Source organism: Aquarana catesbeiana, linkage group LG05, assembly GCF_042186555.1.
Source record: "Aquarana catesbeiana isolate 2022-GZ linkage group LG05, ASM4218655v1, whole genome shotgun sequence".
Classification (NCBI taxonomy): Eukaryota; Metazoa; Chordata; class Amphibia; order Anura; family Ranidae; genus Aquarana; species Aquarana catesbeiana.
In genome coordinates, this window is record NC_133328.1 from 4,623,265 (window position 1) to 4,695,353 (window position 72,089).

The 72,089-nt window shown below is 45.3% G+C and overlaps 1 protein-coding gene across 1 annotated transcript; it reads left to right on the plus strand.

The window, feature by feature from the left end:
• Positions 1-33,197: 33,197 nt before the first annotated feature.
• LOC141145744 (zona pellucida sperm-binding protein 2-like) lies at positions 33,198-59,742 on the plus strand. The gene is made up of 16 exons (XM_073632626.1): positions 33,198-33,279; positions 39,293-39,378; positions 39,648-39,800; positions 44,198-44,236; positions 46,530-46,700; positions 47,578-47,674; positions 51,077-51,264; positions 51,392-51,533; positions 51,641-51,819; positions 51,917-52,008; positions 55,998-56,128; positions 57,018-57,207; positions 57,642-57,774; positions 59,301-59,394; positions 59,469-59,558; positions 59,633-59,742. Exons 3-16 carry the CDS (start codon positions 39,690-39,692, stop codon positions 59,740-59,742), a joined length of 1,767 nt encoding a protein of 588 aa, XP_073488727.1. The 5' UTR covers positions 33,198-33,279; positions 39,293-39,378; positions 39,648-39,689.
• The last annotated feature ends 12,347 nt before the right edge of the window (positions 59,743-72,089 follow it).

Below are 72,089 nucleotides of genomic sequence, written 5' to 3' on the forward strand. Positions count from 1 at the left end.
TTAGCACAGAATTAATATAAATACACTTTTTTTTATGTGAATCCCTTATAAATCAATCCCATTGCATATCCATTCGCCCAGTGAAAGTGCATGTAAATTCATTTTGTGCAAATGTGGTGAAAAAACAAATGTAACTAGACTATATCCTTTTGCTGTTCGAATGTAAATCAATTCATTTAAATGGAAAATATCAGACTTGACCACTAGATGGAGCTAAGTTGCATAAGAAATTCCTATGACACTTCCCTCCATCTAGTGGCCGGACTTGGTATTTTCCATTTAAAAGCATTAACAGAAAATCATTTGCATATCCATTGCATGCACATTCTTTTTGTAGGAATAGGGTGTAAAAAAAGAAATAATAAAAAAAAAAAAAAAAAAAAAAAGCGAATGTAAATAGGCTATATCCTGTGCTGTTTGAATGTAAATCTTTTTTTTTTTTTTAAATTTAAAATTATGCATTTGGCCACTAGATGGTGCTAAATGGTATAGGAATTTCTTATGATACTTAACACCATGTAGAGACCAAATGTAGTGTTTTCTATTTAAATGCAATAAAAATATTTAACCAGCATAGGATATATCTCATTTACATTGTTTTTTGTTTATTTATTTATTTATTTTTTATCCCATTAACACAGAATTAATATAAATGCACTTTTTTTATGTGAATCCTTTATAAATCAACCCCATTGCATATCCATTCGCCTAACGAAAGTGCATGTACATTCTTTAGGTACCAATAGGGTGTAAAAAAAGTAATTAAAAACAAAAAAAAAACGAATGTGAATAGGCTATATCCTGTGCTGTTCGAATGTAAATATATATATATTTTTTTTTAATGAAAATTCTGCATTTGGCCACTAGATGGCGCTAAATGGTATAGGAATTTCTTATGATACTTAACACCATGTAGATGCCAAATGTAGTGTTTTCTATTTAAATGTAATAAACATTTTTAACCAGCATAAGATATATCTCATTTACATTGTTTTGGTTTTTTTTTTTGTTTTTTTTTTGTTTTTTTTATCCCATTAGCACAGAATTAATATAAATGCACTTTTTAATTTGAATCCCTTATAAATCAATCCCAGTGCATATCCATTTGCCTAATGAAAGTGCATGTACATTATGTGCGAATAGGGTGTAAAATAAATAAATAAATAAGTTAAAAAAAACGAATGTAAATAAGCTATATCTTGTGCTGTTCGAATTTAAATCCTTTTTTTTTTTAAATGAAAATTCTGCATTTGGCCACTAGATGGCGCTAAATGGTATAGGAATTTCTTATGATACTTAAAGAGGAGTTCCAGTCAAAAAAAAAAAAAAAATTAAAAGTTAGCAGCTACAAATACTGCAGCTGCTGACTTTTAATTGGACACTTACCTGTCCCGGGGTCCAGCGATGCGGGGGGGATCGAAGCCCTGCTCGTCTCCCCCCTCCGTTCAGCGGCGCCGGCATTGCAACTGTGGGCGCCAGGCTGTGGCTTCACAGCCTGGCACCCACTGCGCATGCGCGCGCGGCGCCGTGATTGGCCGCTCAGTCACCTGGGACCTGTAATGGGTCCCAGATGATTGACAGGAGGGAGGGAGCAGAGCGGAGCCCTTCCTGTGCCGAGGGGGGAAGTGATGTCACCAGCCCAGGCACTGGAAGGGGCAGACTACGAGGGACCCCCTAGCAACAGGCATTTAGAGGTGAGTAAAAAAAAAAAAAAAAAAATTTCCAATTTTTTTTTGTATTCTCTTTTAGGATTTTTCATGTAGTTTTTTTTTTTTTTTTTTGGGTGGAACCCCACTTTAACACCATGTAGACGCCAAATGTGGTGTTTGCTATTTAAATGTAATAAAAAGAAATAAAAAAACAAAACAAAAAAAAAACGAATGTAAATAGGCTATATCCTGTGCTGTTCGAATGTAAATCCTTTTTTTTGTTTTAATTAAAATTCGCCATTTGGCCATTCGCCCAGCGAAAGTGCATGTACGGTACATTCATTTTGTGCAAATGTGGTGAAAAAAACAAATGTAACTAGACTATTATATCCTGCGCTCTACGAATGTAAATCTTTTATTCTAAACGGAAAATATCAAATTTGGCCACTAAAAGGAGCCGAGTAATACAGGAAGTGCCTCTGATACTTGGCACCCCCTAGAGGCCACATGCAGTCTTTTAGTCTTTTCCATTTAAAAAAAAAAAAAATCAATGACCAGAACAGGATTTCCTCTATTTTATATTCGGGGGGGGGGTTGCCCCATTCACACAGAATGAATGTAAACGCACTTTCATTGGGTGAATTCTTTATGAACCAACTCTGCTGAGATATCTTCTTCACCTCGCTAAAAAGATTCACCTTCCAATCTGGCAGCTGCCACCAGATAGATGGGAGGGAGGACAGGGAACGTCTTTTCTTGCTGATCTCCCCTCCCTAATAAGAACCCGGAAGCTCCGTGTATTACATCACTTCTGGGTGTGGCTGTCGGGTTTTGTGACCAGGGAAGCAGCTAATAAAGCACAACCTGCACTTTATTAGCTACATTGGAATGCAGGTGAGGTGACACCCAGGGGCACCCGCCATGCCATGTTTGATGGTGAATGCTTCAGTGGGGGTGAGGAGGATCTCTCAGTAGGGCCGATTCATAAAATATTTACATTCACCCAATAAAAGTGCACTTACATTTGTTCTGCGCAAATAGGGTGCAAACATGAATGTAAATAGGCTTCATCCTGTGCTGCTTCGAATGTAAATCATTTATTTTAAACAGAAAATTCTGCATTTGGCCACTAGATGGAGCCTAACTGGTGTGTGAAATTCCTATGATACTTAGTGCCATCTAGTGGCCAAATGAAGTATTTTCCATTTAAAATAAATGGAAGCCATTTGGCCAGCACGGCATTGGACTTTCACTGGGTGAATGTGAATTATTTATTAATCAACCACCCCCCCCCTACTGAAAGATTCACCATCAAATCTGGCATGGTGGGTGCCGCTGAGTAGAGGGGAGGGAGACCTGGGCACATCCATCACTTCCAGGTTGGGTAGTCACTTTTTCTGGCCGCTGTGGCCGGGAAAGAAGCCAATGGAGTGCGATCTGCCCTCCGTTCCTTTCAATGGTGGGCAGGTGAGACATCAGGGGTCTACTAGACCCCTGATGTCTCAATAAAAGAGAACCTATCACACAAACATTATGTCACATAGGGGGACTTTTGGCCAGGGAAGAAGCTAATGGAGTGCGATCTGCCCTCCATTCTCTTCAATGGTGGGCAGGTAAGACATCAGGGATCTACTAGATCTGCCCACCATTCGCTTCAATGGTGGGCAGGTGAGACATCAGGGGTCTGTTAGACCCCTGATGCCTCAATAAAAGAGGACCTATCACACCAACATTATGTCATATAGGGGGACTTTTGGCCAGGGAAGAAGCTAATGGAGTGCGATCTGCTCTCCATTCTCTTCAATGGTGGGCAGGTAAGACATCAGGGATCTACTAGATCTGCCCACCATTCGCTTCAATGGTGGGCAGGTGAGACATCAGGGGTCTGTTAGACCCCTGATGCCTCAATAAAAGAGAACCTATCACACAAACATTATGTCACATAGGGGGACTTTTGGCCAGGGAAGAAGCTAATGGAGTGCGATCTGCCCTCCGTTCCTTTCAAAGGTGGGCAGGTGAGACATCAGGGGTCTGCTAGACCCCTGATGTCTCAATAAAAGAGAACCTATCACACCAACATTATGTCACATAGGGGGACTTTTGGCCAGGGAAGAAGCTAATGGAGTGCGATCTGCTCTCCGTTCTCTTCAATGGTGGGCAGGTAAGACATCAGGGGTCTACTAGACCCCTGATGCCTCAATTATAGAGAAACTATCACACAAACATTATGTCAGAAAGGGGACTTTTGGCCGGGGAAGAAGCTAATGGAGTGTGATCTCCCCACCATTCGCTTTAATGAGGGCAGGTGAGACATCAGGGGTCTACTAGATCTGCCCACCATTCACTTCAATGGTGGGCAGGTGAGACATCAGGGGTCTACTAGACCCCTGATGTCTCAATAAAAGAGAACCTATCACACAAACATTATGTCACATAGGGGGACTTTTGGCCGGGGAAGAAGCTAATGGAGTGCGATCTGCCCATTATTTGCTAGACCCCTGATGTCTCAATAAAAGAGAACCTATAACACAAACATTATGTCATATAGGGGGACTTTTGGCCAGGGAAGAAGCTAATGGAGTGCGATCTGCCTATCATTCTCTTCAATGGTGGGCAGGTGAGACATCAGGGGTCTACTAGACCCCTGATGTCTCAATAAAAGAGAACCTATCACACAAACATTATGTCACAAAGGGGACTTTTGGCCGGGGAAGCAGCTAATGGAGTGTGATCTCCCCCCGATTCGCTTTAATGGGGGCAGGTGAGACATCAGGGGTCTACTAGATCTGCCCACCATTCGCTTCAATGGTGGGCAGGTGAGACATCAGAGGTCTGTTAGACCCCTGATGTCTCAATAAAAGAGAACCTATCACACAAACATGTCACAAAGGGGACTTTTGGCCGGGGAAGTAGCTAATGGAGTGCGATCTGCCCATCATTCGCTTCAATGCTGGGCAGGTGAGACATCAGGGGTCTACTAGACCCCTGATGTCTCAATAAAAGAGAACCTATCACACAAACATTATGTCACATAGGGGGACTTTTGGCCGGGGAAGAAGCTAATGGAGTGCGATCTGCCCTCCGTTCGCTTCAATGGTGGGCAGGTGAGACATCAGGGGTCTGTCAGACCCCTGATGTCTTAATAAAAGAGAACCTGTCACACCAACGTTATATCTCATAGGGTCCATAGACCTCAAGTTTACACATACATTCCCTGAAATCGCGTAAAAATTGCGGCCGCAAAATCTTGGTAAAATCATGTGAGAAAGGGGCCTTGACGGTGTAGGAAAATTGTGGAGCCTTGACCCAGATGTACGGGGGATGCAGTTAGCTAGTCCTCCACTAGGTGGCTCTGTTCCAGAATAGTGTCTGGTTACAGAGAATGGTGTAATCAGGTGCTAGGTCCCTTTTAGTTAGAGCCCTCCTGTAGTGATGTAATGGGTGAAGTCAGGACCCACATATAAACCAGGCTGGAAGGAGCCCTAGTGCAGTTGGGGCAGGGGTGCCAGAGGCTCCATTATTCAGCAGATGTAGTCAGCTAGTGGAGGCCCTGGACAGGGCTGAAAGACACAGAGAAGTAGACCTGCACCCAGAGGAGCTGGTTGTAGACATCCTGATTCTTATGGTGGAGGAGGCTAGAGAGGGTCGGAAAAGGCCTTTTAGGCCAGGCCAAGTGTTCCCCAGAGGGAGGCTAACCCCTAGGACATGGGTGTTCAACCTGTGGCCCTCTGGCAGTTACAGAACTACAAGTCCCATGAGGCATTGCAAGGCTGACAGTTACAAGCATGACTTTCAAATCTGAGGCATGATGGGACTTGTAGTTCCGCAACAGTTGTAGGGCCACGGGTTGAGCACCCATGCCCTAGGAGCAACCTGGGAGAAGTGTACACAAGCCAGGGGTGAGCGGCAGTGATCCAGTCTCAGGAAGGAGCAGTGAGCTGAATAAAGATAGCCTAAGGCCAACCAGGACCCTCTGAGTGAGTACCAATAACCCCAGGAGGAGAGAGACTACGTCGTGGGAAAGGCGGCTTACTAAAATGTACCGTATCGTATGCTGCTTTCACATGTGACTGCTGCGGATCATCCACTATAGTTGATTGACAGAATGCTGTCACATCACCACAGATAGTATGTCTATATGATGTGGCCGTAAATGCCGTCTTGGAGTAACATCAGTAAAGTTCAGCGATCCTAACTTTTCGTGTGGACATTCCTCCCTTGGCATATAAGAGTCAATAGCCAGGAATGTTGTGAGAAGGCCTCTGGCAAGGAGATGGGCACAAGATGGCGGAGGGCTCAACCCTCAAGCAAGAAGTCTGTTGTTCTGGTAGCAAGAAGAAGCAGGGGTGGGACTTGTGCTCTTGGCACCATTACCGGCCATTGGCAAGACCCCGTACACATTGAACAACTGGTTCACATGAGGCATGGAAGAGGCCATCTACATCAAACTACAGCAACCCTCGTTGATGTAGATGGCCTCTTCCATGCCTCATGTGAACCGGTTGCTCAATGTGTACGGGGGTCTTGCCAATGGCTGGTGGGTTCCTTCAACACCATCCGTCTTCCACATATGATACCATCTAAACATCTCTACCCTGACTATTTGACAATTCACACCTTCAGCCATGTAAATAGAAGGATCAACACCTACGCAGACCCTTTAACACCAGGGATGGGCCTATGTCACTAGAACGGGGTGGTTCCACAGTTTTCACACCTTGGCATAGTGTACCATCTGCCTTGACACACCCTATAGTGATTGGATGAAGGTGTCAGCCCTGTACCCGTGTGGATATAAATGTTGGGGAACGTTTCTGACACTCAGAAGTGGAGAAGTGGCTTGGACAAGATAAGGAACATCTTCAACATTACAAAACAAAGAGATGGGTCCGGATGGGACTTTTTAGGCATTCCACATATTCACCAACAAATCCATACAAAACATATTTTTTATACAAAAGTAGTCCCTCTCTGGCCAGTCCCTACTCTGCTCTGCAAATGCTGCAATGAATATAATGCCAAGATGGGGCAGATAGACACAAGTGGTAGGAGAGCTACAACGTTTAGGTCTGGCCACTGATGACCTGCAATTCAAAAGAGGTAAGATGTATTTCAAATCCCAATAGCTTCTACTTCAGTGGCCAGACCTGAACCTGTAATTCTCCTACCACTTGTGTGTCTATCGGCCCCATATTGGGACTCTATCCGCTGGAGCGTTTGCAGAGCAGAGTAGAGACTGGCCAGAGAGGGATTACGTTGACTCAGTTTTCAGAAAGTTTTGTTCAGTTTTTATGTAGGCATCTCTTCATACTGGGGACATTCACTTCAGTCCCTGCTCTTGTGTCTTTGGTTTGTGAGAGGAACCCAGATTACCTGGAGGATACCCATATAAGCACAAGAAGAACATGCAAACTCCATGCAGATAGTCTCTTGGTTGGGATTTGAATAAGGGAATCTAGTGCTGTAAGGAAGCAGTGCAGCCTCCAACTGCAGCCATTTGCTTGCCTTTATCCAGCCCCTGGGGCACCATTCCATCCACTGACACCAACATCGAGGCATTGTTCCTCCAACTGACACCTTTCAGAAGGGCACAATTGCTCCCACCGACACCAATGATGGGGCACTATTCTTTCCACGGACACCAACGATGGGGCATAATTCCTTCCACTGATACCAACAATGGGTCACTATGCCTTCCACTGACACCAATGAAAGGGCAGAGTTCCTCCCACTGACATCAATGATGGGGAAGAATTCCTTCCATTGGCACCAATATTTTGGAACTATCCCTCCCAATGACACAAACAGAGGGGGTACAATTTCTTCCGCTAACACCAACGATAGAGAACAATTCCTTTCATAGACACCAATGATGGGGGCACTATGCCTCCAACCGATACCAGCAATGGTGCACTATTTCTGCCAATGACACCAACGATGGGGCACTAGTCCTCCTACTGACACTTGTTTACTTCCACAGGACATTTTCTATTCCCACTGGCCCTAGTCTGCCCCCCCCAAACTCTGAAAGACAGTAAACTGCCCCTTTGCTTAGAAAGTTTGAAGACCCCTGCTCTAAGTCATTGTCCTTAGAAGGTACTTATAAATCCTGGCAGTTGCCTTCTTGTAACATGGAGTCTTGACATGTTTCTTGACATGTAGCACCTCCTGGATAATAATGTATCATGATATTATTGTGGCACTACCTCAGTACCAAGGTTTTACTCTACCTTTACTGACTTTTTACTATCTAGGTAAGCGCAATAAGACCAGCGATTGATCCCTCAAACTAAAGGTTGTTCAACAAACGCCCATGTGCATGCTTGTTCCAGTGGAGAAGGGAAGAGGAGCATTCTGCAGACATCTCTGGCTGTCAGGACCAGGATCTAAACCCACGACCTCTGCTGCGTCCGGCAGTAGCTCTTTGCACTGTGCCACTAGGGGTGCTGGACAGCTCCCTGCCCGATTCCTTAGACAACCTTTCCTTGTGTCTTGTTTCTCTTGAACCTTGAATTCTTTGCTCCTCCCATGAACTTCCTATTTAAGCCACATCTCTGCACTTCCTGTGACCTGGGAAAAGTGTGTGGGCCGCTCAGGCTCGACAGGGAGGGGGTATGTGGACAGTGCATCCTCAGCTGCTGCTAGAGTGCTGACAGGGGACGGAGCCCGTCCTGGCTCCTGCAAAGGTTCAAGGAAGGAAGGGTGACCCCTGGAAGTCGCACATCTATGATGTCCTGCTGCAAGGAATAGAGTGGCAACCTCAGCCTGGACTCCGACCAGGCCCTGCCCCCAACCTGTTTCACTCCGCCCCCCTGGAGCTTAGTCATGGGGATCCCCATGACTAAGCTCCAGGGGGGTGGAGTGAAATACTTTGGGGGCATGGCCTGGTCAGAGTCCAGGCTGAGGTTGCCACTCTATTCCTTGCAGAAGGACATCATAGATGTGCGACTTCCAAGGGTCAACCTTCCTTCCTTGAATCTCTGCACTTCCTGTTTGCTAGATTATTGTTCTCTTTCCAGCTGATATCTTGCTCCTTTGTGTACCTGCAGCTGTCTTTATCTTCACTACCACTTGTTACCAACCTTTGGCTTGTTCCTTGACTACGCTTCTGCTTGAGCCTAACCTGTAACGATTGGTTACTGACCTTTGGCTTGTTTACTGACTACGCTGTTGCTTGACCCCTACCTGCTATATCTGCTACTGGACCCCGGCTTGCTCACCTCCTGGTGGGGCGATCCTGGGGACCATGACCTGGTACTAACACAAAGCAAAACCCATCCCCGCCATCAGGAGCTCTGGTGAACACCGGTTAGTGCCTAGACCCCGTACCTCAGGTGAACCCGTGTCATCCGCCAGGGTGACCTGCTTGTATACCTATCCTGCTGGTCGGTGGGAGCCTCGCTGCTATAGCTACTGGCAGTGCTGGGGCAAGATCATCCAGTAACCAGGGCAAAGATGGTAAGTTGCCTTCATTATGTGTGAACCTATGAGGAGGAGAGGGAGAGAGAGCACAGCCTGCATTTCCTCCCGGCTCTCTCGTCCTCTCCTTGCCGCTCCCAGCGCTGGGCTGATAGAAGTAGTGATGCCGCTGTCACTACTCCTGTCAGCCATATAGTAGAAGGAAGTTGCTGTGCCCCATCCCTACAATACATGCTGCGCCCAAGGCAGCATCCCCTTCTGCCCACCCCTTGTCCCAGCCCTGGTTACTGGTCACCAAGCTTGACCCCTGACAGTGACACCGGCATTGGATTAAGCTGGCTGAGCAAGGCTCGAATTTTTGGCAGATTCCTGTTGAATTTCAAGCTGTTGGTGGTCTTGTCATTTCAGAGATCAAACATCCTCCTCCATCAGAACATATCAGGGCATGGACAATGTAGCAAAAGGTATCTATTGGGCTTGGATACAATGCAGAATATACTTCAGCTACATTCTTTTGTAGGACCGTAACTTGTAATACAAATATTGATTAAATGAAAGTCTTAAACCCACCACTCAGATGGCGTTATTATTCCTGTACCATCTGCAGGGTGAGTTTAAGAATTTCATTTATTAACTGGAATCCAAAGATAATTAATAATCAACAGAGGATTAGGTATGCAGAAAATGAAATATTGAGATACAAATGGTTGCAAAAATTTCCATGTCTGAAACTGATAGAGTTTTCAAAACCAAAGATTGTCCATGGAAATCAGGGACAGGTGACAGATATAATGAAGACTAACCACATGTTGACTAGAAATGATTTACAATGGCTGCAGCAAATCATAATTCATGAGTCCAATAGGTAATAGCCCCATGCGTGTGTTCACTCCAACCCTCCCTAAATTCAGGGAGTCACCATGTTTTTTTTTTTTTTTTACCTCTCTCTCACCCCCTCACCCTGCATGATGGTGATGTACATATTTCACTTGATTCCTCTTAATCACCAAAGACTGGACCCAGGTGTAGAGGAGTGTAGGGCCCTTTAACTGGGGGTCCCACCAAGATGCTTGTTTACTTGAGGGTATTTAAGGACCAGTGGGTGGAGTTGGGTTCTTTCAGTTGGGTCAGCCAGGGTGTAAGGGTTGGGGGGGTCCTCCATGTTTCCCTCCTCGTTGGGTGCCAAGCAAGCATGAGAGGCCTACCCCTGAATGGGTTCTTCTGGGCTATGCTAGGCATCTTGAGCCTGGGTTCACACAGGAACGCTGTGCGTCTTTGGCTCCGTTTCAGTGCCGAATTCAGCAAAACATGATTCCTCCCTGAAATAGAGAACAGGGAAGCACCGGACCCCTGCTGCGAGCCTCATCCGTCGGAGGTGTGAACCCAGCCTGAACAGGGTCACTTTACTACACATGGGGTACCTGTTGTGCCGTCTTCATCAATGCTCTAGGACAAGGCTGAGATTGCTGTGGGGGAATACCCAACCTTAGGATGGGCCTCTACTGTTAGAGATGAACGTACACCTTGTATTTTAACTGTCCTTCAGCTAACTCTCGGGTCCTTGTGACAATGTACACCTTCTCTGTTATCTGCATTTCGGAGGGAAACACTGAGCATTGTCCACATCCACCTATCTGGCTAATTCAACCCGCTTGCAAGGGGAGGAATTTGAGGAGGAACTCTTGCACGGGGTGCACTTAAATGTCCATCATGTGAGTGTTTCAGAATAGGGCTGTAATCTGCCCTTCAGGGGAATGCTTGGGGGCCTCCTTGGTGAAGGAAGGAAGGAGAACGTTTGCCCTTTTGTGGGGAGAAGAATGTTTTGAAATATTTATTTGAATTGTGTGGACATTAGGGCTCTCAGTTGGGAGTTGTCCTACTTTGGAAGATACGACTGTGAGGAAACAGCTACTTTTGCCCAATGTTGGATTTTGTAACTGATTATACTGTACAAGTAAAGAATTCACTTTGCGTCCAAAATCTTCTATCTGTACCAGATGCCAAGAAGTCTGAACCAAACATTTATAGATCCTCAACAGCCAGAGGACCCTTCTCATTTCCTTCTAAACAAAAACATACCATAAATCAGTTCCCAGACACCTATTCCACATCACCAAGGCTTGTATACCTATGAGACCGAGAGACCCCACTCCCCTCTCAGTGTCTTCAGGAGAAGATGTTATGTAATGCTTATTAGAATTGTGTGAACATTGGATCTCTCAAATAGGAGTTGTCCTACTTTGGAAAATACAAAGTGCATGACTGTGAAGAAACAGCTACTTTTGTCAGATGTTGGATTTTGTAACTTTGATTATACAAGTAAAGAATTCACCTTCCCTCTAAAATCCTTTATCTGTACCAGATACCAAGAAACCAACTTCAAAATCCTCTCTAAATGTTACAGAACTGCAACTGGTCGACATAAATTCTATTTGAATGTTGTGGACCGCTGTTGGAGATGTACTTCTAGTACAGAGAGGTTTTCCATTCCATATGTGTTCTGGTCTTGTCATAAGTTATAGACCTTCTGGATGGAAGTCTGAAGCATATTGCAAAAATATACAGATTTTTCAATTGCCAGGGGACCCTTCGCTTTTTCTTCTACATTAAAGCCTCATCCCCATAAAAAAAGAAAAATAGATGTAGCGCCCTGGAGTTTAGTCATTGAGCTCCTCACAAATTTACTTGCCAAGAGTAGTTATCTTGGTCGATTGATAGAGATCTATTGATTTCTCCCTAAGTTTGGCCTTGTTGCACTTTTCTCTTCTACCACTAGGTGGCCGGGTACTTGGTGGTACTAGATATGAGATGGGAAACTCAAGGTCAGGTTATGAGTATATGGGGTATCTCAGCCAATGGGCAGGGGTTTTCTAGAATCCCATGGCCTGCTGGGAGAACCTATATATTCGGGGGAGGTCAGGTGATCTGTGTTCTGTGCCACCTGGACGGCTCTTTGGGTGGACGTGTGTCGTATTGCCCCTGGCTACTAGGCCGGAGATTGGGCCTAACCCAAGGGCATCAGGCTGCCAGGCCGTGTGAGGGCCTATCCAGAAGCAAGAGAGCAGCGTAGGGTTGGGACTGCGGCTTGCAGTCCAACCATAAGTGACGGTTCTGCCGGCCGGAGAACCTGTCAGTGGTCAGAGGTAGAGGGGAAGCTGTCACCACTAAGGGACCATCCACCTTATTACCAGGGACCCAGTGAGTAACTGTAGCAAGTACCGGAACCACATTCTAACCGAAAGGGCACGTGGAGAATCAGGAAACTTCAGGCGGTGATCAAGTCAGGGACCCAACCAGCGGAGGAGATGCTTGCAAAGCAGCCTTGTGAGTCAAGTCAGGGACCTCGCCAGTAAGCAGGGGTGAAGCTTGAGAAGTATCTGGAGTGCCAAGCTAGGGACCCAGCAGAGAAGCGTGAGTGACGCTTGAGGGAGATACCACCGCAAACCTTGGAGGAGCTCAAGGGATTCAGAGTCAGTGAATCAGAGGGTCTAGTGAGAAACCGGGAGCTCAGTGTTAAAGAGCTACTAGAGGCAGTTGTAGTGGAGCTGAAAGAACTGTTACGTTTGAGTTAGGAACTGTTGTGACCATAGGAGACAGCATTCCTGCAAGTGCCAATGTGTCTTCTTGCTGGGGCCTTTCCCTGCATGGCTGTTCTTTTATTGAAGTCTCGGTGTCTGCCAATTGAATTAGCAACTATCTAAGGGTGTCCTGGCCCTATACAAAAAGGACTGTTAAGAGAAATAAAAACCTCTTTTACATCCAAGAAGTGTCTGGTGCCCAATGACCCACTATGCCTCACAACCCACCACATACAGAAGGATGTCAGCTATCTTTGGCTTGGAAAGTCCTCATTACACTGGACAAGGCCAGAGACTTTTCTACATATAGATCTGTTTTCAGACACATATGCAATGCTGCCAACCCTGTGTGATGGAGAGATCCCACTCCCCCCCCCTCAGTGTCTACCTGGTGTGACATGTTGGGATTCTTTAGCTCAGTGGTATCGCCAAAACAGTGAGTTTACTCCACGCCAGAACTGCCCACTGTCTTCCCACGCGGGGGGTTCTCACCATCAATATGAACAAAACACAACAACATTCAGCCTCCTGGCTCACTTGGCAGGTGTACTGCTCCAATTAACACTCCTTGGTCCTCCTGACCACCAGCACCTTTTGGCCCTCCAGACCATCAAACACATCCCCATGTTTGTACACAGACACTGCTCCTTAGCTCTGCGTCTTCCTAGCTGCTCTATCCCTCATGGACTCTCCCTCAAGCTTGAGCCTCTGGCTTGGGGCACCTCTGACCCTCAGGTGAGATCCTGTCCCTCAGTTTCTTGGCCTGTCCCATCCTGGACAGCATGATGCAGATGAGCGACCTCGTCTCCCTTACAATCACTGAGCCCCTTCAGGAGGGTGGGGCACTGAGCTCTATTGCCACGTACACACGAGCGGACTTAACGCAGACTTTTTGACGGACTTTATGACGGTCTTTCTGAATGAACGGACTTGCCTACACACAATCCACCAAAGTCCGTTGAATTCGAACGTGATGACGTACGACCGGACTAAAACAAGGAAGTTGATAGCCAGTAGCCAATAGCTGCCCTAGCGTGGCTTTTTGTCCGTCGAACTAGCATACAGACGAGCGGACTTTTCGACCGGACTCGAGTTCGACGGATAGATTTAAAACATGTTTCAAATCTAAGCCCGTCCAACTTTTGAGAAAATAAAGTCCGCTGGAGCCCACACACGATCGAATTGTCCGACGAAATCCAGTCCGCCGGGCAAAGTCTGCTGTAAAGTCTGCTCGTGTGTACGTGGCATAACTCTGGCTCTCATATGAAGCCAGCACACACCTTTGCCATTAGTATGCTTGATCCTTACAAAACCTGTGAAAAATCCCCATATTAAAGAGTGGCCCGGCCTCATCCTGCCACACTGCAAACCAGAGTAGAGGAAATCAGATGAATGGAGCATATCATCCTCTCATGTCAAAACAGGCATGAAAACATACTATAAAACATGGTTTTACTGGACTGAGTTCACTCTTTTAGATGAAGGAAGGACCCTTTTGTATGCCAACTATTGAGCCCCTCAGCTCCTCCCATCTGCTGTCTTGGGCAGTACTTGCACCCTTCACCCTAAACCCTGTTACCCTACGTGCCACTCCCCCCTCATCCCTCCTTTTCTGTTACTGAACCTTACCATCTTCATTTGTATCTATTTATCTTACCTTGCCTCTATCAAAGTTGATAAAGTTGGACTCTTTTGTTCCAGTAAAAAGTGGGCCCATGACTGGGGTCTACCTTGCAACAGCAAGATAACGAATCCCACTTTGGTTGACTCAAGCGAAAAAAAGTGAAAAGCTGTAATGCAAAGTAAAGCTGGCAGGCCTTGCTGAAGGCTCCAAATTTGCTGCGATCACCAAAGAACCAGACATGGGAGCCCCAGCAAAATGAATGCTTATGCCGTGTACACACGGGTGGACTTTTAGGCATCAAAGGTCCGACGGTCTTTCCCGAAGGACTTTCATCGGACTTTCGAACGAATGGACTTGCCCACACACGATCACACCAAAGTCCGATGGATTCGTACGTGATGACGTATGACCAGGGCTTTTTTTTCTCGTAGAATAGGTGCAGGAACTTCCCCCCATCTGAGTCACCCCTTGTCTTCTGCCCCCCTACCCACCTCTGACCACCGTCCCTTGATTCCGCCCCCTACCCACCTACAAGTACTGCCCCTTTTAGAGAATACAGAACCAAGTATCATTTTGTGGTGCTAAATCATTTGTATGGAACATGGAAATGATAAAAAGAAAAGCAGTAAAATAGATCCCCTGCAGCCAGGAATAGAATCCCAGCAATAGATCCCCACACAACAATAGACTCCACCCCAACAATAGATAGCCCACAGCAACAGTGAACCACCCACAACTAAATATCACACCCAGTAACAAAATATGCACCCAAGCAACATTAGACCCTCCACCCCCCTCCCAGCAGCAACAACAGATCTCCCAGCACCCAGCATCAATAAATCCTCCAGCAGCCAGTAAAAATAGACCTCTCCCTCAACAGTAGATCCCTTCCAACAACATAAGACCCTCCCAGCAACAATATATTCCCCCAGCAGCCAATATCAACAGACCCTCCAGCACACCCCACACCCCATGCTTTTACATACATTCAGTGCTGGAGGTGCTGGAACTGCGTTTCCGCTTTAAAAAAAAGCCCTGTGTACGACCGGACTAAAATAAGGAAGTCGATAGCCAGTAGGAAATAGCGTGGGTTTTCGTCCGTCGGACTAGCATACAGACGAGCAGATTTTTCGACCGGACTCGAGTCTGTCGGAAAGATTGGAAACATGTTCCAAATCTAAAGTCCGTCTGATTTTCGACCGAAAAAGCCCGCTGCAGGTCCGATGGAGCCCACACACAGTCGGATTTGTCCCGTCGGATCAGTCCGGTGGAAAAGTCCACCCGTGTGTACAGCTGCTGTGAGGTTTTGGGTTGGACCCGTGTGGAATGGGGATCCTGGTGTTCAGTAGGAAGATCTCAGACTGCCCTGGACTGAAAAGGACAGGCGATCCATGCCCCAAGAGGTTAACCGCTCTGCGGAAAGTACCCCTGTGTTACCCATCCCTCTTCCCGAGGGCCATTGTTTGCAAGTCTTGATCTGGTCATGTGGTCAAAATGCAGTTTTAGTTACTGTTTCCAGGAAGGTTTACAACATTTACTTGCAGGGGTGGCTCCAGACAATTTTTTTTTGGGGTGGTGCAGTGCTGGTACTGTGAGTCCACCCCTGAATGTTATAATAAAAGCAAACATAATATAATGAGAAATGCCAGAAACTGAATCATGCAATTGTAGCACCCTCCTAGATAGGCTGCTAAGATGATAGGTGAATTCAGTTCTTTTTGGCACCTCTGCAATCAGCTATTGATTTCTTTGAAAAAAAAGGGGGGGGGGGGGTCAGAGAGGTAACAAACCTCGGGACTTTTAAGGTATGAAGGTCAAGAATTGTCAGGTTACATAAAGTTTCAATAATTTTATTTAAATATTAGAATAAAAAGCACGAGAAAGAAAATGACATCCATATTACAAAAAGAACATTGAATTTAGGAAGCTAATACACACAAAGCACTGCCACTCTCCACATGTTTCACTCGATAGAGTTTCTTCAGGAGATTGATGGTGTGACTTTTGTTATATACTGAGAGAATGAAAAAGATAGAAATAAATTTCTCGTGAACGTATTCAACAATACATATCTCAAACATTTACATGTTTAACCACTTTAACCCCCCCCCCCATCCAGACCAATTTTCAGCTTTCAGCGCTGTCGCACTTTGAATGACAATTACGCGGTCATACTACACTGTACCCAAATTACATTTTTATCATTTTTTTCCCCACAAATAGAGCTTTCTTTTGGTGGTATTTAATCACAGCTGGGATTTTTATTTTTTGCTAAACAAACAAAAATAGATGGAAAATTTTGAAAAAAAAATGTAAAAAATCATGTTTCATAGTTTGTTATAAAATTTTGCAAATAGGTAATTTTTCTCCTTCACTGATATTTGCTGATGAGGCGGCACTGGTGTGTACTGATAGGCTGCACTGATGGGCACGGATAGGCACAGTTAAGGCGGCACTGATGGGCACAGATAAGGCGGCACTGATAGGCACAGATAAGGCGGTACTGACGGGGACAGATAAGGCGGTACTGATGGGGACAGTTAAGGTGGTACTGATGGGCACAGATAAGGCTGTACTGATGGGCACAGATAAGGCTGTACTGATGGGCACAGATAAGGCGGTACTGATGGGCACAGATAAGGCGGTACTGATGGGCACAGATAAGGCGGTACTGATGGGGACAGTTAAGGCGGTACTGATGGGCACAGATAAGGCGGTACTGATGGGCACAGATAAGGCAGTACTGATGGGGACAGTTAAGGCGGTACTGATGGGCACAGATAAGGCGGTACTGATGGGCACAGATAAGGCGGTACTGATGGGCACAGATAAGGAGGTACTGATGGGCACAGATAAGGCGACACTGATGGGGACAGATAAGGCGGTACTGATGGGGACAGTTAAGGCGGTACTGATGGGCACAGATAAGGCGGTACTGATGGGCACAGATAAGGCGGTACTGATGGGCACAGATAAGGAGGTACTGATGGGCACAGATAAGGCAACACTGATGGGGACAGATAAGGCGGTACTGATGGGGACAGATAAGGCGGTACTGATGGGCACAGATAAGGAGGTACTGATGGGCACAGATAAGGCAACACTGATGGGGACAGATAAGGCGGTACTGATGGGGACAGTTAAGGTGGTACTGATGGGCACAGATAAGGCTGTACTGATGGGCACAGATAAGGCTGTACTGATGGGCACAGATAAGGCGGTACTGATGGGCACAGATAAGGCGGTACTGATGGGCACAGATAAGGCGGTACTGATGGGGACAGTTAAGGCGGTACTGATGGGCACAGATAAGGCGGTACTGATGGGCACAGATAAGGCAGTACTGATGGGGACAGTTAAGGCGGTACTGATGGGCACAGATAAGGCGGTACTGATGGGCACAGATAAGGCGGTACTGATGGGCACAGATAAGGAGGTACTGATGGGCACAGATAAGGCGACACTGATGGGGACAGATAAGGCGGTACTGATGGGGACAGTTAAGGCGGTACTGATGGGCACAGATAAGGCGGTACTGATGGGCACAGATAAGGCGGTACTGATGGGCACAGATAAGGCGACACTGTTGGGCACAGATAAGGCGACACTGATGGGCGGCACTGATGGGCAGCACTGTTGTTGAGGCACTGATTGTGGGCACTGATGGGTGGCACTGTGGGGACTGGTAGGCGGCACTGCTGCCTATTGCTAGGTGTCACTGGCAGGGGGCACAGGTGGGCACTGATGATCACCGTGATCAGGACTGATGTTCCTCTCACGGCTGCCGGTGATCGGCTTTTTTTTTCTCCTCGCGCTGTCAGCGCGAGGAGAAAAAATAGCAGATTACCGGCTCTGTTGACATCACATGACCAGCTGTCATTGGTTGACAGCTGATCATGTGGTAAGGGGTTGGGATCAACCCCTTACTCCGATCTGTGATCACCCGAGTCTCATAGACTCGCTGATCACAGAGTGCACCACGCGCGCCCTGCAGGGGGCGCGCAGGCCGCTAGTGCACGGGACGATGTCAATGGACGTCCTCCCGGCAAAGCAGGTCCGCGCTGTAGCCGTCATTCGGCTATAGTGCGGATCTCAAGTGGTTAACCACTTAAGGACCGCCTAACGCCGATTTACGTCGGCAAGGCGGCACGGGCAGGCAAAATCACGTACATGTACGTGATTTGCCTCTCGCGGGTGGGGGGTCCAATCGGACCCCCCCCCGGTGCCCGAAGCGGTCCCGTTCTGTTCCCCGGCGATCCGAGATGAGGGGGAGGCCATCCGTTCGTGGCCCCCCCCTCGCGATCGCCGCCGGCCAATGGGAACACTCCTTTGCTGCTGTATGCTAAACAGCAGCAAAGGAAATGATGTCATCTCCCCTCGGCTCGGTATTTTCCGTTCCAGCGCCGAGGGGAGAAGACATCAATGTGAGTGCACAACACACTACACACACAGTAGAACATGCCAGGCATACAAAACACCCCGATCCCCCCCCCGATCGCCCCCCGATCCCCCCCCAATCACCCCCCCCCCCCTGTCACAAACTGACACCAGCAGGTTTTTTTTTTTTTTTTTTTTTTTTTCTGATTACTGCATAGTGTCAGTTTGTGACAGTTACAGTGTTGGGACAGTGAGTATTACCCCCCTTTAGGTCTAGGGTACCCCCCTAACCCCCCCTAATAAAGTTTTAACCCCTTGATCACCCCCTGTCACCAGTGTTGCTAAGCGATCATTTTTCTGATCGCTGTATTAGTGTCGCTGGTGACGCTAGTTAGTGAGGTAAATATTTAGGTTCGCCGTCAGCGTTTTATAGTGACAGGGACCCCCATATACTACCTAATAAATGTTTTAACCCCTTGATTGCCCCCTAGTTAACCCTTTCACCACTGATCACCGTATAACCGTTACGGGTGACGCAGGTTAGTTCGTTTATTTTTTATAGTGTCAGGGCACCCGCCGTTTATTACCTAATAAAGGTTTAGCCCCCTGATCGCCCGGCGGTGATATGCGTCGCCCCAGGCAGCGTCAGATTAGCGCCAGTACCGCTAACACCCACGCACGCAGCATGCGCCTCCCTTAGTGGTATAGTATCTGATCGGATCAATATCTGATCTGATCAGATCTATACTAGCGTCCCCAGCAGTTTAGGGTTCCCAAAAACACAGTGTTAGCGGGATCAGCCCAGATACCCGCTAGCACCTGCGTTTTGCCCCTCCGCCCAGCCCACCCAAGTGCAGTATCGATCGATCACTGTCACTTACAAAACACTAAACGCATAACTGCAGCGTTCGCAGAGTCAGGCCTGATCCCTGCGATCGCTAACAGTTTTTTTGGTAGCATTTTGGTGAACTGGCAAGCAAGCACCAGGCAGCGTCAGGTTAGCGCCAGTACCGCTAACACCCACGCACGCACCGTACACCTCCCTTAGTGGTATAGTATCTGATCGGATCAATATCTGATCCGATCAGATCTATACTAGCGTCCCCAGCAGTTTAGGGTTCCCAAAAACGCAGTGTTAGCGGGATCAGCCCAGATACCTGCTAGCACCTGCGTTGTGCCCCTCCGCCCGGCCCAGCCCAGCCCACCCAAGTGCAGTATCGATCGATCACTGACACTTACAAGGCACTAAACGCATAACTGCAGCGTTCGCAGAGTCAGGCCTGATCCCTGCGATCGCTAACAGTTTTTTTGGTAGCATTTTGGTGAACTAGCAAGCACCGGCCCCAGGCAGCGTCAGGTTAGCGCCAGTACCGCTAACACCCACGCACGCAGCATACGCCTCCTTTAGTGGTATAGTATCTGATCGGATCAATATCTGATCCGATCAGATCAGATCTATACTAGCGTCCCCAGCAGTTTAGGGTTCCCAAAAACGCAGTGTTAGCGGGATCAACCCAGATACCTGCTAGCACCTGCGTTTTGCCCCTCCGCCCGGCCCAGTCCAGCCCACCCAAGTGCAGTATCGATCGATCACTGTCACTTACAAAACACTAAACACATAACTGCAGCGTTCGCAGAGTCAGGCCTGATCCCTGCGATCGCTAACAGTTTTTTTGGAAGCTTTTTATTGAACTGGCAAGCACCAGCGGCCTAGTACACCCCGGTCGTAGTCAAACCAGCACTGCAGTAACACTTGGTGACGTGGCGAGTCCCATAAGTGCAGTTCAAGCTGGTGAGGTGACAAGCACAAGTAGTGTCCCGCTGCCACCAAGAAGACAAACACAGGCCCGTCGTGCCCATAGTGCCCTTCCTGCTGCATTCGCCAATCCTAATTGGGAACCCACCACTTCTGCAGCGCCCGTACTTCCCCCATTCACATCCCCCAACGAAATGCAGTCGGCTGCATGAGAGGCATTTTTATGTGCTCCCGAGTACCCCTACCCAACGAACCCCCCCCAAAAAGATGTTGTGTCTGCAGCAAACGCGGATATAGGCGTGACACCCGCTATTATTGTCCCTTCTGTCCTGACAATCCTGGTCTTTGCATTGGTGAATGTTTTGAACGCTACCATACACTAGTTGAGTATTAGCGTAGGGTACAGCATTGCACAGACTAGGCACACTTTCACAGGGTCTCCCAAGATGCCATCGCATTTTGAGAGACCCGAACCTGGAACCGGTTACAGTTATAAAAGTTAGTTACAAAAAAAGTGTAAAAAAAAAAAAAATATATATAAAATAAAAAAAAATAGTTGTCGTTTTATTGTTCTCTCTCTCTCTATTCTCTCTCTCTATTGTTCTGCTCTTTTTTTACTGTATTCTATTCTGCAGTGTTTTATTGTTATTGTTATTGTTATTGTTATTATGTTTTATCATGTTTGTTTTTCAGGTATGTAATTATTTATACTTTATTGTTTACTGTGCTTTATTGTTAACCATTTTTTTGTCTTCAGGTACGCCATTCACAACTTTGAGTGGTTATACCAGAATGATGCCTGCAGGTTTAGGTATCATCTTGGTATCATTCTTTTCAGCCAGCGGTCGGCTTTCATGTAAAAGCAATCCTAGCGGCTAATTAGCCTCTAGACTGCCTTTACAAGCCGTGGGAGGGAATGCCCCCCCCCCCCCCCCCCCACCGTCTTCCGTGTTTTTCTCTGGCTCTCCTGTCTCAACAGGGAACCTGAGAATGCAGCCGGTGATTCAGCCAGCTGACCATAGAGCTGATCAGAGACAAGAGTGGCTCCAAACATCTCTATGGCCTAAGAAACCGGAAGCTACGAGCATTTTATGACTTAGATTTCGCCGGATGTAAATAGCGCCATTGGGAAATTGGGGAAGCATTTTATCACACCGATCTTGGTGTGGTCAGATGCTTTGAGGGCAGAGGAGAGATCTAGGGTCTAATAGACCCCAATTTTTTCAAAAAAGAGTACCTGTCACTACCTATTGCTATCATAGGGGATATTTACATTCCCCGAGATAACAATAAAAATGATTTAAAAAAAAAAAAAATGAAAGGAACAGTTTAAAAATAAGATAAAAAAGCAAAAAAATAATAAAGAAAAAAAAAAAAAAAAGCACCCCTGTCGCCCCCTGCTCTTGCGCTAAGGCGAACGCAAGCGGCGGTCTGTCGTCAAACGTAAACAGCAATTGCACCATGCATGTGAGGTATCGCCGCGAAGGTCAGATCGAGGGCAGTAATTTTTGCAGTAGACCTCCTCTGTAGATCTAAAGTGGTAACCTGTAAAGGCTTTTAAAGGCTTTTAAAAATGTATTTATTTTGTTGCCACTGCACGTTTGTGCGCAATTGTAAAGCATGTCATGTTTGGTATCCATGTACTCGGCCTAAGATCATCTTTTTTATTTCATCAAACATTTGGGCAATATAGTGTGTTTTAGTGCATTAAAATTTAAAAAAGTGTGTTTTTTCCCCAAAAAATGCGTTTGAAAAATCGCTGCGCAAATACTGTGTGAAAAAAAAAAATGAAACACCCACCATTTTAATCTGTAGGGCATTTGCTTTAAAAAAATATATAATGTTTGGGGGTTCAAAGTAATTTTCTTGCAAAAAAAAAAAAACTTTTTCATGTAAAAAATAAGTGTCAGAAAGGGCTTTGTCTTCAAGTGGTTAGAAGAGTGGGTGATGTGTGACATAAGCTTCTAAATGTTGTGCATAAAATGCCAGGACAGTTCAAAACCCCCCCAAATGACCCCATTTTGGAAAGTAGACACCCCAAGCTATTTGCTGAGAGGCATGTCGAGTCCATGGAATATTTTATATTGCGACACAAGTTGCGGGAAAGAGACAAATTTTTTTTTTTTTTTTTTTTTTTTTGCACAAAGTTGTCACTAAATGATATATTGCTCAAACATGCCATGGGAATATGTGAAATTACACCCCAAAATACATTCTGCTGCTTCTCCTGAGTACGGGGATACCACATGTGTGAGACTTTTTGGGAGCCTAGCCGTGTACGGGACCCCGAAAACCAAGCACCGCCTTCAGGCTTTCTAAGGGGCGTGAATTTTTGATTTCACTCTTCACTGCCTATCACAGTTTCGGAGGCCATGGAATGCCCAGGTGGCACAAAACCCCCCCAAATGACCCCATTTTGGAAAGTAGACACCCCAAGCTATTTGCTGAGAGGTATAGTGAGTATTTTGCAGACCTCACTTTTTGTCACAAAGTTTTGAAATTTGAAAAAAGAAAAAAAAAAAAAGTTTTTTCTTGTCTTTCTTCATTTTCAAAAACAAATGAGAGCTGCAAAATACTCACCATGCCTCTCAGCAAATAGCTTGGGGTGTCTACTTTCCAAAATGGGGTCATTTGGGGGGGGTTTGTGCCACCTGGGCATTCCATGGCCTCCGAAACGGTGTTAGGCAGTGAAGAGTAAAATCAAAAATTCACGCCCTTAAAAACGCTGAAGGCGGTGATTGGTTTTCGGGGCCCCGTACGTGGCTAGGCTCCCAAAAAGTCCCACACATGTGGTATCCCCATACTCAGGAGAAGCAGCTAAATGTATTTTGGGGTGCAATTCCACATATTCCCATGGCCTGTGTGAGCAATATATCATTTAGTGACAACTTTGTGCAAAAAAAAAAAAAAAAAAAAAAAAAGTGTCACTTTCCCGCAACTTGTGTCAAAATATAAAATATTCCATGGACTCAATATGCCTCTCAGCAAATAGCTTGGGGTGTCTACTTTCCAAAATGGGGTCATTTGGGGGGGGGTTGTGCCACCTGGGCATTCCATGGCCTCCGAAACTGTGATAGGCAGTGAAGAGTGAAATCAAAAAGTTACACCCTTAGAAATCCTGAAGGCGGTGATTGGTTTTCGGGGTCCCATACGCGGCTAGGCTCCCAAAAAGTCCCACACATGTGGTATCCCCGTACTCAGGAGAAGTAGCTGAATATATTTTGGGGTGCAATTCCACATAGGCCCATGGCCTGTGTGAGCAATATATCATTTAGTGACAACTTTTTGTAAATATTTTTTTTTTTTTTTTTTTTTGTCATTATTCAATCACTTGGGACAAAAAAAATAAATATTCAATGGGTTCAACATGCCTATCAGCAATTTCCTTGGGGTGTCTACTTTCCAAAATGGGGTCATTTGGGGGGGTTTTGTACTGCCCTGCCATTTTAGCACCTCATGAAATGACATAGGCAGTCATAAACTAAAAGCTGTGTAAATTCCAGAAAATGTACCCTAGTTTGTAGACGCTATAACTTTTGCGCAAACCAATAAATATACGCTTATTGACATTTTTTTTACCAAAGACATGTGGCCGAATACATTTTGGCCTAAATGTATGACTAAAATTGAGTTTATTGGATTTTTTTTATAACAAAAAGTAGAAAATATCATTTTTTTTCAAAATTTTCGGTCTTTTTCCGTTTATAGCGCAAAAAATAAAAACTGCAGAAGTGATCAAATACCATCAAAAGAAAGCTCTATTTGTGGGAAGAAAAGGACGCAAATTTCGTTTGGGTACAGCATTGCATAACCGCGCAATTAGCAGTTAAAGCGACGCAGTGCCAAATTGGAAAAAGACCTCTGGTCCTTAGGCAGCATAATGGTCCGGGGCTCAAGTGGTTAAATGTCAATGTTTGAGATATGTATTTTTGAATACGTTCACGAGAAATTTATTTCTATCTTTTTCATTCTCTCAGTATATAACAAAAGTCACACCATCAATCTCCTGAAGAAACTCTATCGAGTGAAACATGTTGAGAGTGGCAGTGCTTTGTGTGTATTAGCTTCCTAAATTCAATGTTCTTTTTGTAATATGGATGTCATTTTCTTTCTCGTGCTTTTTATTCTAATATTTAAATAAAATTATTGAAACTTTATGTAACCTGACAATTCTTGACCTTCATACCTTAAAAGTCCCGAGGTTTGTTACCTCTCTGCCCCGCCCCCTTTTTTTCAATATTTGCTGTACGTTTGATTGCTTACCCCCTCCCCCCCCCCGCCTATTCTGGAGAGGCAAAATGGGCAGCTAGAATATTTAGTGTGCCTCAGCCAATCCCTGGGGAGGTGTGCCCAGTAGGTGGCTGGGTGTCTGGAGTGGAGTTGCCACCTCATCCCTTTAAACCCGAACACCTTTGAATTACTCGGGTTCTGAGGCTAATTTAATCCAGATGAGGCACCAAATGAGTTTAATGACCACCTTAATCAGCCACAGAACCCGTGTAATTATTATGTGTTCGGGTTTAAAGGGATGGAGGTGGCAACCCTAGTCTGGAGCTTCCCTGGTTCTTGTATTCCTGGAGAAGTTCCAGGCCTCAGGGGCTGTTGCCCCTTTGAGGTAGTCCTGCTGGAATCTCCTGATGTTCATCAAGGTCCCAGCTATAGCAGAGGTGAAGGGCGGAGAGAGGAGGGGGGGGCTATTTTTAATTACTCCTGGAGCTAAGAATTTGGTCTGAAGGACCCACTGATGAGTCCCTGGTGGGAGGTAGGAGGTGGGAATTGTAAATACTGATCCAAACTCAAGAATCCAGTGGCTGTGCTGCACTTCTACTTTGGGGGCTCATTCTCCTACAGGGTTTCTGAAGGGTTCTTGGCCTCCCCCCCCCCCCCCCTTGTTACCGGTTTAATGACCGATCAAAGAAAAGAGTTCACAAACAGTCAATAATATTTCAAATGCATTGACACACCTCCTTAGACCCGGTCTGATGGAACACCTGAGGCCACCCGCTGACTCGGCACCATCCACAGGCAGCTTCAACTCTTCAACAGGAAACAGAAGGTGATGCGGTTTTACTCCAGCCAATCGCAGCGCGGAGGATGTTTTTCCAGTCTTTAGAGGTGTAAGAAGACAATCATTTTCCAACACCCTGTGAATAATTAACACGGACTGAGAAAAAAAAAAGGGAGGGTCTAGCTAAGACTAAACTAACTAGGACGAAACAGGAGGGGGGGGGACAGAGGATGATACCAAAACCACATTAGTAAACAAGCTGCAGTGGCCCAAGACTGCCACTAGATGTCATCATACTACAAAAAACGATAACCTCACATGGTTCAATACAAGACATAAGAAAATACAGGAACAGAAAATAAAAACCTTTTTTTTGTTTGCGTTTTCATTTCCATATTATTTCATTTGGTTGTAAGTCTGCACACAATCCGGGTTTTGGGCCTCGTTTACACTCGCAGCCCGGGGGGGGCAGTAAAAAAAAATATAACACTTGCAGCCAGGGGGGGCCAATAAAAAAAAAGAGGAGGTTGAATCACGGTGACGTGGAACTTCCAAGCTGCCTCTCAAAAACGCACTCTGAAAAGTGACCCACCACAGATTGCTTCTCAGAGGGGTGACAAGGACTGCCGCCGGTGTAAAGGAGTCCTTAGCATGTCATTTCATTTACTGCAATGCATCCCTCAAATACGTCTCAGAACTCGTTCAGGTGGGCGGCTGGTAAAAGCAGGCGGCTGAGATGTGGTTTTACTGCCCCCTGATGGCCCACCTAAGCAAAGCGAGGCAGGGCTGCACCCAATGCCGTGGCTGCGAATGCTTTGCTTCGTGACAACGATTAAAAGGCATGTCGCATTTTGTCGGTGTGAACCCGGGCTCAAAATGCGTAGGTGATGAATCAGGCCTTAGGGCCGGTTCACACCATAAAATCGCAACCCTGGATGCGTTCCAGATGCTTTTCTGCATGAGCGTTTTTGATGCATTCCAGTGCGTTTTTGGTGCGTTTTTGGTGCAGTGCATTCTTCCTAACCTTAAGGCTCAGTTCACACCACATGCAGTCCAGTGCAGTTTTTTTTTCTCTGCATCAAAAACGCATGGGAAGTAGGTTATATGGTTTTCAATGGCATAGTTCACACCAGTACTTGTAGTTCCAGGGCGTTCCAGTTCCAGAAAAAAAAGTAGAAGATGCTGCATTTTTTTCCTGCACTGGACTGTACTGAAACGCACCAAAAAACGCACTGGAATGAACCTGAATGCACCAAAAACGCACTGGAACACACCAGAACACACCTAAATGCACCAAAAACGCACTGGAACACACCAGAACACACCTAAATGCACCAAAAACGCACTGGAACACACATTTCCTTCATTAAGGTTAACAAAAAAGAGGGGGAAAAAATGCACCGGACTGCATCAAAAACGCACCAAAAATGCATCAAGAGCGCACCCAAAACGCATGAAAAACACATGCAGTAAAGCATCTGGAACGCACCTGGACAGTCCAGTGCGTTTTTTTCTTTTTTTCTGCATCAAAAACACATGGAAAGCAGGTTTTATGGTTTTCAATGGCACAGTTCACACCGGTGATTTCAGGTCCAGAAAAAACTGTAGAACATGCTGCATTTTTTCTGCACTGGACTCTACTGGAACGCTGTAAAACGCATCAAAAACACATGGGAACGCACTTGTTCTTATTTAAGGTTAAGAAAACAGAGGGGGGGGGGGGATGCAGTTCCAGTTCACGCCACATGCAGTCCAGTGCGGGTTTTTTCTGCATTAAAAACGCATTGAAAGTAGGTTGTATGGTTTTCAAAGGCACAGTTCACACCGGTGCGTTCCAGTTCCAGAAAAAAAGTAGAACATGCTGCATTTTTTCTGCACTGGACTGCTGTAAAACGCATCAAAACGCACCCAAATGCGCCAAAAACGCACTGCAACACACTTGTCCTTATTTAAGGTTAAGAAAAAAGAGGGGGGGAAAAAAGCACTGGACTGCATCAAAAACGCACATGCAGAAAAGCATCTGGAACGCATCCGATTTGCATTTCTAGGGCCAGTTCACCCCATAGAAACGCAGTCCAGATGCGTTCCAGGTTCTTTTCTGCGTGTGCATTTCTGGTGCGTTTTTAATGCAGTCCGGTGCTTTTTTTCCCCCCTCTTTTTTCTTAACCTTAAATAAGGACAAGTGTGTTGCAGTGCGTTTTTGGCGCATTTAGGTGCGTTCTGGTGCGTTTTTGATGCGTTTTACAGCATTCCAGTACAGTCCAGTGCAGGAAAAATGCAGCATGTTCTACTTTTTTTCTGGAACTGGAACGCACCGTGCCTTTGAAAACCATATAACCTACTTTCAATGCGTTTTTAATGCAGAAAAAAAACCCCGCACTGGACTGCATGTGGCGTGAACTGGCCCTTAATAAGGACATGTGCGTTTTTGATGCGTTTTACAGCGTTCCAGTACAGTCCAGTGCAGGAAAAAAATACCGCATGTTCTACCTTTTTTTTTTTCTGGAACTGGGACGCCCTGGAACTACAAGCACTGGTGTGAACGATGCCATTGAAAACCATACAACCTACTTTCCATGCGTTTTTGATGCAGAAAAAAAAACCCGGCACTGGACTGCATGGTGTGTGGAGCGGCTCTTATATAGGAGCTCCGTCTCCCTCGGCTCGGTTAGCGTTGCCTTGCTGTGTAATTGATCACCGCCCCTCCCCCCCCCCCTCCTCTGGATTTTCTCCAATAGTGATCACCTGCTCAGGTGTGTTTCAGGTGATCTGGGGGGGGGGGGTTTGGGGGAGGTCCCGGTGAAGGGAGCCGCCCTCCTAATTAATGGTTCCTATATATAGAGGCTCCTCACCACTGACTTCTCTTACCCCCCTCCAGCTTTAGTTGGGGAAGTTGTGTATTGGTGGGCTGAGGAGGTCCTGATTGATTATTATTATGATGATTAGTAAGGATTTTTACCCCCTTAGAGGCCTGGGGGGGCCGACACCTTGGAGGAGACGCCTCATTTCCTCTCTTTTTAGGTAATTCTTTCCGGTCTCTCGGGGCCTTTCCATTGGAAGTCTTCATCTATTTTATATATATATATATATATATATTTCTTTTGTTTACAGAATTTTATTGATCTGCCAATTGTCTGTGATTTCTGATGCTGCGCTGCTGCCGGACTTCCCGGGTGAGTTTTTTCGTTATCATGGTTGACTGGGATCTATACTGGGATTTACACAGCGATTGATTCATTTACTGGTGTGTAGTGAGGTCCCCGACCTCCTTCAGTCTGAGATCCTCCAGGACCAGAGATGGCCTTCTGTATATGGTGGGTGTAGAGTCGTTGGGTGCCAGACACTTCTTGAATGCTAAAGAGCTTTTATATTTCTTAGAACTTTTTGGGAGAGAGGGTTGGGGCCAGGACACCCTTTAGGTAGTTGCAATATTAATTGGCAGACTCCGAGACTTTGATAGGACAGCCATGCAGGGAAAGGCCTCCAGCGAGACACATCTACATATGTAGGAATGTTGTCTCCTATGGCAACAGTCTTCAACAGTTCCTTCAATTCCTCTACAATCGCTCCTTGTAGTTCTTCAGCCCACTGATCTCCCGGAGTCTCTCTCACTAGACTAGATGATTCACTTCCACTGAATCCCTTGAGCTCCTCCAATCTTCATGGTGGTATCTTCCTCGAGTGTCACCCCCGCCTCTCTGCTGGGTCCCTGACTTGGCACTCCAGATACCTCTCAAGTGTCACCTCCGCTGGTTGGGTCCCTGGCTTGATACCCACTGAAGTTTCCCAATTCTTCACCATCCCTGGTTGGTGAGAATACTGCTCTGGTACTTGCTTCAGTTACTCACTGTGGTCCCCGGTAATAAGGTGGATGGTCCCGTAGTGGCGACAGCTTCCCCTCCACCTCCGACCACGACAGGTTCTCCTGCCGACAGAAACGTCACTTCTGGTTGGGCTGCAATCCCAACCCTATGCTACACTCTTGCTTCTGGATAGACCCTCAGACAGCCTAGGAGCCAGATGTCCCTGGGATAGACCTCAAGCTCTGACGTAGCAGCCCAGACAATACAACACACGTCCACCCAGACAGCCGTCCAGGTGGCACAGAACCCTGGTCACCTGACTCCACCCAAATATATAGCTTCTTCCAGCAGGCCAAGGGACCCAAGAAGATCCCTGCCCGTTGGCTGAGATACCCCATCTATTCCTGATCTGTCCTTGCAATGCCCTTATATCAAATGCCACCAGATATCCGGCCATCTAGTGACAAAAGTGCAGGAATTCCAGAATTGGGGTGGAATCGGCCAAGGCAGCTAGACCTGGCAGGTAAGTCTAAGGGCAATCCTGCCTAAACATCGGGGTGCTACATGTAATATGTGCCGCTCACTATAGGGCAGATGGCAAGCGGTTAAATTTGCTCCCCCCATCATGGAATGGCGCCGAACTATGGTGCTTTAAAGTCTGCAAAGGTGACTGGTTACCAATGTAGGAGGTCTGGTACTAGAATTATCGCTCTGACGTTGGCGCTGATTAACCGTCTGCCGACCAGCTGCCGTCATTGTACTGCGGCAGGTCGGCATGTGCCTTTGCAGCTGTACGCGGGGATAGCAGGCGCACGCACTGCGGGGGGTGCCGATGCTCCTGGCCGACGGGCACAAGAGGCAGAACAGGGACGTGTGTAAATGCCCAAATCCCTGTTCTGTGAGGAGAGAGATTGTGAGTTCCTAAAAGCTAGTAATCGCGATCTGTCGTTTTCCTCTAGGTCAGTCCCCTCCCCCCCACAGTTGGAACACACTTAACCCCTTGATTGCCTCCTAGTGTTAACCCCTTCCCTGCCAGCGACATTTACACAGTAATCAGTGCATTTTTATAGCACCGATCGCGGTATAAATGCCAATGGTCCCAAAAATGTGTCTCAAGTGTCCACCATTAATGTTTTAGTCCCAATAAAAATCGGAGATCGCCGCCATTACTTAAAAAAAAGCTAGAAATCTATCCCCCATCTGCTATAACTTTTGCGTGAACCAACATGCGCTTATTGTGAATTGAATTTATATTTTTTTTTATTAGCAAAAATATGTAGAATACATATCGGCCTAAGCTGAGAATTTTTTTTTTTAATAGGGGGATATTATAGCAAAAACTACTAAAATATATATATATATATATATATATATATATATATATATATATATATATATATATATATTTATATTTATTTATTTATTTATTTCTATATATATATATATATATTTATTTATTTCTATATATATATATATATATTTATTTATTTCTATATATATATATATATATATATATATTTATTTATTTCTATATATATATATATATATATTTATTTATTTCTATATATATATATTTATTTCTATATATATATATATTTATTTCTATATATTTCTTTTCAAAATTGTCACTTTTTTTTGTTTATAGCGCAAAAAATAAAAACTGCAGAGATCAAATACCACCAAAAGAAAGCTCTATTTGGGGGGGGGGGGGGGGGAACGTCAGTTTTGTTTGGGAGCAACGTCGCACGACCGCAATTGTCAGTTAAAGCGACGCGGTGCCAAATCGCAAAAAAATGGCCCGGTCATTCAGCAGCCAAATCTTCCGGGGTTGAAGTGGTTAAGGAAGATCTCAGGCGTGTTCATCTCCACGCGCCCGCCAGGAAGTGACGCTCTGCAGCGCTAATCACAGGCAAAGGGGGGATTTTCCCTATCTGTGGCGGCACAGATCGGGGAAATGTCTCCCTACCTGTGATTAGCGCTGCGGAGCGTCACTTGCGGGCGGGTGGAGCTGCGAACACACCTGAGATCATCCGTGTGTGCGCTTTTCCTCCCCCAATCTCTCCTATGGGCTCCAATGCAGTCCATGCCGCCGATCAGACCGATCTGTGTTTTCACTAGTCGTTATGCGGCCTGTAAACAAGAGCTGAATGTGATGCAATAATGGATCACTTCCAAGTTGTGATGTCATAGTGGGAGGAGCAACTTCAGCTCCTCACTGAGTCTGGAGCGGGGGGGGGGGGGGAGAGAACCTCCTTCCACCTATAAAAGTAATCCAGCAGCTGATTGGCCTCAGTGTTTAGTGATTGTCAACTGGCCATACACCTTGCAATCTGCTCATTCAATTTTTTTTTTTCCTTTTTATACAAACACATGGGTCCTTGTAGTACAGTTACACAAAATTGATGATTTACACTCACTGGGCACTTCATTGGGTACACCTGTTCAATTGCTTGGTAAAACAAATTGCCAATCACATGGCAGCAACTCCATGTATTTATACATCTAGATGTGGTGAAGACAACTTGCTGAAGTTCAAACCGAGCATCAGAATGAAGAAGGGGATTGAAGTGACTTTGAAGGTGGCATGGTTGTTGGTGGCAGACGGGCTGGTCTGAGTATTTCTGGGATTTTCACACACAACCATCTCTCGGGATTACAGAGAATGGCGGGAAAAGAGAATTTCCAGTGAGCGGCAGTTGTGTTGATGTCAGAGGAGAATGGGCAGACTGGTTCCAGATGATAGAAGGGCAACAGTAACTCTAATAACCTCTCGTTACACCCAAGGTATGCAGAATACCATCTCTGAACGCACAACATACTCAACCTTGAAGCAGATGGGCTACAGCAGAAGACCGCACCGGTCTCACAGGAAACTGAGGCTACAATTGGCACCGGATCACCGAAATTGGACAATAGAAGATTGGAAAAACGTCAGGGGTCAGAATTTGGTGCATGGATCCATCCTGCCTTGTATCACCGGTTCAGGCTGGTGGTGGGGGTGTAATGGTGTGGGGGATGGGGTATAATCACCACGGCCTACCTGAGTATTGTTGCTGACCATGTCCATCCCTTTATGACTACAGTATCCCCATCTTCTGATGACTCCCTCCAGCAGGATAATGCACCATGTCACAAAGCTCCAATCATCTCACCACTGGACAATGAGGTCCCTGTACTCCAATGGCCTCCACACTCACCACATCTCATCCAATAGAGCACCTTTGGGATGTGGTGGAACGGGAGAATGGCATCATGGATGTGCAGCCGACAAATCTGCAGCAACTGTGTGATGTTATCAGGTCACTATGGAGCAAAATCTGAGGAACGTTTCCAACACCTTGTTGTATCTATGCCTCCAAGAATGAAGGCCAAAGGGGGTCCAACCCGCTACTAGCAAGGAGGACCTAATAAAGTGGCCGGTGAGTGTACAGTATATTGTAATGTGTATGGCCATAACCACTGCATTGTGGATGACTCTCTAATGGTTTTATGCTTGGCAATTAAATGGCAGCTCAGTGCCTTGGTGATTAGTATTTCTGCCTTGCAGCAGCACTGGAGTCCTTTGTTCAAGTCCCAACCAGGACACGACCTGCATGGAGTTCACATGTTCTCCCTGTGGGTTTCTCCTCCCCAGTACCCTGGTTTCCTCCCACACTCCAAACACATGCTGGGAGGCTACTTGACTCCAAAACTGGCCTTCATAGGACATTCCGAGTGTCCAAGATGGTGGCATCTGCCCCCCAACAGTGGATAAAGTCCCCGGGTAGAAATGGAATGTAACAAACCTAATGGCTCCATGCCAGTCTAGAACTGGAGGTTGGTTTGGTGTTGGCCATTGTCCTTTGAGGATTCTTTTGAGCTCTGACCCAAAGTAAACCCCTTGTACATTCTGAATGTTCCGCTATAAATGAATCTAATGCCGTAGAATACCGAGGTGTTTTATAGTCCACTGTGTGATAAAATTTTCATTTGTTGCAGGTCCTTTTACTTGTTTGGATGATGGGATCCAGTTATCGAAGCCAGACGGCATTCCTCTGAGATCCTGGAAGAGTCTTCATGTTGTAGGTAGGAATCTAATGCTCATGGTGCAAGTTGCTAACCAGGTCTATTTGTGTTCTCCAACCTCCCACCTTATAAATGTGCCACAAAGGCTCAGTATGGTTTTGTTTTGTTTTTCGTCTTGTGTCCTTCTGTGTCAGGCTTGCGGGCCCCAAACGGCATGGGGCCAACTGTGCTCACACCCATGTGTGGGTATTAAATGGACACGTGCCATTCATTTGATTACATATCCAAATTCAGACAACATCCATGATTCTGAGATTTGGATCCATATCACAATGGTAACAAGGGTCAAACACTGCTTGAACACAGTAGTGCCATTGGGACTCCAGATGGTCGTCCCATGGCCATTGGCACACCAGAAAACACAACTTGCTAATGCTGAAGGCATCATTCTCACGAACGTTTCTCCCTTCACGACAGCACCTGGGAGAGAATGTAGCTCCACCTCCTTCACAGGTAACCCTGCATGACAACGCCCCTTTAAATTCAGCTGCTTCCACACCATCAGTTTTTTTTTTTTTTAGTTTTTCCTCTGCCATGGTGGAAGCACTGCCGGGGAACCAGAGGGGTTGCACTCTCTCCAAGGAGGGGGTTTTGGCAGTACTTGTTTTGTTCAGACCAGCCCAGCTCCAGTGCCTGTTCCTTAGCTGGCTCACTGGAGTAAGGGTCTGCTGGTGGTCCTCAGCCTTAGGTATGCTCAGAGCATCCATGCCAGGTCTTGGCATGTTGGCGCTGAGTCCTGGATGGTGGGTGATGTCATTTCCAGGGGGGGCAAAGACTTCTGGTGGGGTGTAGCAGCATGTGGTTCCAGCTACTGGAATGCAGGAGGAAGGGGTGGGTCATCTGGCCAGGACTTCCTTCCGCTCCTGAGCGAGGAGACTCTGGAGGAGCTTCATTTAAAGGACACACAGGCGGCTGCTGCGGCACTCATGATGGAGGAGACAGTCCTCGGCAGCAATGGTGGAGGCAGGTGGTAAGAAAGGTGCAGAGGCACCTATTTCCTTTCACTGGGTTTGTGGAGTTCTTTTTTGTTTTTTGTGATGGTTAGAGCCTGCAGCTGTCTGCTATGGTGACACGTCCATTAGCAGCTCAGCATGGAGGGAGACTCTGGGGCATAGTCTGTTTTCTCTCTGTTCCAGTAGTTTCTCACCTTAAGGGGTATGAGGGTATTTCTGTCTTATAGAAAGCCACCACCAAGACAGACCTACAGGAAGAAAATGCCCCAAATGCAAGGACTCATGGGCCAAACCGCTTTGCAGATCTTGCATCGCAGGTCTAGTAGTGGAAGAGTCCATACAAGAGTGTAAGGAGCTCTTTTCCTCAGTGAGACAGGAATTAGCAGAGACCCAGGAATTAGCAGAGACCCTAAGGAGAGTGCATTACCTTATGAAGAAACAAGGCCGAAGCTCCCAGTAGTGTCTTCCTCCTACCACTTCAAGACCAGTTGAGAGGAGAGTATTCCTCCAACCCCCCCTCAACAATTGACTCTGAGGGGAAGAGGAGATGAGAACATCTAGATACAAACTATTTATTAATAAATAAATACATTTTTTTGAGGAAGAAGTATTGGTCTGGAATAAGACCAAAAAATTGATGCCACCTTTTCCCAAGTGTCTAGATGGACCAATCTGGCATTTGAGGACATGGGTGTACTGAAGGACTTTGTGGACAAAAAAAGTAGATGTGCTATTAAGAAAAGCCTGGGACTTTTGTCCTTCTCTAACCTAAAGCCAGCAATGGCTGCTACCTTAGTAGCCAGAAATGTGGAATGCTGGCTGGAACAGCTTGAAGGCCATGTGGTAGCAGGCACCTCTCGGAGGGGGACTTGGTGTTAAAGGTGAATTTGTGCAGAATCCCCTTTACAGGCGATCTGATGTTTGGGCCAGAATTGGAGACGTCCTTGATGGAACGGCAGACAAAGCCTTTCTGCAGAAAAAGTGGTGCAGCAAAGGAAGAATTTTCGTCCTTTTCAGCAAGCCCATAAAGAATCGGACCCAGAAAAGACCCTGGAACCCTCCAAAGGGGCAGAGTGGGGTGCTCTTCAGACCCCCCCCCCCCCCCCCCCCCCCCCCCGAGCAAACTTCAAAGCAATGACTACCATCTCCCAGTAGGCGGGAGGCCTTCCTTTTGCTGGATCAGGAGAAAGCCCTGGCAATGTCTGTCCTGAGAGAACTGATGCAACAGGGTGTTATTTCCTGAGTCCCGAAGGACCAGGAAGGGGAGGGGTTTACTCCCATTTTGTTTGTTTGACCAAAAAAAAAAAATCTGGAAATTTCATCTGGTTCAGAATCTTCAGGTTGAAGATCAATCTAGTACAAAGTTCCAGATGGACACTATTTTCTCTGAAAAATGTACTTACCCCAGGCTATTACATGGCATCTATCGACTTGAGGGATGCTTATCTCCACATACTAATTGCAGCTTCAGCGCAGAAATTCCTGCGACCAGCAGTCAATTTTGGGGAGGAGGGAGATTTAGCACCTTCCGTTCCAGGCGCTGCCCTTCAGCCTATCCTCTTCCAGAGTATTCACAAAAGTGGTGGCAGAGGCTTTGGAGTCCCTGAGACTGATGGGGCTCTCCAAAGTGCCTTACCTGGATGACCTACTACTGTTCGCAGACTCAAAAGATCAGGTAGTGGTCAATCTGCAACTAACCCAGGGACATCTAAACAACTTGGGTTGGCTTCTTAACCTTTTAGAAATCAAATCTTGTACTGTCTCAGTGTGTAAGGTTTTTGGGATATGAAATGGATTCTATTGGGGGGGGGGGGAGGATGCAGATACCTGAGAACACTTCAAACCAACACGGGTTTCAGTAAGGGAACCCATGTCCGTTCTAGGCCTGTTAACAGCAGCAATCCCTTCAGTGCAGTGGGCCAGGCTTCATGCTCTGTCTGCAGTCAGACATTCTATTGAATTGGACACACCAGGAGTCTCTGGAAAAGAAGTTCAAAATGGTAACAAAGGCAACAAGATCACTTTGGTGGAGAGACCAGAGTAACACCTCCAAATGGAGGTGGACTTTTCCTGTGTCTTGAAGATTAACAGATGCAAGTGCATGGGGGGGGGCTCACCTTGCGGAACAGACAACACTGGGCATACGGCCCAAGCCAGGGGCAAGAAGGTCCTCAAATTGGTGGGAGTGGCAGGCTATGCATCTAAGCCTCCTATTCTTCCAGCAGGTTCTAAGGGAACAGCATGTCTGTTATCAGACATGACGGCAGAATTATACCTAAAAGCAGGGGGGCACAAGGAGCAAGACCCTAATGGAACTAGTTCATCAAATCCTGAGCTGGGCAGAACAATTTGGCCTTGCCTTGGCAGTCCATCTGAAAGGCACAGAACACCCTAGTGCAGTGGTCATCAACCCTGTCCTCAGGGCCCACTAACAGGCCAGGTTTGCAAGATAACTGAAATACATCACAGGTGATATCATTTTCTGCTCAGTGATTGCAGGATTCTAGTCTGCATCTCCCCCAAGGTAATACATAAAACCTGGCCCCTTAGTGGGCCCTGAGGACAGGGTTGATGACCACTGCCCTAGCGAACATCCTCAGCAGGAGCAAAGTAAGGGAAGCAGAATGGTCATTAAACCAAGAGTTATTCAAGCTGATCTCTGAAAGTTAGGGCCTTCCTCAGGTGGACCTCTCTGCAAACCAAACAAATGCAAAAACATCAGCCTGCTTCTCTCTCCAGAGACAGGATCAAGCATTCAGATGGGACACACTAGCCCATTAGCAAAGTTCAGAGTCAACAGACCTAATCCTAATTGCTCCCTATTGGCCACAGACCCTGTTTCTCAACCATATTGAATCTCTCAGCAAAACCTCCCTGGAGATTACCAACCAGGGAGGACCTTCTGGGTCAAGGTCAGATTCTTGATCCAGCGTACCTCAATCTAACTGCCTGGTTTCTGAAGAAATCCTAAGAGGGGACTATTGGGGAAAAATTTTAACGCCCTTCTAGCAAGTAGGAAGATCACCAGGACTATTAACTTCAAAGTCCTGGAAGTGCTACAATTCCTGGTGTTCCAGCAAGAACTTTAATTTCGTTTAGCACTATTTCAGATATATATATATTTATATATATATATATTTTTTTTTCTCCAGGAAGGAATAGAAGTTTAGCAGCAAGTACACCCCCCCCCCCCCCCCCCCGTGGGATCATCTTTATGTAAATGATGGTCTTTGCGCTGTGAGGGAGTGATATGAGATGAAATAAACTACTAAATTAAAATATGTGCAATCGATAACCAACATAAATCGCATGATAAATATAATCCTAATAAAAACAGGACAAAACAATTAACATAATCCTGTGAATAAATATCCAGTGGAACAGAAACATAGATCACATAAATGAACGTGATAAAATCCTGGTTGAGACTATATAGGTCTATAAAGGAAAACCAACAACTGAATATTAAGTGAAACCAACTTTAATCCAGTGAAGGAAAAATATATAAAATGATATAGTGATGGATAACCACTTCAAAAGAAGTCAGTGTAACTGATGAGCTATATTGGTGATGGGATTCAAGTGCTGAGAAAACAACAAATCTTTGGTTGTGGTAAGGTATACAGCATGGGTTAATCAGATGCAAAATAGGATGGCAGATGCAAGGCGTAACACTCCCCTCCTGGCTGTATTTGCTTGGAAAATCTCAGTGGCAGGTTTAGGGCATATGGAGAAACATAAACATAAAGTTCATAGCATAATTCCGCAAGGTAAGGGAATTGGGATAAAAGTGATGCATTCACTTTTACAATAAGGAGCATAGGCGTCAATCCATGAACGCAGAGTTCGTAAGCCCCCTGTTTGGTCCTGGGTCTGCTCCCGCTCCAAAGCGCTTCCAATATAAATATAAACCGAGGTGCCCATAGCGTAATCCCTTTGGTTTAAAAAAAAAAAAATTGTAATGTAAACCATAACTCACATTTTAAAATGACACAAGATGCAGCCAACCATGAGTACCAAGCTCATATCCTTCAGTCAAAATGTGACTATACCCAGTGCTCCAATCCCAATGCGTGTCGTCATATCACGTCCTTGGTTCTTCAGGGACTTGCTAAGTTGCTGTTCGAGCCGCTAGACATCTTTAAGATTCTTGACCCTAAAGACAATGCTCCTGGTGGCAATTACATCTGCATGTAGAATCAGCGAGTTGCAGGCATTATCAATCAGGGAGCCCTTTATGAGGTGTCTGCTGGACATGATGGTGCTGAGGACAGATCCAGCATGCCTACCTAAGGTGTCTTTTGGCTTTTCACCACATGCAGGAGATCATGCTCCCTACTTTCTGTCCCATGCCTTTGGGGCCAGGAGAAGCCTTCCATGCTCTAGATGTTAGAAGGTGCCTCCTAAAGTACTTGGAAGTAACAAATCTTAGTGTGTGGGGGGTTTTTTTTTTCTTAATGGAAGGAATTCTCACAAAGGGGATAAAGCTTCCAAAAGTACCCCAGCAAGGTGGCTAAAACAAGCCATTAAAGCATGCTTGTCCTTGGGTTTAGAACCCCCGGAGGGAATATTGCCTTGCCCTACACTAGCAGTGGCAGCTTTGTGGGCAGAGGGCCGGGGCATCACCAGAGCAGATATGCAAGGCTGCCACGTGGTCCAGCTTTTCAACCTTTTTATAAGGCACTATAGGTTGGATCTGTCAGCCTCAGACCAGACTTTTGGCAGGAAGATTTTACAAGCGGTGGTCCCACCCTGAAGTAAAGTCTCGGTTCTGTCCTGAAAGGCAAAGGGAGAAAACCTTAGTTGGACTTACTGGTGATTTCTACAAGTCTTTCAGGACAGCAGCCTACTTCCCTCCCTAGTTTATAATTTGCTGGGCTCGGTAATTGTCTGCTTATCTTTGGTAACAGCTGATGGCATGGTGGAAGCGGTTGAATTTAAAGGGGTGTTGTCAGTGTTTCCTGGTGGAGCTACACTCCAAGGTGCTGTCCTGAGAGGCTCGTGGAAATACCATCACCAGTAAGTCTAACTTTTTTTTTTTTTTTTTTTTTTCTCTGCAGATCCTAGTGGAGGTAGAGTAGAAGCTTGTGATGTTCATCCAGATGAAAGAACTCTAACTATCCCAGATGCATGCATACGCTATGAGGTAAGATTAAGAATCTGGATGAGATAGTATGGTCTCCTTAGACCTTCAATGTTGAATATCCCATATTCAATGAGTGGTGATTACAATAAAGTCCTATACAATATGACCTTTGCTCTAAACTATTTGCACACATGTGGGTAGTTTTGCGTAACTGTATTCAGTCTTAACTGGGTAATAGTGGCGTGGGACACGGGCATAGTCACCTTTTTGTGCTCTTGCTTAAACGTATCCAAAGGCTGCCTTGATGGAAATCCTTTCTTCTCTTGTAGGCTGGAAGAAAGATTGCTTACATTTCCTTTACCAAACCATTGATGAAGAATCTAGTTTACAAGATTACTTGCCATGATAACCAAGCAGACTCTGCTTCTGAGGACCCATTTACTGATGTGCCAGTCATTGAGTGTGGAAAGGACTTCATGAGGGTAAGGTGACCAGACATGCTGGTGGGTTTTGGTAAAATGGAACTTGTTCAGGTTAGGATTGCCGATGGAGCTGTCCAAAGCAGACCAGGAATCCTTTGTGATGGGGTTAATTTTTTTTTTTTTTTTTTTATTGGCTATCATAAGCAATACAGCAGTCTGTACTTTTGGTCAGAAACCACTGATCTCTCTTCTGGAAAACCCAAAACAAGTGTGCACATAAGGTTTCAATACTTGGACTTATCTGCATATTTTGAGCAACTCGAATGTCTTGATGGGTAACAGTTGGGTTACTAGTTGACTAGAAATTCTAGAAGGTTGGAAATGGCAGCCTCATTTCACTTACATGGGTTATGGTGAGCTTCTGGATGTTCATAATTACATAGTTGAGGTTGAAAAAAGACAAGTCCAAACCCAACCTGTGATTTTATTTTTTTATGTCGGTATTACATTGTATATCCCTGTATGTTGTGGTCATTCAGGTGCTTATCTAATAGTTTTTGAAATTATCTGTGCTCCCCGCTGAGACCACCACCTGTGGAAGAAGAGAAGTCCAGTCTTTCTGCTCTTACAGTAAAGAACCCTCAATGCAGTTTAAGGTTAAACCGCTTCTCCTAATTTTATTGAATGGCCACGTCTTATTAAACTCCCTTTCGCAGAAAAGCTTTCTCCCTATTGTGGGGTCACCAGTATTGTATTTGTACATTGAAATCATATCCCCTCTCAAGCATCTCGTTCAGTGCTCGCAACCTTTCCTCACAACTAATGTCCTCCAGTACCTTTTTTATTGGCTTTGTTGCCCTTCTCTGGGCTCACTCCATTTCCAGCTCCTCCCTCCCTGATTGCATTCATATTTTTGCCACCCAAATGCATTATTTTACATTTTTCTACATTGAACCTCATTTGCCATGTAGTTGCCCCTCCCCCATTCATTTGTTCAGGTCTTCTTCTTGCAAGGTTTCCACATCCTGCGGAGAAGTTATTGTCCTGCTTAGCTTAGTATCGTCCACAAATACAGAGATTGAACTGTTTATCCCATCCTCCAGATCGTTTATGAACAAATTAAATAGGATTGGTCCCAGCACAGAGCCCTGGGGGACCCCACTACCCACCCCTGACCATTCTGAGTACTCCCCATTTATCACCACCCTCTGAACTCGCCCTTGTAGCCAGTTTTCGATCCATGTACTCACCCTATGGTCCATGCCAACGCACCTTATTTTGTACAGTAAACGTTTATGGGGAACTGTGTCAAATGCCAGTTCAGAAGAACCATTTCCTTTACTGGCAACCCCAGAGGATTCATCCCTAACCAAGGGAGAGGAAACCTTCCTCTTGGTGTGGTCTTCAAGGCTGGAGTGGGGTGATTTTGTTTTGAAGACTTACCCCCCCCCCCCCCCCTTAAGTTTGGAAATTCTATGTAGACTAAGTTGTAGGACCTTGGGGAGAGTATCGTCCAGTGCTTATGTCCTTGATCTGCTAGCAATGTAAACCTGAAAGGAGTGGAGGTGGGATGTGTATTTTCTGGGCCAACCAGAGTGGCTCTGTACCTTGTCAGTCATTGGTCATCAGTGATGACTATGTACAGAGCCACTCTGGTTAGCTCTGTACAATGTGTCAAGTTTTTACAATAGAGAGCCCTCCCCTCATAAAGGGGAACTTATCTTCACCAGAATGTTGGGGAGGGTAGGTTGTCTTAATTTGAATCCCAGGTTTATCTTCCATCACCCCCCCCCCCCGTACATCTTGTCTACATTACAACCTGTCTCTGTAGTGACCTTGCATCAACTCTTAATCTTTTTTGTGCACCTTAATGCTCATTTTCATCCCCCCCCCCCCCCATCTTCACTCTGCGACCCGTACATTGATGCACTATATCCAGTGCACCGTTACCAGGCTCCATGATAAAGGGTTTTTTCCACCCAATACAAATTTCAGCTTTGCATGGAGCCGGCTAAAGCAACCCAAAGATGCTGCTGATAAAATGAATGCAAAGGTCCCAGTTCTGCCCATCTGCTGACAAGGCTTCAAGATGGCTCCCGGTGATTGCATTTGATGCTAATGCAGGCAGAATGAGACTGGCAAGGGGGGCAGAGCAAGGAACCCAGGTGAGTCTGTCTGGCATCTATGAAAATTCTTTGGTCTGGGCTTAAGTGACTACTCTATTATATACCGGCATGTATGTTCTTCATTTCCAAAAAATAGTGGGAAGGGATCACTTCAGGGGGGGTCTACCTTCCAAACATCATTTTGAGGATATTTGCACTGCCCTGGCATTTTTATTTGATCTGTATCAAAGGGAAAATTATTCAGAATGCAACACTTCTCCCTTTTGTATAGTAAACAATTCAGTGGTTGTTAACCACTTCAGCCCCAAAAGATTTTACCCCCCTCCTTCCTGACCAGAGCGCTTTTTGGGATTCGGCACTGCGTTGCTTTAACTGACAATTGCGCAGTTGTGCGACGTGGCTTCCAAACAAAATTGACTTTTTTTTTTTCTCCCTCAATGGCTTTCTTTTGGTGGTATTTGATCACCTCTGTGGTTTATAGCACAAAAAAAGCGACCATTTTGAAAAAGCAATATTTTTTGCTACATCCCTAAAAAATTTGTTTTTTATATTTTTTTTTCCCCCTCAGTTTAGGACGATACGTAGTCTTCATATTTTTTTTTGTAAAAATTGCAATAAGCGTTTATTGAAAAAGTTGTAGCGTCTACAAAATGGGGGATAGTTTTATGGGATTTTTATTTATTTTACTAGTAGTGTGACTGGCAGTGAAGGGGTTGCCACTAGGTGGCACTATAGGTTAAGTGTGTCCTAGGGACTTGTTCTAACTGTGGGGGGGGGAGGGGCTGTGTGACACATCACTGATCACTGCTCCCGATTACAGGGATCTGTGATAGGTGTCCTGTCACTAGGCAGAACGGAGAAATGCTTGTTTACATCAGCATCTCCCTGTTCTTCCTCTCAGATGTTTGCGGGTATCCCTGCGGAGATCGAGTCCCCGGGACCCGTGATACTACTCGCGGAGCTCGCGGCTGGTGCGTGCACACTATGACACGGTGGCAAATTCAAAAGAATGTACAGGTACACCCATTTGCACAGCTGTGCCATTCTGCCGACTTCGGTGTGCGCCGGTCGGGAGCGGTTAAATGCCACCAATAAAAAGCTTAAATTGTCTCAAAGTACTAGAATTGGTGGTTTTGCAGTGTTAAAAATAAAAAGGACAATAGTTACAATGCACCAATACGGGGGGGGGGGGTTGCTCACAAAAGCTTATCCCACAATAGGAAAGTGCAAGTGATAAAGAAACTGGGAGGAGTTGATGGGAGAAATAAAGATTCAGTTGTTGGTGGCAGTGCCAGGACAAGGTCTTCTGGAGTCCAGGGCAAACCTGCTGAACTCCAAGATGTGTGAGCATCGGGTGTCGCAAACCCTCCCTCTATGTAGTGCTAAGCATAAAATCTCCCCTTCCCCCTGCTGAAATGCCCCTTCTAGTGCAGCCTCTGCTCTTCAATTCCATCATATTTCCTCCAAGTACACATTTTCCCTCTCCAGTTCAAATCATCCTGCCCCAAAATTCCCCCAACACACAGTCCCTTACAGTGGCGGATGCCAGGGCTCGGTTGCAAGTGCAACTTTTTGTGACCTGGTAGTTCCATCAGTGTCAGACTGCCTGTCCAAGTAGAAGTTGCTGATCACCATGACTAGTGTGCTTGGGGTGCTAATTCCAGTGTCTGTACCAGATCCTATAACTTTCACGCAAACCATATGTAAATTTTTTTTTTTTTTTTTGGGGGGGGGGGGTGTTTATTGCAAAGAAGTGATCAAAAAGCTATTTGCTATATATAAATTTCATTTGGGAATGGTGTTGCATGACGGCAATTAAAGTAGCACAGTGCTAAATGGGGGGGGGGGGGGGGGGACCCAAGAGCGTGCAGATCGTGGAAACTAAGTGGAAGTAAACCCATCAATGTTGAGTTGCAGTTCCAGCACATGCCTGACATGTAACTGTCTCATTGGTTGTGCTCGGCGCCAAACCACCCAATGGCCAGTGTCCTAAGGGATCACATGCAGATTATGGCAGTTGAAGATTAAACAGACCAAGGTGGCAGCTTCCTTGGCTGAAAACGATTGAAGGGTTTACTTCCACTTGAAGGTCTTCTCTACATGGAGCACCAAGACGGTGGTGAAGGGGGTTGGTGTTGCCGGTTTCTGAAGCATTTGGCCCTAATTTTGCCGTAAAACTCTTAGGCATGGGGGGGGGGGGGGGGGAGAGACTTATCTGAAGATCTTTTTCCTTTTTGAAGCCGTTTTCACAAACTTAATCCTAGTATACAAATATGTGGTGTACTGATGTGACTTTTTTTTTTTTTTTTTTACCTCTCCCTTGTTCCACAGGCAAACATATCACGGACTATCCCTGACTTCAGTGATGAGGTACAGTCTATGGAATTCAAGAGTAATCCAAATTATGAGAAGTTCTTGTAGGGTGTAGCTTTTGCTGCCAGTTTTTTTTTTTTTTTGCAGCCCCCCCCAAACAGAAGTACAAATGATGCATCAACAGAAATTGTAGCCTTAGTGTCATTTTTGATTGCCAGAAATTTTAGACAAGCACAAAGGATTTTCCTTCAGATGTTGGTGCCTGACCACACTTGGAATGTTCATTCCCCCATATGCAGGGCTGTAGATGAGGTACCACCAGTCCTGTATGGGGCCCAGGCCAGCTAAGGGTTGAATCTGATGTGGGCAGGGAGGATGATTGGCATGGCGGGGGGGGCAATTGCTGGAACTGAGCCTGTAAGGCTCTCTGCAGCAGCTGAAAGATGGCTTCTCCACCTCTCCCACTTTCAGCAGCTGCAGAGAGCCATACAGGGGATCAATTTCAGGAATTTCCCCCTATCACACTAATCACCCTCCCTATGAATCATACGTTTGCCCTTGTATGCCCCTCCTACCCCTGCAGTGCTGTGGGCTTCCCTCCTCTCCTTCTCGCTGGCAGCTGCAAGCACTCAATGGGAATCCTTCAGGATGGGAAGTGTGGGGGAAGGGTCTGGTAAATGTCCTATTTACCAGCCCCTTCCTGAATGAATGAATCAATTAAGCAGTACCAATCACTGTTTATAACTGAAGCATAGTAAACTATTTATTTTGGAGGGGTGGGCTGTCAGGTTGGTTGTATGGGGGGGGGGGGGGTTCTAACAGCAGCCCTGCTCATATGAGCTTTAACCATAACCACCTGTCTAGCCTTAAGTACGGCCAAGCAGCTTCTGTGCCGGGTCACATACCGAAGTACATGATCCAGGTAGGGGGGCAAGCATGCCAGCTGTGATTGGTCACAGCACAAGCCCACCAGCGGGTGCCAGTCAATGGATGACCACCAACACCTGCTGGTCATTGAGGAGGAAGACTGGACAGAGCTGTGTCCTTTCCATAGGTGTGTGTGTGTGCCTGGGCAACAGCCTAATCACCCCATGTGGCACAGATTCCTCTTGTTTAAACCCCAATATTTGTCCAAAACTCCCTGATGGGGCTCCTAAAAATGTATTTTATATTATAATTTTGACATTGTTGCCCTATAGACGTGTGCAGAACAAAATTAATTTAGTTTACATAAACTTGATTAAAGGGAGGGGGGGGGGGGTTCCGGCCAGGAAAAACCTTAAGTCAGCAGCTACAAACATTGTAGCTGCTGACTTTAAATAAGTACTTACCTGTCCTGGGTGCCCGCGATGTCGGCTCTGAGGCCGACCCGTCTCTCGGCTCCCAGCACCGCCTTCATAACTAAGGGAAACAGGCAGTGGAGCCTTGCGGCTTCACTGCCAGTTTGCTACTGTGCACGCGTGGCGCTCTGTGAATGGCCCCATGGTTTTCTGGGAACACAGTTCCCAGAAGGTAACAGGGCCGCTTACCGAGGAGCGGGACATGCTGCGGAATAGGAAGAGGCAGATTAGGAAGACTGCCTACCAACAAAGGTTTCAGGTAAGTAACTTTTTTTTTTTTTTTTTGGTGGCCCTCCACTTTAAATTTGTTTAGCTTGTTCAATTTGTTTTCGGAATTCGTTTCGTTTATGATTCAAATAGTGTTCTAATATTCATAAGGGAATAAAATGGAATATAATGTCTTCTGAAATTTGCATAGAAAATCTAATTCAAAAACAATAAAATATATAAATTCGAATTTAGAATGGCAAAAAACAAAATGTAACCATCTTCCTATTGTCGATTCTAAAACAAGTTGATTCTATTTGAATTTTGGGAAATGGTTATTAAAAAAAAAAACCCAGCGTAGAAAGCGTATAACCATCTTCTGAAATTCAAATGCATTTGAATAGAAAGAATAGGGTTTTTATTCTTCTACTCTATTCTATCTATTTATATATTATTTATATATATTATAATATTTATATATTATATACTTTTTTTTTTTTTTTTTTTCCTCTATTCAAATGTATTCTATTTGAATTTCAGAAAATCGTTTATATGCTTTCTATTGTGTGGGGGTGGGTTTTATTTATTTTTCTATACAAATTGATTCTATAGCTAATCCGAATAAACACATTTTTAGAAAACAAAATTCTAATTTGTTGAAACAATTTAACTTAAATGCATCCAAGACGCGACACATTTTTTCCCTTGTGCCCACCTCTAGCGGCAACTTGCACATTCTCTCCAACATAGGTACTTCATGCTTTCCTCCGATCAACTAATGCTGACTTTACAAAATCTTTCAGCTGGTTTCTGTGCCACCGGTAGCCACATGGAAGGTAGTGATCTACAATGGAACCCAGAAAACAAAAGTGAACGTTTCAACAGCCATAACTTACGGATACAACATAACAAGCGACAGTGAGAACTTTATGCTCCAGATCCGCTATGATGCCTTTGGGATTAATAAAATACCTGTAAGTCTAGATCAGTGTTCAACTTTTTTTGGTGTTTGTTTGGTTTTTGTTTTTTTTTTTTTTTGTTTTGGTTTTTTTGTTTAATCATGGTAGCTTTTAGAATTGCTCACAATTCTGGGAGCACACCAGACTGAAGGCCCGTTCACACCAGTAGGTGCACTCATTTGCATGTTCCCACGCATTGCGCTTTTTTTTTTTTTTTTTTTTTTTTTTGCTGCTCTCCATGTGAAACACCCAAAAGGGTTCCAGCGGGATTTTTACATTTGCAAAAAACACACGATACTACAGTACCATGCATTTTAAGCAGGTGCAGTTGCTAGATGTGTGGAAGGAGGGGGGGGGGGGCTATTAAGCATTGTCACCCAGAGGCATCTGCAAAATGCAGCACATTTTTGTGAACAAGCTCTAAAATTTACTCCATGGTCTATAGGATGTAATCTCCCCATCCTCCCCCCCCCCCCCCCCCCCCCGCAAACCCTTCCAAATCCCTCCTCTTGGCACAAATTCTGACCCAACAGTAGTGACGGCAGCAGTAAGGGGGATGGCCAGGAGGGGGTTGTGCCTCCACTGCCCCCCCCCTGCAGTCTTGCCAGCGAGTCCTTAGCAACGAATGACATCACTGGTTGGTAGGATGCAGTCGGCTGGCACAACAAGAGTACTGAGTGAGTGGGGGAGGTGTGGGCACAGCTCTCTGCCTCCTCTGCACACAGGAGTGAACGGTGATCTCTGCCCTATAGCACAGGGGTTAACGGAGGATCACTCAGATCGAGCCGATGCAGCACCCCGTGGACTCCCCAGCACCCCTGTTGAGAAACACTGGTCTAGTTGGACTTTTTTTTTTTTACCTGTCTCGTTAACTTCAACTCTGTCTTTCTAGGCCAGAAATCAAATACTTTATATTGGAGACATCGAAATCGTTTTGGAAAAGCTTTACCCAAAAATCACCATTGCAGTGAAAATTCTATGTGTTCCAGGTATAATTTTTTTTTTTAATTTTTATTTATTTTTTTTAATTTATAATAGTACTTCTAAACTCTAGGATCTGAGAAACTTATTATCCATTTCCCCACCACACAAAAATGGTGGAAATCCCCCCCACCCTCAACCCTCCAGTTCAGAGTTTAGATTGGGTTTCCTATTGTCTGAGAGCAGAAAGGGGTGTTGGGTGTTTGTTTGAGCCTATGTTGTGTTCAGGGTGACTGGGCCACATGGAGTCTTAAGGCTTGTGGCCTGGTGGGCACATGCAGCCCAAGGTTTGGAGTAAAGGCATGTAGAGGACAGTATTGGGGTTGGGTTGCACCTACCTACCCTCTAGAATGGAGGGACATTATGGTAAGTGGGGCTGAGCACTGCTTTCAAGTCGGGGCCTCTGATGGCAAGTTCTTTCCTGCAGAGGTTTGGCAATGTGGCTACTGTACTGCTTCTGTGGTGGGAAAGGGGTGCAGTGTGTTCTGGGCATTTTCACTCTAATTTGTGGGAAGAAAGTCGTATGGACCAGGTGAACTTGCTAGTAGATAGGACATAACTGGTACATGGCATGGGCAACTCCTAATGTAGTTGGGAGGTCTTCTGAATTGTGGTTTCAGAAACCAGTCCTTCTAATGTTCAGTGTTATGTAGAACTTTAAAACCCCTGCCTGTCCAGTGCCCCTGTGCTAGTACAGCTTGGTTAAGACTACTGAGCCACAAACATCCTGCTTGCTGTTATGACAGTAAAAAGGACAAAGGTCATCTCTCTGCCCACATTTACCTCCCATGTGAGCCTGCAGCAGAATGGCTGACCACCTTTTTCTCCAAGCGGTGCCTTCTGAGGAGGTGGATCTAAATGTAGGGTAGATGGCTCTTGATGCATAATGGCATTTGGTTTTGCCTGACACTCAGTTCTACTATATGCGTATGCTTTTGTAGTGTGCCCCCCTATTCCTGTGCACAAACTGGGAAAAACCAATGGTGTTTTCTATGCATTTAAAAACAAGCATGGCCCTTTTTCATTGGAGATTAATCCTATTCTGAGGTTTCAGCATGTTTGGCCCTCCATTTTGACTTTAAGTGACAAGGACTTATTTGGTTGGAATTGGGAGGCTGGTTGCTGACTTTAGTTCATTCTGGTCAAAGCACAGGGCTGCAGGGACTAAACTTTGTGTAGGCCCCTAAAGAACTGCTGGTGGGCTTGATTCCTTTCCCCAAGTTATAGCGCACCTGGCATTTTCTTCACTCAAAAGCTTGAATGAACAATCCTAGGGGTGTGTTTATGGGGTTTTACTGTAATGGTGAACTTTAGGATGGAGGGAGCATGGGATACACCAAAACTGGTGACCTTTTTTACTTTGAGGACTCAACTCTTTAACTTCTGAACTGCACAGAATGTCCTACAGAATCTAATGCTGACCATGACTTTCAAAGGACTAAAAGCTGCACCGTCACTAACTCCCCCAGATTGGGTCTTCTACTCAAACACAACCACCAGATCATTGGTTGCTTCCTCTGATATCCACTGGGCCCTCTCCATTGAAGGGGAGACTCGCACCACCATAGGATGGCTGGGCACTTCCCCCAATTCCCTCCTTACTTTTTTTTTTTTCTAATGTTCTCCAGGCCTAAAACTGACTCCAGGACTAGACTTTGTGAATTGACCCAGAAACTCTCCCTCTACCTCAGACCAATTGTGTGCTTTCCAGTCACCACCTGGGCACACCTCCCCTATTGATTGGCTAGATTCTCACTAAATATTCAGTCTCACACGTGTGTGTGTGTGTGTGTGTGTGTGTGTATCCCCAGCACATTGATCTCCCTACCAGCAGTGAGCGTAAAGACTTATGGCAAAGTCAGCAAGAAGAATCTTCCAATCTTCCTGCTGCCACATAGTGATGATACTAATGTGCATGGGTGATTAGGGTGTGCCCAGGCACATCTGGCACATGCCCGTGTCTAGGCTGCACACCGTTCTTCCTCACACACTACAATTCTAGAATATAGGGGGAACTGAACAGCAGCCTAAGGGACACTGAACAGGCCTAAACAATCAACCCCTGCTCCACTGATTGGAGGAGTGACCTTTTCCTGGCAGCCTACACTAGAAAAATGCTACATATGGGACATTGCATTCTTTGGATTTTTTTTTTTTTTCATCTAGGTTTAGTATAAAATCCTTTTTTTTTTGGTTAGGATAGCCATAGAGCTTTTAATTTTAAACATTTGTAGAATAATCTGGCTAAAAACATTTGTTTTTGGCATCCACTAATTTAATTTGCAAACCGGTAAAAAGTCATCCAGACCTGCTATAGGAATAATCCCAGAAACTTGTTTGTGGAAACGACATTCAGTTGAATTTTGCAAATTGCAGGATATAATCTTTTTGAATTTTACTCCTCACTACAGTTGAACAGCCATCTACTGTATTAAACCCTACAAACCATTTGAATTTTGAACATTTCCAAAATGAGGTTTGGTTTTTTTTTTGTAACAATTCTACTCGTTTCCAGTAAAGCGTGGACTTTCAATAAGAATCTAATGGAAATTTTAAAATCTGATGTTTAAAGTGGAACTTTAGTCAAAAAATTGGGTCCTGCTAGATGACTTCATGCTGGCCCCTGTTGCAGATGTAACATTAAAAAAATAAGGATCTATACTGTTTACAATCAAGTAATACTGTCTCGCTCTGCACATGCTCAGTTGCTCTCTATTTTTAGGCACTGTGCCGAATTTTCAGAGGCCGATCTGTCGACAGACTTAAAGTGAATGTAAACCCCCCCCCCCCACCTCATCCTTTCTAAACTCCTGCCATAGGGGTTATCTATAGGGATATACATGCCTCCTGCTTGTATCCTCTACCTGTCAAATGTCTCCCCTCTGTTACAAGACCTGAAAAAACTGGGTTTACGTCCACATAAAGCATAATTAAACCCCTCTAATCCTTTACAGCTGAGGAAGCTGCTTCTGTTTTGATCTGCAACTGCCATGGTGCTGCACATGAGATCAGCTATTAACACCAGTCATTTGAATTGACAGTCACAATTGCTTGTGTCCTCAACCAAACTGTTAGCAATCCCAGCATTCCAGGAATGCAACACTTTTTTTTTTTTTTTCCGTTAAATTGATGGGTTTAGTTCCTTTTTATGATTTACTGCTGTTCAGGGACTCTGGGCTTTGGCAAAATGGCAGCCCCAGCAAGAAACTGCAGCGGTGCTGTAAATTGCCTACAGCATATGTAAACAATGTTTGTAGCCTAACTAATGTAGGATGTATGTTCCTCTAAACGTTATTTCTTCAAGTTGTAGGTAAATTTCTCCTTTTAAACTGTCCTATGAAGTTTGGCTGGTACCATGCTGAAATTTAATTTCCAGTCTTGTCTAATGTATGTGCAACTTTTACTTGCAGGGCCCTTCCCATGCAATGACACCCATATAGAGATCTCTGTTCCTCCATTTAATGGTTATCTACAGTATATTAACATGAACAATGTACTCATTCCAATACCAAGTAGTATGGCTGAGCTCCAGAAGCAAGGCTTGACTGTTGACACCAGCAGTGGAACCCAAATAATAATCTTGGAGGAGAAGCTAAAGGTAAACTTTACATTTTCAGCTGGAGTGCAACACTTTTTATTATTTATTTTTTTACCCCTAACACTAAAGTGTGGTCACATAAATACTTGTGTGGGTTTTTTTTTTTTTTTTTTTCTCTTGGTCTTAGGCTTTTCAAAGAAAGGTCTGCTTGACACCTTTCACTCTGGTCTTTGCGGTGGACGATATTAGTGTGCCAATGAGGCTTCCTGGAGTGTGCTCTGAGCAGTGCAGTACACAGGATAATACACGGAATAATACACGGGATCCTAGTGAGTTGGGTGACCAATCGCATACATGGGAACTTTGGGTTCAAATATTATCTTTTTTATATTTTTAAGATATAAAATTTTTATATTCTCTTAAATTTTCTTTTTAGCTTCTACAAACTGCACGGCAGATGGCTTTATGTCCATTCGGGTTTCGTCCTGGCGAACAAGACCTAGTCTGAACTTGGATACGGTGATTCTGGGGAACGGTCAGTGCAAGCCAAAAAAAAAGATGGACCAATTCGTTTTGTTCAGCTTCTCTCTGACAGATTGTGGCACAAAAATGAGCGTAAGTGTTTGTTTTTTTTTTTTTATTTTCTTTGACGCGGCTCGTCTAGCCTACAACCATTTTTGAAGGACCTGTTTAACAAAAACCCTTTTTGTAGTTTGTAGATGGGGTTCTCGTCTATGAGAATGAGGTCCATGCCCTCTGGAAGGATAAGCCTAGAAGAATAATTTCGAGAGACAGTGAATTCAGGTATAGAAGTAATACGGTGGGGGGGGGGGGGGTCATGCCTAAAAATGACACCTGAACTTGCCCATTGGATTTGGTGGGAAACCACTTCATCTGAAAGTGGCAGATTGCTTCCCAAGAGGTTATGACCCAGAACTGAAACTACTGTAGAACTGGCTGCCTTCCAATGTAGTTGGAAAAAAAATCTAGTATAGCCTTGCCTGTTAGCCAACTAGACATGTGCAGAATGAGAAAATTTTGGTTCCTCCTTTGCATAAATGTGTTTAGTTAAATTTTTGTTTCTGGAATTTGTTTCGTTCTAATCCATTGAAATGCAGGAAAACTGTTCTATGCATTCTATTTCTAATTTCAGATTCCATTATGTTTTCTGTTTTGAGTTGGGGTTTTTTTTGTTAGGGAAATGGTTAGATTTTATATTCTGTCTGAATTCCAGAAAATAATTCATGCTAGTCTTTTTGTATGTATGTCTTGCATTTAAATGCCCATCAATGCAGCCTTATCAGTGTCCATTGCAGCCTTGTCCAGATTTAAATATGGTGCCGCCAAGATCGCAGGGACTGGGCGGAGCCAAGATGCACATAGCCGAGTACTCGGCTCCACTCAGTCATGCCCAGTCCCGCCCTATGATGGACATAACACAGGTCCAATGGTGGGACTGGGTGTGACTGAGCGGAGCCGAGTACACTCGGCTATGTATCTCGGCGCGATCGCTCCGCTCACAATCAGCGGTGATCGGCATATAACACTCGCCCACAACGGTCCCCTGATTTTAAGGGGGGGAAGTTATAGATATTTTCATTTTTTTTTTTTTTTTTTTTATTTTTTGTCTTTCCTACTCTATTATATTCTTCTATTCTATTTTATTCACTTTGAAAATTTGATTCAAATTCTGTCTGCAGTTTTTGCATAATCGTTTCAGATTTTACTATTGTAATTTGGATTAATCCGAATAACAAAACATTTGGCCGCTTTAATTCAAAACTAACCATACAGGTCTACAGCCAACCTAAGCCAGTGGATTTTTCCAAATGGTTTTTGCCCCCCCTCTACCCCAACTCCTATCGCAATCCCAGCGCTTCTTGGATAAGACAACTTTTTTTTTTTACTTTTTTGGTCTGGTGCGGGTTGTGTATACCCCCCCCCCCACAAACGTTTGACAGTCTTGACTGTCCTAGATAGGTGAAACCTATTATATGATGGACTTAAAGCATACAATGCGTGATTCCACTCAATCAACTTGCAGGATTTTTGTGACTTCATTGGAGTACAGCCTGTTCTTCTACAGTGGTTTTTACAGTGTTGGGGCTTCTGCTTCTCACCCAGGTTGCCTACATGTCTCATAGCTAGGACACTTTGTGGAATTGTAACTTTATTTAAAAAAAGAGGTACCTTGCCATGGAATATATGTGCATGATGGAAATTTTGTTTTGGATGCATTCATTTGTTGCTAAATTTTCGTTTCAACGATTCGTTTTTGGAATTTGTTGCCTACCTTCGGCATTCGTTTCATAGTCATTGGTCTGGGTGGATTAAAAAAAATATTATTTTTTTGGGTGCTAGGCCAATGCACCAAGAGAATGAGATTTAATCATCTGATTAAACAAATTTTATATATTTTTTTTCAGATTCATTATGTCCATCTAGAGATTGATATACAACTGAATCTTAATCCTATTCCAGTCTTTTAAAAAAAAAAAAAAAAAATCAAAATGCAACCCTCTAGACTACAAAACGGGAGTTTTCTGGTTGACATTGAGTTGCTACCGGCTGACAAATACAAGAGTACAATGGGGGGAGCTTTAATACAACCGGAGCACTCCGAATCTGGTGCAGCTGTGCATGGTAGCCAATCGGCTCCTAACTTCAGTTTGTTCAATTAGGATTTTGACAATCCAACCTGGAAGCTGATTGGTTTTCCATGCACAGCTGCACCAGATTTTGCTCACTCCAGTTTTAGTAAATCAGTCCTACTGCATTGCTCTATTTGTACCAAGTTAAAAAAAAAATTCAAAATCGTAGGTTACAAAATCTTGAACAGATTTTGCCCTTTCTGTCGTCCTGGAGGCCTTGTTTAATATCTGGTAGTTCTAATTGTTCACCAGGTACCACCAGAAGATGGGGGGGGGGGGGGGGGGAGAAACATCACTTTGCTGATTATTGCAACATTGTGGTAATCGCTAATCTTTTGGTTTTTATTCAAGAAGTTGAAACTAAGCACCTTGTTTTACCTGAAAGTAAAGCTCTAAGGTCACCATTTCTCTAGGGTGGTGTTTCGCACCCTTTTTTCAGTCAAGGTACCCTTTGAAACTATGGACAGTCTCAAGGCACCCCATTTCTAAAATTTAAATGTATTGTGTTAAATGTGTTAAAGTCCTGGGGCCCCTGAGGCCTAATGATGACCTCCCAAGGTTGGGGACAGCTGACATCCTTCTGTGTAGAGTGGATTACAAGGCATGGTGGGTGTAATGCAAGGTAGATTGATGGGCGCCAGACACTACTTGAATAAAAAGATTTATTGTCTCTTAAACAGAACTGTGGTAGAGGGTTGTGGCAAGGACACCCTTAAGTAGATGCAATGTTAATTGGCAGACTCCAACACAACACATGTCCACCCAGACAGCTGTCCAGATGGCACAGAACCCTGATCACCTGACTCAACCCAAATAGGCTCTCCCAGCAGGCCAAGGGACCCAAGAAGATTCCTGCCCATTGGCTGAGACAACCCATTCATTCCTAATCTGTCCTTGCAATCCCCTTTTTATCTAATGTCATCATATAACCATCCATCTAGTGGCAGAAGAGAGAAGTGCAGCAATTCCAGAATTGGAGTCAAATTGACCTATCAATTAGCCAAGGCAACTATCACTTGGTAAATTTGATGGCAACCATACCTAAACATCAGGGTGCTACATAAACCATTCTAAAAGTTTTACAGAATGTGTCAACATCCACACATGTAGGACACTTAATGTTTGAGGGGATTTATTTCTCCAAATCCAATACTTTTGCACACTGGTACTGACTAGTATTCCAATGGTTTTTCTTTCTGCTCCCTCAGTTTTTCTCCATCCCTCGGCTACTGGGACTCCAGTGCTGATGGCAAGGGGGCAGGGAAGGGTCATTGGTGGTCAGAATGCGGTCGCAATGGTACACAATGGGAACCTGTGGCTTTTGTGTAACTGAAAGGCAGGCTTCATCTGCTGGCTTGTATACCTGGTTGAGAAAGGCTGCTCTAAACTATATGCATGGAGAATGTATTGAAGAAAACAAAGGTCTGATAAATGGATCCCCCTGTAAATCCTGTGACCGCAGTTTTATTTCCCAGGGTCTTTATAAAACATTAACTTTGAAGAACTAGGACTTATACTTTTTGGGGGGGTTTTGCAACCAAAATTACTCCTTGGAGCAGGGATAGGAAACCTGGGGCCCTCCAGCTGTTGCAGAACTAAACTCCCATCATGCCTCGGAGTAATGGTAACTGCCAGCCTTTCAATGCCTCACAGGGAAATGTAGTTCCACAACAACTGGAGGGTCCCAGGTTGCCTCCCCCTGCCTTTAGAGTATAGCATTGTTGCACAAATACAGTGATCTCCAAGTTTACTTCCACTCCCTCCTGGCCACAGTGCAGCCCCCCCCCCCCTGAAGTCTGAAGGGCAAAAAACTGGCTCTTGTTTTCTAAACTTTGGAGACCCCTGCACTAATGGTGCAGACACCTCATTCCAGGCCATAATAGAAATGGCATAACATATTTCTGCATACACTAAGTTAAATGTAATAGTGTTGGTGTATAATGAAATGGTAAATGCAGTCATTTAAAGTGTCTACAGAGACCCTCTTGAACTGCCTATCCTCGGTGTAGTTTCTGGTCTAGTGTAGAATTTGAACGTGTGTGTTCTAAAAATTCCTAGACCATATAAGACCTTCATAAAGGACTTTACTTCAATTGCTAGTTGGGGCTTTTTTAAAGTCTACAATAGAAGTTTCTTTTGCAGGGAGACTGTTCGTTGTCGGTACAATGTCTCTGGTGGAGTTTCGTTTACTGTGAATGTTCTGACGCCATCTCCTCTTCCAGTCTCTGAAAGATACGATGGTCCAATTTCCTTTGTACTTAATCTCTATCATGGTATGTCGAAGCTTGTTGCCTTAATTCTCAGACACGGGGAAATGACCAAATCTGATTGCGGGAGTCAATGGTGGGGGTATCTGGCTCTTCTGATAGTTGGGTGGGGGGGACCTGAGTGTTCTTGTAGATCATAGACTTAACAGCCAACAATGCCAAGCTGCGGTTTCCAAAACTTTATACAGGGCAGATTAAGTCTCTGGAGTCTATACCTCCATAGTAGAAAGTGTTAGGCCTCATCTTGAATGTTCTGTTTTTGAGAACCGACTCATAAAAGGATATCTGAAAAAATGAATATAGCACCCTCTTGGGTTGCTAGTGGTTAGGCCAAACTATTTGGCTCCTCTGTAGGTGGTGGAGCAGGGGTTAATTGCCTTGGAGAAAAGGAGGGGGGAACCACACAGAAGACATGGAGGAGCTCCACTATGAGGAAAGATTAGAGGAACTGAATTTAGTCTCTGGAGATGCTCCAGGCTATGACCATGTAGAAATACAGAAGTGGTCCGTATAGGGAACTTAGTGTTATCTACTTCAAGGTTATTACAGGGGGGCACTCTTTACTTCTGAAGGAAAAAAAGATTTGACCTCGTATGGAAAGGATTCTTCACAGTAAGCTATGCAAATTGGACTCCTTCAAAAATAAGTTGTGGCCAGCTCAGGTGGTTTAAAGAGCTGGATGCAATCAATACACAAAATATAACGGGGAGCTAACATTTATAGGTCATAACACCAGGGGTAGTTGATCCAAGGAATAGCTATTGCCTTCTAGGGATCAAGGACTCCCTCTGGATCAACTGTGTAAGGTTATGTGAATTATTATTTTTTGTTTTTTTTGTTTAACTTGCCTCTTCAACCATGTAATGATTTGAACCATTTTTATTTTCCCTATAAGATGACTCCTATGCAGTACTGTATAAGGATAACCAGTATCCAGTTGTGAAGACTCTTCGTGATCCCATCTACCTCGAGGTGCAGGTTCTGAATCGCAGCGACCCGAACATTGAGCTGATACTGAATGACTGCTGGGCAACCATGTCTCCTGACCCCAACGCTTCCCCTCAATGGAAGATCGTTGTAGATGGGTAATCCGCTTGCCAAATACACAGTTGCAGTTTTCAAGATTAGATGGCAGATGCCTTTTATGCAACCTGAAGAAGCAAAAACCTTAATTTAGCAGCAGATCAAATATTGCTAGCCAACTCCAAAATCCAAACTATTCCACCTCCTATATTCTGTATTGAAGACTCAACAGACTTCAAGTCTATTTTTTTTTTTTTTTTTTTTTTTTTTTTTTTTACAAAGCATTTTATACATAAAATACCATGGCCAGTCACCCACACTATAAGTCCATTTTATAAAAATGAGCAGGGATTGCCAAAAATTATACTTGAGATCAGAACATGGAAGGGTGAACACGTGGTTTGGTCTAGTTTATGGGGAGGTTTTGGGGATTTCTAGCTATATTGGGTAACTTTTTTTTATTTTTATTTAACATATATTTTTTTTTTTTTTTTAGTTGCGCAGAAGACAAAGACAACTACCTTACAGTTATTCATCCAGTCTCCAATGTGGCACTGCCAAAACACCGTAAGCGGTTTGAAGTGAAGGCTTTTGCATTTACTGTGGGTGGTGATGTATCAACTAACCTTGTAAGTATTGGTGTCTTAAAGTGCATCAAACTTTTTTTTTTTTTTTTCCCAGCTTTGTCTTTGTGATGGCTGGATTAGTTATTCAGGCCGATCCTGCAAGTTCATGTTCTAGGGTGACGTTGTACTGTAGCTATGGCGGAGTAATGTCGGCTTGGGCTGGTCTCCTGTTCTAGACCCTCAAGCAACTCTCTCCACTTTATTGCTGGGCTGGCAGATTGAAGGGATCTTGGTTCAGTGTACAGGCATAAGATTTACTTGGTAGGAAAGTAAATTTAACACTAAACTTTTTTTTTTTTTTTTTTTTTTTTTTTTTTTGGGGTACCCTGGAATAGCACTGACATTTTAGATGCTAGGATGTGAACAAAATGGCAGCTAGTAACTAATAAATTATCTTTACATGAGTTGCCATCCAGGCCATTTCTGACACTGCGCTCCTACATGTGAAAAATCTTTTTATATATATATTTTTTTTTTTTTTCTTTGCTAGAAAACTATTTGGAACCCAATTTTATATTTTTTTTGCAGAGAATAGAATAAAATGGTGGGTGTTGTAATTTTATGTCACACGGTATTTGCACAGCGGTTTTTCAAATGCAAAATTTTTTTTTGTACAATGTGAAAGATGTTACGCCAAGTAAATGGATACCTAACATGTCACGCTTTAAAATTGCATCTGCAGCAAACTACGGTGCTTAAAATGCTCAATAGGTGATGCTTTAAACACAGTTACCAGTTTAGAGTTGCACAGGAGGTCTGGTGCTAGAATTATTGCTTTTGCTCTGACGTTCGCACCAATCCCTCATACATGGTGCAGTCACCATTTACATATCTGTTTGTATTTGCGTGTAAGCTCGGTGGGACGGGGGGCTTTAAATTTTGTTTTATTAAAAAGTGTGTTTAGCAACACTTTTTTTTTTTTTTTTTTGTCACAAGGGCTGTTGCAGGTCCCCTTTATGGAGAAATTTGGGGTCTACTAAACCCCAAATATCCTTTGGGGGCCCCCCCCATGCAGCCGATCAGACTGGCTGCTTTCCTGGTGGCCAGGTAAAACAAAGTTGAGGAACTGGAAGTGACAGACCACTTGTCGCTCCTGGCTTCCAGGGTTATAGAGGGGGGACTATGTTGGTTCCTCCTGTACAGGGCAGCAATTGCTGCTGGTTGCATCGCTCCTGGCCTCTGCGATCCGACAGAGCTGGCAGTGGGGTGGGACCCCCTTCCCCCTCCTGCAGGAGTGATGGAGTGGATAACTAGCCACTCCGTTCACTGCTGGCTGAAAATGATACCAGGATAGTGCCTGTCGGTGTATCCACCATCCCGGTGTAACTACTGAAACCCGAGGGTGTACAGATACGTACCTTTTTGGGTTGGACATGGTTAAGGGGATCAAGGTGGCTAAAACTCAATTGGCTTCAACACCTCTAGGCCAATGCTAAGCCTACACCCAATGTGTTGCCGTTAGCAAGGTTGTATATTTTTTGTAATGGGGAAATCTTCAAATATACAAATGACCAACATCTTATTTTCAGGTTTACTTCCACTGCAGTGCTCTTATTTGCAGTATCCAGTCTCCAGACTACCCCCTCTGTACGAAGAGTTGTTTGGGTTCTAGGAGGAAAAGAGGCAAGTGCTTCCATTAAACACCCCCCTTACCCAAATACTGCTTTTCTGTTAATGTTTTACTATTTCTGTTGCAGATGAATTATTTTTAAACAGACATTCCATGCTGGCCAGTCTTCCTGGACCATTACTGTTTGTGGACTCCGATCCTGCCATGGTCCTCCAAGGTAATGGTCATCACATCAGCAATTTGACATTAGAAGCGTGGCAACCGTACACTAACGCCCATGTATTCTTCTAGATGAGTCCAGTGTCATCGAACGGATCACTCTTGGAGTCCTGCCTGCCTTTGGTATCGTTGCTGTGGTTGTCCTGGCAGTCGTGCTGCTGTCACACAAGGCAAAACATTAAACTGTAATGTGCTACACTGTAAATTTGTAATAAAATTTTGAAACCCTTAAATGTGTGTGAAATACCTGGGCATACAAGCCCCAATTCAGGGCTCATGGCCACTACAAAACAGCTTGTTTGGGCTTTCTTCTTTTTTTTTAATTTTTTTCTAAGGAAAATCTTTTTGGCTTTCTAGTTTTTTTTGGAAGTGTTGCACCTCTACCAATAAATAGGTGCTAGTGTAGGATTTTTACTAGGGAGACTGTCGGCACAAGTAAATTTAGGCAGGCCTAGGCTTTGAGCTAGGCCTGTCTGTTTTGATCTGGGGGCTGGGAGTGGTTAGTGTAGCAGTGGGTGTGACCACCTGTGCGCTAGTTCTAAGGGGCCTCCCCTGCTTCCAGGGAGAATGTTCTGGAAGAGGGACAGGGCCTAGAACTGGAGTGACAGGCAGCTCATGTGGGAGCCCTGACCAATCCCCCAACTGGTATTGGCAAGGCCTTCTATATAAGCTGCAGTAACATGCCACTGGAAGGAGCTGTTGGCCAGGTGAAGTGGAGAATGGAATACTGGACAGCAATAGGAGGGCACCTCCATCTGGGGGGTGGGGGGGTGCACCGATCACAGGAGAAGGCCCGGGGAGAACTGTGAAGGAACTTTGCCTTAACACTGTCATTGGCAATGATGGAGAGTCTGGCAGCGGGATGATATGGCAGATGTTTGTTACTAGTGGCAACTACACTGCTATAGAAGGAAACAACCATAACCTGTTTGTCTAAGACCTGTTTAATGTCCCTTCCATCCTTGGGTGTAAAATCTGAAGGTGTTAATCCTCTGTCCCAGGGGTCTCCAAACTGTGACTAGGGGCCAGCTGTGGCTTTTTGCTTGCCTTTATCTGGCCCTTGGGGCACTTTTCCTTCCACTGGTGCCAACAATGGGGCAATATTAATCCCACTGCCACAACATATTTTGTATTTCCAATGGCCACAGTCCAGCCCCTATAGAGTCTGGAGGACAGTAAACCGGCCCTTTGTTCAGAAAGTGTGGAGACCCCCCCTTGCTCTACCCACCTAAAAATGGCCAATTTGGCGTTCTCTGCACCTCTGATTGGACAACCTAGTCAGGTCCTCTCTTCGGCATGGTTTACTGAAGAATACAGCATTATTCACTTGGTAGCAGAGCCTTTTTGGCTTGTACTTGTGGCCAGGGGTGGACTGACCATTGAGCCACTCGGGCACTGCCCAAGGGCCCTGGGCCACTAGGGGGCCCCATCAGGGTTGCCAGCCTCAGTAAAACCAGGGACCGTATGTATAATTTTTTTATATCTATACTGTGTGGCCCCATAATCTGATTGCCTGGGGGCCCCATGAGTTATCAGTCTGCCCCTGCTTGTGGCCCTTCTGTCTTCCTGCTTAGGAGCCATATTGAATTTTTGAATGAAGGCCAATCTAGGAGCAGTTGCTGGAGAGACATTAACAGTCTTCATTTTATAAGGACTTGTGCTCTGACCTAACTGAAGAGCTTCCTCTAACTTTTCCTGATCAGGAAAAGCTTTCCGGTGAGGTCAGATGGCAAAACTTGGATAGGGGTTTGAGCCTCCCCCGTGGGGCAAGGTGGACCTCTTGCAAATGTTATGTTCAAGGAAGGTGAAGGTTTCCTTTAAATAGTGACACTGAAGCTTCAGTGTGCAAAGAATACTCAATCGCATGCAAAGAACATGAAATGACTTTTTTTTTTTTTTTCCCTGCATATGATTTGGATCAGTGAAGTTAGCTCATTTACTGAGCTCTGGGGCGACTTCCCTTGGAAAGTGAACAGTAGTTGCCTTTTTGTAAACAACCCTATTTATGGTGACAAATGAAGGGTGGGGGCACTTGTAGACCCCCCCCCCCCCCCCCCCATATGGCCTTTTCTTGACCAAACAGCTGTCTGGGCTCAGCATTTGAGCTGCTTCAGAGAAAAATCAGAATATGGAAGTGCTGCTGAGAATGTGTGCATGGGGTTTTCCAAGTGTAACTAAAGGCCAAAACTTAACTTTTTTTTTTTGATTTGGTGGAGGGTTTGGAGCACTTGTCAGATTTTTCTTTCTGACACTGCCCCTGGTAGGGAGAGCGGCCCCTTTATTTGTCCAGTTTACCATTGCATCAAAAGTGACAATCCTAAATTTAGGATTAACTCTAGAACAGTAATGGGAAGGAGGAATAGGGACACTAGTTCTGGGTCCACCTCGCTTTGGAATCTTCTTGCTTCCTGTTTTGGGCATGAGACTGGAAGTGAAAGGGAATATCCTTCATGGGACATGGATGATGGTAACTGACAGGGGTTCTAGTCTTCACTCTAGCCAAAATGGAAAGGTTTTGACTTTAGTTACTTTACCAGTGCTTTCGACTCTTCATACACTAAAGAGTATTTCCATCTGGGAGGAGAGAGACTCTCACTCTTTAAGGTCAGTCCAGTGTAGAAGGGTGGTGTGAATCTGAAATATTTCAAATCATTTATGATCTAAAAAGAGGAGAAAATGCAGAGCAGAGTCGCCTACTTACTGCATAGACAGCTCATTTGGCGTAGTGGAGCATCGGTCAAACAAGAAGTTGGGTAGGGCAAACCATAGATGAGTTGATGCTTGGCACTGACTGTTGGGGGGGCATTCCTCCTGCAGCGCAATTGTGCTCTGCCAGCAGGGAGTGTTTCTGGCTGGTAGAACACAATGGTTGTTGGATTCCCCCCAACATGTGGCTATAGCTGCTAATAGTAATCATTGTGTTCTACCATCCAGGAATGCTCCCTGCGGGCAGAGCACAGCCACCAGCCGTGATCACATGTTGGAGGGGGAGAGAAATTGACTTGTTGTACCAAGTCAGCCTGTCCATAGATGGGTTGAATCTCAACCATTCCCTGTTCGCCAGGCCAAGAGTCGATTTTAATCTATGGCTGACTTTATAGTAGCAGAGGCTCTTCCTATTCCCACGCTACTCAATATGGGAAATTTTCCTTTGGTGTGACTTCATTAGGGTGCCTAATACTCTATGCTCCCCTCCCTGTAGCTACTAGTTGCTACTCCTTCTCTCCCTAGAAGCTGCATCTGCTGAGCAAGGCCTTGTTTATGCTTAAGATCACAATGCAAAATACCAAGTGTAATCTGTGGTTGGGGGGGATGTTGGGTGAACATTTGGCTTACTGCATGTTTTTACCACACCCATGGGTATAAATGAGGCCTAAAATTTCACCATACAAACTATAATCCAGCTACACTCTGTACAAGCAAAGATTATCTACTTTAAATTATACAATTAGGCAAGCCTTTGTACTGCATAGATGCAGGGCTGTCATTCAATAGTGACTGGACCCTGGCCAAACATTTTCTTGGGCTCCCTCTTCCATGCAATTTTGCTCGCCACCTCCTCCGAGACATACAATAAATGGCAGCTAGATTCAAAATCATGTTACTGAATTGGATCAGTCAGTGATTGGTTGCTAGAGGTTAGTGTATCATTACGGCTCACTGATTGCTAGAGGTTACTGCACATGCTTACCACTCACAAATTGGTTTCTAGAGATCACTGCACATCCTTAGCGCTCAATGATTGGTTGCAAGAGGTTGGTGCACAGCATTAATGCTCACTGGTTGCTAAAGGTTACAGCACATCTCCTCACTAGCTGCACACCATGAATAGACAGAAAACTTCTGGGATCAGTGGCAATGCTGGGGGGTTGATGGGGATCAGTGGTGGGGGGGGGATGGGATTAGTTAGGAGGCAGTACACTGTGACAAACTCTGATCATCATGTAGAGCAAAGATGGAAATCATTGGCAAGTATATAGTGGGGGATTCTACTAATGTAATAGGGAATTTACAATCGCCACCACTGTAAGGGGATTTTTACTGACCACCATGTAACGGGAGATTTTAAGCCACCCACCAATAGAAAAGAGGTATTTCTACACTGACACCAATGTACTAAGAGCATTTACACCAACCACCACTGTAAGGGGGAATATACAATGACCTCCATGTAAGGGGGAATTTACACTCTCAACCATTGTTGAGTTTTGTACCGATCACTAATGTAAGGTGACACTTCTACACTGACCACTAGTGTAAAGGCAATTCTGCACTTACCACCAATGTAAAGGGAAATGTACACTGATCAGCAATGTTATGAAGAATTTACATTGACAACCAATGTAATGGGGGATTTTACATCAACAGCCAATAAAGGGGATTTACACTCACCACCAATTTAAAGGGGGCTTCTACTCTACATGGACCACCAATGTAAGGGAGGATTTGAAACTGACTACAAATGCAAGTTTGGATTTCTTTTAATGATTACAAATATAAAGAGGAGTTTCTACACTGGCCACCAATGTAATGAATATTTACAATGGCCACTAATGTAATATGAGCATTCACAGTAACCACCAATATAAAGAGGGATTTACACTGACCACTAATGTAAGGGGGACCTTCACACTGGCCACTAGTGTGAATAAAAGGATTCTACACCAAGTCCCAATGTAATGAGAAGATTTACACTGACCACCAATGTAACTGACATTTAGCCTGCGTTCACATTTGTGTGTGTCGGGAATACATGCAAAATAGTGTTCCTGACACCATAGAAACGTGCTGCCCTTTAGCAGATACACAGAAATGCCATTAATTGTTAATGACACCCTTGTGCATCAGCTGACATGTGCGTATTCACGTGCTCCAAAAATCAGGGTGACACATGTTCTTTTATAGAAGGGTTCCACATCCAATTTGCTTACCTTTGCAGAACAGGTGGATGTTAGGCTTAATGACCACAGACGCGGGCAGGACTTTCAAGTATGCCCCTTTACTTCCCCAGTGGGCAGCATTCAGCAGAAGTGATGGTAGATCTGACCTCAGGGGGACATGATGTACATATGAATGCCACTTATATTTACATATCAATGCTGCTATTCTGTGGCTATTTACATAGTAATGCCGCTGCTGTTTACATATCAATGCAGGTTATTTACATGTAAACACAGAGTCTGCGGGTGAGTCATCTGTACACGGCAATAGGGCAGAGCTGGGCAGCAGCGACAGAACTTTACACTGAGATATCGGGACACGGCACAGGGCTAAAACTTCAAGTGATAAGAGAATTTAAACAGGGATAGTTGGCAAGTATGAGGCAGCTGCATTGGGCCCCTCAACGATGGGGCCCAGGGCAGCTGCCCCCTTTTGCCCTGCCTTAAAAACGGTCCTGCATAGATGTTGGCGCTAAAGAAGATTGTGCAGTCAGGTTGTTGGGTGTCTGAGCTATAGATAATCAAACTAATGTCTCTTTACCCGCAATACAGTTTAAAGCGGTAATAAACCCAAGCAAACTTTTTTTTTTCTATTGCAGCTTACCAATTCTTAGATATGACGGCTGCTTTTGTTTTCTTTTTACGCTCTTGCCTCAATTTTCACCTGGTGATCCTACCACTAAGCCTGTTTTTTTTTTTTTTTTCTTTAACAAAACAAGCTTTGCAAATGCATGTGAGACAGTTTACTACTGACGGGAGTGCTTACAATACAATGATTAGCTTTTATTCCTGTAACATTTTTATCCCCAAAGAAGAAAAAAAAGTTGCTGTAACTGATTATAAGTGTAAGCTGGAGTTCAGCTTCAATATTTTGTATTTAAATCTGTGAACGGCAGCGACGGGCGAAGGGGCGGTATTTTTTTTTGCGGGGGGGTTGTACTGGAATAGATTTGGAGGGTGGGATTTGTAGGAAATTGGATTTCTGATATATATATAGCGCTATTCTAGGAGTGGAAATTTTTGGGGGGGGGGGATGATCAACGCTAGAGGAGAGGATTTGGGGGGACTTTGTGCTGGGAGAAAATTTTATGCTCAGAGGGGAAATTTGAAGGATAGAGAATTTGTTCTAGGAGGGGGATCTGTACTGGGGGGGGGGACTTTAGCTTGCAAAGGGGATTTATGCTTAGGGGATAAGTGTGAAGATTAATGCTCACATTTTTTTTGGGGGGGGGGGGCGGAGGAGGGAGAATTTTTGTTGACACATAATGCTCATATATTTGGGGGGGGGGGGGGATTGGGTGTTTGTCATCTTCGTCCTGGACCACCTTGTCCCAGTACTGGCTAACAGTCCCCTCCCTATCAGACTGACAATGTTGCTCTCAAGGTGGCCCCCCTGTGCCCCTTCATCCAGAGGTTGGGGTGCTCTAATACAGAAGGTGTTACTGGCCAGATCACTGGCGGGAAAAGCTTTTAAAAATAAAAAATGCCGCCACCACTTCTAATGATTGGTAAGCTGCAATATGTGACTTTTGTTTTGGGTTTCATTCCATCCTGGAATATAAAGCTACATTGTATTTGATGCTGCCTGTGGAGATTGTGAAGTCAGCAAGTTGCCATCCTGTCTATATCGATGCTTTAGGTCTTTATCTTTTGCATAAAGTGACATTTGGGACCAGAGTTCGCTCTGCTCGGGAAATGGTTGTTATCGCAAACAATATGAAATGATAAAGAGACTACTTATGCTGCCGGCTGGAGGAGACTGAAAAAATAAATTACGTGTATAGAAAACTAAATACCAACAATCTTCCCAGCAGCCACATAAAATGAACAATATAATGATACAATGAAAGAGGTTATGAATAGAGAAGTCATAGTAAATGGTAGCAAGAGGCATAACACATTACAACTGATGTCACATGATCATTATAACATAACAAAAAAACTGATGATAAAATTATAAATAAATGTCAGGACTGCACAGAAGGGAAAAAAGTGTGTGGGTGTGTAATGTCTGTATATAGTATACACCAAAAAAGATGTAACAAATCTAGATGGATGGAGAGTGGAAGAGATGAAGAGAACAAGTCCTCGGGGGATCAAAATGTAAATATTGTATTAAAATGTATCCTGAAAATTCTCAGGTTAGTGGAATTATTGTACATCTGATGGGATGGTTACCAAACAGTAACAATGTACAGAATGGGAAAGCAGGAGGATATTCCCTGAGGATATCAACCCAAAATAAACACCATGAATGATGTACAACAGGCGGTTTGAATTCAAATACAAGGAGGTCCAGTCGCAAAACTTTTCTTCCAGCCAAGGTCTAAATCTCAAGTTGGTGCCATCAGAGTGCCCCCTTACATCACATGTCCCCATCACAGTGCCCCCTTACATCGGGTGTCCCCATCAGAGTGCCCCCTTACATCGGGTGTCCCCATCAGAGTGCCCCCTTACATCGGGTGTCCCCATCAGAGTGCCCCCTTACATCGGGTGTCCCCATCAGAGTGCCCCCTTACATCAGGTGTCCCTATCAGAGTGCCCACTTACATCGGGTGTCCCCATCAGAGTGCCCCCTTACATCGAGTGTCCTCATCAGAGTGCCCCCTTACATCGAGTGTCCTCATCAGAGTGCCCCCTTACATCGGGTGTCCCCATCAGAGTGCCCCCTTACATCGGGTGTCTCATCAGAGTGCCCCCTTACATCAGGTGTCCCCATCAGAGTGCCCCTTTACTTCAGGTGTCCACATCAGAGTGCCTCCTTACTTCAGGTGTCCCCATCAGAGTGCCTCCTTACTTCAGGTGTCCCCATCAGAGTGCCCCCTTACATCGGGTGTCCCCATCAGAGTCCCCCTTTACAACAGGTGCCTCTATCAGAGTGCCCCCTTACATCAGGTGTCCCCTTCAAAGTGCCCCCTTACATCAGGTCTGCCCATCAGATTGCCCCTTTACATAATGTGCTCCCCATCAGAGTGCCCCCTTACATCGGGTGTCCCCATTAGAGTGCCCCCTTACATCAGGTGTCCCCATCAGAGTGCCCCCTTACATCGTGTGTCCCCATCAGAGTGCCCCCTTACATCGGGTGTCCTCATCAGAGTGCCCCCTTACATTAGGTGTCCCTATCAGAGTGCCCACTTACATCGGGTGTCCCCATCAGAGTGCCCCCTTACATCGAGTGTCCCCATCAGAGTGCCCCCTTACATCGGGTGTCTCATCAGAGTGCCCCCTTACATCAGGTGTCCCCATCAGAGTGCCCCTTTACTTCAGGTGTCCCCATCAGAGCGCCCCGTTACATCGGGTGTCCCCATCAGAGTGCCTCCTTACTTCAGGTGTCCCCATCAGAGTGCCCCCTTACATCGGGTGTCCCCATCAGAGTGCCCCTTTACATCGGTTGTTCCCATCAGAGTGCCCCCTTACATCGGGTGTCCCCATCAGAGTGCCCCCTTACATCGGGTGTCCCCATCAGAGTGCCCCCTTACATCGGGTGTCCCCATCAGAGCGCCCCGTTACATCGGGTGTCCCCATCAGAGTGCCCCCTTACATCGGGTGTCCCCATCAGAGTGCCCCTTTACTTCAGGTGTCCCCATCAGAGCGCCCCGTTACATCGGGTGTCCCCATCAGAGTGCCCCCTTACATCGGGTGTCCCCATCAGAGTGCCCCTTTACATCGGTTGTTCCCATCAGAGTGCCCCCTTACATCGGGTGTCCCCATCAGAGTGCTACCTTACATCAGGTGTCCCCATCAGAGTGCCCCCTTACATCGGGTGTCCCCATCAGAGTGCCCCTTTACATCGGGTGTCCCCATCAGAGTGCCCCCTTACATCGGGTGTCCCCATCAGAGTGCCCCCTTACATCGGGTGTCCCCATCAGAGTGCCCCCTTACATCGGGTGTTCCCATCAGAGTGCCCCCTTACATCGGGTGTCCCCATCAGAGTGGCCCCTTACTTCGGGTGTCCCCATCAGAGTGCCCCCCTACATCGGGTGTCCCCATCAGAGTGCCCCCTTACATCGGGTGTCTCATCAGAGTGCCCCCTTACATCAGGTGTCCCTATCAGAATGCCCCCTTACATCGGGTGTCCCCATCAGAGTGCCCCCTTACATCGGGTGTTCCCATCAGAGTGCCCCCTTACATCGGGTGTCCCCATCAGAGTGCCCCCTTACATCGGGTGTCCCCATCAGAGTGCCCCCTTGCATCGGGTGTCCCCATCAGAGTGCCCCCTTACATCGGGTGTCCCCATCGGAGGGCCACCTTACATCGGGAGTCCCCATCGGAGTGCCCCCTTACATCGGGTGTTCCCATCAGAGTGCCCCCTTACATCGGGTGTCCCCATCAGAGTGCCCCCTTAATTCAGGGGTCTCCATCAGAGTACCTCTTTATTTCAGGCGTGCCCATCAGAGTGCCCCCTTACATCGGGTGTCCCCATCAGCGTGCCTCCTTAATTCAGATGTCCCCATCAGAGTACCTCTTTATATCAGGTGTGCCCATCAGAGTGCCACCTTACATCGGGTGTCCCCATCAGAGTGCCACCTTACATCGGGTGTCCCCATCAGCGTGCCCCCTTAATTCAGGTGTCCCCATCAGAGTGCCACTTTACATCAGGTGTCCCCATCAGAGTGCCCCCTTACTTCAGGTGTCCCCATCAGAATGCCCCTTACACCAGGTGTCTCCATCACTGTGCTCCTTTACATTATGTGTTCCCTATCAGAGTTCCCCTTTACATCAGGTGTCTCTATCAGAGTGCCCCCTTAGATCCGATGTCTCCAGAGTGCTCCTTTACGTTGTGTTCACCATCAGATTCCCCCTTTACAACAGGTGCCTCCATCAGAGTGCTCTCTTACATCAGGTGTCCTCTTCAAAGTGCCCCCTTACATCAGGTCTGCCCATCAGATTGCCCCTTTACATCATGTGCTCCTCATCAGAGTGCCCCCTTACATCGGGTGTCCCCATCAGAGTGCCCCCTTACCTCAGGTGTCCCAATCAGAGTACCTCTTTATACCAGGCGTGCCCATCAGAGTCCCCCTTTACATCAGGTGCCTCCATCAGAGTGCTCCCCTTACATTAGGTGTTCCCTTCAAAGTGCCCCCTTACATCAGGTCTGCCCATCACAGTGCCCCCTTACATCAGGTGTCCCCCATCAGAGTGTCCCTTTAATTCAGGTGTGCCCATCAGAGTATCCTTCTAGATCAGTTGTGACCCATCAGCACCTAAAGGTTGGTAGAGCTCATCAAAGTTAGCAGTGTACATGACGCATATTGTAGTCAGGCAGAAACTTGGCAAAGAGGACAAGCTTGCTGCAGGGGGTGGGGCAAACACATGATGTCATTGACTGTTAGGACACCGGATGTCCCAGCTTGGACACCCTGCTATGCAGGGATTCGGCTGCAGACTGGCGGGCTGAAGGTCCGGACTGGGAGTGTCACTCGGTCCGTGTCCGAATCTCGGTCCGCCATTTAATGAAGGCTGATGTATAATATCAGAGCGGGCATAGCCCAACATTCAGGGATATTATTTTCAGAAAACAAAAAACATTAAAATGGATTTTACTGCATACACACTATAATACCCAATTTTTGGGGGCAAAATATAAAGATGAGGTTCCATCGAGTAAACAGATACCAAACATGCCAGGCCCTGCTTGTGAAATCGCATGTAGGGGCCCCTTGCCCTTGGCTGGCTAAATTTACTGATGCGATGTCTTCTGCTCAGGTTTATCCTTCCACCCGGTGTCTGATTGCTTCTGTCTGCAACTGGAAGAATATTCCAGCAACAGAGTGGTAGGATCATTCACTGGGATTATGAATAGTTATCTGTACTTCGCCAATCCTTTGGAGGCTGACCCAGAAGGTGTGGCTGAGGAGAAGATGAATATTTGGGAGGATCTGATCAGAGCCCTCTTCCCCTGGGACGGTGGCATGTGTGTGTTCCAGAGAAGCTACCAGGCCTCAGGTGGTGCTACGGGCTGAGGGACTGAAGGAAACTTCCCTGTGGAAGCTTGGCTAGGGAAGTGGGACCTTTTGCCTGTAGCTCCAGGTATGGATTTACGTCTTGAGGAGGAGACACAAGGAGTTGCCGCTGAAGGACGGTGATGGTTTGAGTAGGGTTACAGATTTCCTGTCGTTTGGGTACAGTGTTGCGTGACTGAGAAATTGCCAGTTAAAGTCGCGCACTGCCGGATAGTAAACGATACCCTGCTCACGGAGGCGGTAAAACCATCCTGGAGGTCAAGTGGTTAAACTTAAGGCAGCGTACAATGAACATCGGAGGCCAACCAATAGGTACAGTTCCATCAGATATGCGGCGGTGGCTCATGAAGGTCACGGTTCAAGCCAAAGATACCGACAAGGGCATTCGTTAAACATCGTTGTAACTCTGAGAGTGGGCCGGTGGCAATAAAGACTATCGGCCAAAATGTTGCCTAATCCAGGAAAAAAAAAGGAGAAAAGAGAAAAAGAGGGAAAAGGTGGAGAAGAATGATGAGGGGAAACACCGTGTTAGAGGGAAAGGGAAGAGGAACAGAAAAGAGGGAGAAAGAAAGGAGAGAAGGAATTTGCTTGGGAGAGGGAAGGGGGTCAGGGAGGGTTCCCATGCGATCCAGCCCATTACACGGCACTTGGGGGGGGGGGGGGGGATTGCCGTACCTGTATTCATGTAGAGAGAAAGGAACTGTCAAGATTCAGGTGGTCATTGTAGATCATCATTGGGTCCCGAATCCTTGTATATATTTTAATCTTTCTTTTCTCCCCTGGGCAAATGTGTGCGCCTGTTCCTGAACGGGTTAATTTTAAGCTGAATGGATTTTGGCTGATGAGTGATTCTTAACACAATGGCGAGCGTTACTGCCCAATCAGACAATATGTTAGCTGGGAATGTCTGGCCAAGTGAGCCGTGTCACGTGAACCGATCGTGGGAGAGATTTAAAAAGTATGAGCAGATCGTGGGGGGTGGAGGATGGGGGGGGGGGGTTACAAGACCATTGAGAGAGTTTTGTTTAGTGAAAAGACACACAATATATATATATATATATATACAGTATAATGTTTTATCTATCTATCTATCTATCTATCTATCTATCTATCTATCTATCTATCTATCTATCTATCTATCTATCTTTATCTCTTCCTAAATATATATACAGTGGAACCTCGGATTACGAGCATAATCCGTTCCAGGAGAATGCTCGTAATCCAAAGTATTCGCACATCAAAACGAGTTTTCCCATTGAAGTCATATGAAAATAATTAGTTCCGCATTGACTTCAATGGGATGCAATACCGCATGTGGCCAGACGCGGAGGGGGCAGAGAGCCTCAGAAACGGCGGAAAAGGCCCGAGCTCACTTCGGCTGACCTCGGCAAACCTCGGAAAAACTCAGTTCACAAGCCTTTCTGAGGTTTGCCGAACTGTCCTCGGGCCTTTCCTTGCATTTCCAATCGGCGCCGTTCGGCTCCAGCGCCCCCCACACTCGCAAACCGAGTTAGGATTTTTAGAAATACAGTGCTTGTATTGTGAAACGCTCGTTAACCGCGTTACTCGCAATCCGAGGTTCCACTGTATAAATATATATATATATATATATATATATATATATAT

What these genes read in the sequence shown, in the direction of transcription:
- LOC141145744 (XM_073632626.1), top strand. Translation starts at nt 39,690, where the DNA reads ATGAAGAATCTAGTTTACAAGATTACTTGCCATGATAACCAAGCAGAC. An exon ending in GGGTTCTAGGAGGAAAAGAG is followed by an intron (nt 59,395 to 59,468) that starts GCAAGTGCTTCC and finishes TTTCTGTTGCAG; the next exon opens with ATGAATTATTTTTAAACAGA. An exon ending in TCCTGCCATGGTCCTCCAAG is followed by an intron (nt 59,559 to 59,632) that starts GTAATGGTCATC and finishes GTATTCTTCTAG; the next exon opens with ATGAGTCCAGTGTCATCGAA.